Source organism: Cimex lectularius, unplaced genomic scaffold (genome assembly GCF_000648675.2).
Source record: "Cimex lectularius strain Harlan isolate CLEC.00 unplaced genomic scaffold, Clec_2.1 scaffold43, whole genome shotgun sequence".
In the NCBI taxonomy this organism is placed as follows: domain Eukaryota; kingdom Metazoa; phylum Arthropoda; class Insecta; order Hemiptera; family Cimicidae; genus Cimex; species Cimex lectularius.
Genome location: NW_019392661.1, coordinates 890564 through 956594, shown reverse-complemented (window position 1 = coordinate 956594; position 66031 = coordinate 890564). Strand labels below are relative to the sequence as shown.

The 66031-nt window shown below is 34.2% G+C and overlaps 5 protein-coding genes and 1 long non-coding RNA gene across 7 annotated transcripts; 2 read left to right on the top strand and 4 right to left on the bottom strand.

The window, feature by feature from the left end:
* Positions 1 to 7220: 7220 nt before the first annotated feature.
* Positions 7221 to 14979, bottom strand: LOC106662652. Its single transcript, XM_014386876.2, has 7 exons — positions 14805 to 14979; positions 9831 to 9970; positions 9612 to 9759; positions 9351 to 9553; positions 9089 to 9291; positions 7950 to 8361; positions 7221 to 7892 (listed from the first exon to the last, which is right to left on the bottom strand). Exons 1-7 carry the CDS (start codon positions 14848 to 14850, stop codon positions 7293 to 7295), a joined length of 1752 nt encoding a protein of 583 aa, XP_014242362.1. The 5' UTR covers positions 14851 to 14979; the 3' UTR covers positions 7221 to 7292.
* A 3265-nt stretch (positions 14980 to 18244) lies between these two features.
* On the top strand, positions 18245 to 32065 carry LOC106662586 (peroxisome proliferator-activated receptor gamma coactivator 1-alpha). Of its 2 annotated transcripts, XM_014386781.2 has the most exons (16): positions 18247 to 18442; positions 20596 to 20682; positions 20750 to 20841; positions 20924 to 21008; positions 22373 to 22533; positions 22593 to 22732; positions 22788 to 22927; positions 23223 to 23318; positions 23399 to 23605; positions 27457 to 27769; positions 27829 to 27907; positions 27979 to 28074; positions 30321 to 30407; positions 30485 to 30772; positions 30829 to 30974; positions 31045 to 32065. In XM_014386781.2, the coding sequence occupies exons 2-16, from the start codon at positions 20623 to 20625 to the stop codon at positions 31158 to 31160; spliced, it is 2106 nt and encodes a 701-aa protein (XP_014242267.1). In that variant the 5' UTR covers positions 18247 to 18442; positions 20596 to 20622; the 3' UTR covers positions 31161 to 32065. The 2 variants fall into 2 exon arrangements, with proteins under 2 accessions (XP_024080655.1, XP_014242267.1); XM_024224887.1 differs by lacking the exons at positions 23223 to 23318; positions 23399 to 23605 and having other exon boundaries at positions 18245 to 18442.
* A 6114-nt stretch (positions 32066 to 38179) lies between these two features.
* LOC112126233 lies at positions 38180 to 39170 on the bottom strand. Its single transcript, XM_024224885.1, has 2 exons — positions 38355 to 39170; positions 38180 to 38285 (listed from the first exon to the last, which is right to left on the bottom strand). Exons 1-2 carry the CDS (start codon positions 38729 to 38731, stop codon positions 38243 to 38245), a joined length of 420 nt encoding a protein of 139 aa, XP_024080653.1. The 5' UTR covers positions 38732 to 39170; the 3' UTR covers positions 38180 to 38242.
* Positions 39171 to 40768: 1598 nt separating this feature from the next.
* LOC106662495 (protein PF14_0175-like) lies at positions 40769 to 53304 on the bottom strand. The gene is made up of 6 exons (XM_014386634.2): positions 53131 to 53304; positions 47985 to 48181; positions 47749 to 47913; positions 42801 to 47331; positions 42258 to 42522; positions 40769 to 41008 (listed from the first exon to the last, which is right to left on the bottom strand). Coding segments are annotated over exons 1-6 (5244 nt in total). The 5' UTR covers positions 53133 to 53304; the 3' UTR covers positions 40769 to 40924.
* A 5081-nt stretch (positions 53305 to 58385) lies between these two features.
* On the top strand, positions 58386 to 59610 carry LOC106662499. Its single transcript, XR_001339911.2, has 3 exons — positions 58386 to 59085; positions 59147 to 59193; positions 59252 to 59610. It is a non-coding gene; the product is annotated as an uncharacterized LOC106662499 (long non-coding RNA).
* A 135-nt stretch (positions 59611 to 59745) lies between these two features.
* Positions 59746 to 62386, bottom strand: LOC106662498. Its single transcript, XM_024224907.1, has 2 exons — positions 59921 to 62386; positions 59746 to 59851 (listed from the first exon to the last, which is right to left on the bottom strand). The coding sequence occupies exons 1-2, from the start codon at positions 60295 to 60297 to the stop codon at positions 59809 to 59811; spliced, it is 420 nt and encodes a 139-aa protein (XP_024080675.1). The 5' UTR covers positions 60298 to 62386; the 3' UTR covers positions 59746 to 59808.
* Positions 62387 to 66031: the final 3645 nt, after the last annotated feature.

Below are 66031 nucleotides of genomic sequence, written 5' to 3'. Positions count from 1 at the left end.
CCCAGGCCCTGAAGATGATCTCAATAAAGATCGAAACGTTGGCACGATAAAGAAAATGTTTTTCTGAAATCTACGTCACACCAGACCGCATCTCACGATTTTCGAATAATCATCGACTAACGGTCACTAATCACCGCACAAATATCCAAATATTTAACTTTGCCCAACTTTTAAATCCTGCCATAACATTTACAAGAGGAAAAGAAAAACAAATACCCATTATAAGAAAACGAAACCTTTCTGACAGACAAACAGTAAAATTGTCACACCTAATTTGACTTTGTACTTTACACAAGGAAAGGAGAACAAATTCGTCACAAACTATTACAGTTTTAAAGCTAAACTTCGGCTTTTTTTGTATATTATCTTAACAACGAAATATTTACACAATTTTCCAAGAAATAAGATTAATACAATTAATTTAGGCATCTTCGACATGTGCGCATTTTTAAATACTCCTGAGGAAGAAGTAAACGTCCCGAGTTCGAATTCAGCGGCCGTGCATTCGAACCCGACATACAAATGGGCTTTTTTTTCAAACACACCCCGAGGGTTGATATAACCCGTGCTGTGACAGATTAATACAAGATTTTGTAAGATTAATACAAAAAAGACGAATAAGAAGAAAAATAAGAAAAATTACAAGCAGAGTTCAAACTTGGAATATACGCACATTTCTTGAACCGATTTATTTTTGAATCGAAAATGTATTAACATTTTGGTGAAGTAATACTTGTTGAAAAAGCCGTTTCGAACGGGAATCGTATTGACCTCATGTCAATCAAATGTAGGTATGATCTGTTATCTTACAAAATTCAATATTTATTTATTATCTTAAATTCTTTGGGTTAATCAAGTATTCAGAGGTATTGTCCTCCGACTGAACTTGGCGGTACAGGACGTGAGCTTCCTGAGCACGACAGGATGCGGCCTTTGCACGTTCTCGCGCTAGGTGAAGCTGGCAAGGATAAGGACATGCCATATTGAGATGCCTCGAGGTCGATGTCAAGCAATATGAACGGGTCTATATGTGTCTATAAAAACTTCGAAGGTGGCATGCTGATTTGGCTAGATGTCGAGTCTTAGCTTCCTACATTGATGTCAGCTCTAATAAAATGCATGATTGATTTTTTAACGAGGGTTCGTCACAGCAGGGGTTATATCAACCCTCGGGGTGTGTTTGAAAAAAAAAGCCCATTTGTATGTCGGGTTCGAATGCACGGCCGCTGAATTCGAACTCGGGACGTTTACTTCTTCCTCAGGAGTATTTAAAAATGGGCACATGTCGAAGATGCCTAGATACGACAACCTGAGATCGAGGTATTACTGATACAACCACCATATACGCCGATATCATCTACTATAAAATTAAAATCTTTTAATTAATTAAGGTTAGTTGAGATAAAAAGTCAGTGTCACGAGCGGGATTCGAACCCAAGATCTTCGGCTAGATACGCCGCTGCTCTACCACTTGAGCCATGGAGGTCACGTCAGCGGCGGACTTTGGTCAATCGGACCACGAACTCTAATGGATTTAATAAGCAAAATGAAGTACACTTCACTAAAGCTCTCCGCGGCTATTTCATTTGTTGCCGAAAATCAAATAGATTACACGACATTTGAAAAATGGCAAAAAGGAGGGAAAACTTAAAAGGTGGGGTTGAGATAGAAAGTTAGTGTCCGAGTGGATCGAGGTCACGATAGCTCAAGTGGCAGAGCGGCGGCGTATCAAGCCGAAGATCGTGGGTTCGAATCCCGCTCGTGACACTGACTTTTTTACCTCAATTAAAAACCTTAATTAATGGAAAGATATTAACTGGTCAAGCGGACCACGAAAACTAGTGAATATAAAATTAAAGATGCAAACGCATATGGCAAAGATGTCTCGAGGTCAAAGTTTACTTAGATGGTTCGACGTAACTTCCTATAAAATGAATATGTCAATAAAGATACACAACCCGAAGATGCCTTACTACGATACTCTGAGGTCGAAGTCATCTCGTACTTTGTGTATCAGTAAAATCCAAGTGTCTTATGTGTTTATAAAGACGGACATGCTAAAGATGCCCCGAAGTTCTCTCTAGTTCTCTCTCGCTACACCCATGTAACTGATTTACTACTGCAAAATGAATCTTTTTAAAAAGTTTGAACAACACACTCCATCATTCATCATTTCTATTACAAAATTAACGTGTCCACAAAGATGAACTATGGCTTTACTCACATGCTTCGAGGTCTAGGTTTATTTCGCTAGTTCCATAACCTCTAGAACATTAATGTGTCTACATATACGCCTTATTTGATGAAATGCCTCTCTAATTAGTATGATGCCTCGAGTCTAGGTTTAGCTCACCACATTGATATTAACTCACATAAAAGGAATGTGTCTATAATAAAGACAAAGGAATATTCCAAAGATTTCGTACTGCCGGTCGGCGATGCCTCTGGATCGAGGTTTAGCTCCCTATATCAATTTTATCTGTAAAATGAATATGTCTATAAAGGCGCACATACCAAAGATGCTTTGTTACGAAGTCCCGAGTTCAAGGTTTAGTTCCTAACTCCGATGTCACCTCCAGTAACATAAATGTATATATAAACACTTTATGCGCACAGGCTAAACGTCTTACTACATCTGGGGGTGTCCCTCACTTCATCGATGTCAACTGCTGTAAAATATTAATGTGCCTTTAAAGACGCACATACCGAAGATGCCTTAGTGTGATTCTTCGCGATCGAAGTATCTCGCTTATCTCATTTCACTATTCTCTGCCCTACCACTAAAATAAATGTGCCTATAAGATCTATAAATTCGCACATCTTGAATGTACCTTACTCGCATCGAGGTGCAGGTACAATTAGATGTTACCTCTTGTTGAATGAATGTCTATATATTTTTATAAAGATGCACTTGGTCATGCAGAAGATGCCTTATAGCTGTGCCGGGAAGATTTAGCTCACATCACCGATGTCATCTTCAGTAAAATCAATGTTCCTATAAAAACGACATTCACATGCCTCAGATGCCTTTGGCGGTTGAGGTTATTTCTCCACACATAAACGCATAGAAATGATGAAGGAGTATGGATATTAATATTTTCAAAAGATAGTTCTTACTCATTGTTTGTGGACGCACAAACGCACAAACTGTGCGTAAGAACTATCTTTTGAAAAGATTCATACATACATATGTCAAAGATGCTTCAAGGTCGAAGTTTAATTAGTTGCACCGATGCCACTTCCAATAAAATGGATGGGTCTTTAAAGACTTCCGCTCACAAGCCAAAAATAGCTTCCACGATGACTCTCGAGGTCCTTCTCGATGATATTAGCTCATTGAACCAGTGATAGTTCCACTGAACTATACGTGTCTGTAAAGACGATACGCACATGCTGCTGATGCCTTACGGCGATGCCTCTCTCCAGACGCATCCAGGGCTGTGTCTGTAAAGCAGATAGGCTTATGCCAAAGTTGCCTCACGGTCGAAGTTAGTCCTATGTCACCCCAAATAAAATGAAAGAGTCTGTAAAGCCAAACACCCACACGACTAAGACATGTCTCGGTGCCGCGAGTCGAATTAGCTCCTTATAAAGACGACACGAGCATGCTGCTGATACCTTACGGCGATGCCTCTCTCTTCTAAAGTCGCATCCAGGGCTGTGTCTGTAAAGCAGATAGGCTTATGCCAAATTTGCCTTAAGATCGAAGATAGTCCGATGTCACCCAAAATAAAATGAAAGAGTGTTAAGCCAAACACCCACACGACCAAGACATGTCTCAATGCCGCGAGTCGAATTAGCTCCTTATAAAGACGACACGAGCATGCCGCTGATGCCCTACTGTGATGCCATTTGAGGTTGAGATTATCACCCTAATCCACTATCATCTCCAGTAAATTGAATGTGTCTACAGAGACACACACGGATATGGCAAAGATGCCTTACTACGTGTCTCAGGTTCGGAGTTTACCTAGCTGAACCGTAGTTATGTCAAATAAAACGAATTATATTTGTCCATAAAGCACACATTTGTGATGAAGATGCTTTACAGATATGTATGAAGGTCGAGGTTCCATGGGAATTCGTCAGTGAAATCCATGACGTTTTTCACCGTGTATCATTGTAACCTATGAAAAATAGTACGTTGTGTACTTATAAGAAAGCTGGAGGCAGACTTTTTGTAAAAATGGGGCGTGAAGATCTTCAGAAAATCAGGATAATTTATAACTAGAAAAGAGAAATACTTAAAATCTGTTATTAGGGCAGTAATAAAACGGAAATAATATACGAGATTACGTACTGTGAGAAAATTAATTAACAATTAAATTCGTTTTTATGGCACCCCAGGTAGTAAAAGGAAAACTGATAGATAAGATCCTCTTGAAATCATGCTTCCCGGCTATAGAAAAACAAGCATATAAGAAAACAAGTTGACTGGAAAGAGGGTATCGTTTATAAAACCAAAACATTAGTCATAACAAAATAGTTTACTTCCAATAAAGATAAGAAAAAGAGGTCGACTGAGAAACCACAGTAAAATAATTGATAGATTGGTTTGATACGAGGAAAGATGATAAATAAAGTAGAAATTTGTGTCAAGTTAAGATTATTTCATTACGTAACTTTTGTAAAGAGGTAAAATTTTTGTACATATGGTTCAGGTAATATTGAGCACTAGGGGGCACCTTGGGTTTAAGCAACGCAGCACTCAATCGTGACATTTCATCCTTCAAGTAACGACCCATTGAACACAGAAACTTTCGTCAATCCTCTTTTTTTTTTTAAATACTAATCAGTGGAATCAGAGTGTAAATCCTCTCTGTCGTTAAAAGTCTAAGCAAATAATTGGCTTGTTGGTCGGCCTCTTGATATCTTTTTGAATAAAAATGGACGTTTTTGCTTTCCAAACTAGTGAAAACTAGATTTTAATTTTTAAAATCGTGAATCAACCCAATCAATTTAAGCCTCGCAGTTTGTAGATTTTTCATTAACGGCGGTTTTTGAATCTCATGAAAAACGAAAACCCTTCACAAAAATACCTTACACGGAGTTATCATGGAGAGAATGTAGCCGTGTAGAATTAATGAATTTTTCCAGTATGACTTCTAATTTTTTATTGGGAAAAACCTTAGGATGCTTCCTGACTTAAATTAGGATTGCAAAAAGACTTGCTATTAAATCTTATTTTACGTCTTACAAACGGGAAAACCAGTCTAAACCTGTTTTCAAGGGGGGCAGAACTCCAAGCCTGCCTCCCTGCAGTGCCCTCTGAGAATCATTGATTCTTGAAGGTCGGAGGGAGCAAAACCCAGCCGAGAGGATCAGAAGCCTAAATGGGCACTGGGACCCTAAGCCTAGGCGAGGTATTCTATCCTTCCCAACACTCACAAGTATGTCCTGTATAATCTCCCATACCACTTATCCCTTTCCTATCTATCCTAACCAAATCCTCCAAGCCAAGGCGGACAACTTAGCCGAGGGCTTCATGCTTAGAAGGAAGGATAGTCTTTTAAAACAAACTTTGAATACCAGGCGACCTCTAGTTTAATTACACCCTTCCCCCCCTCATGCTGGGGTGACTATTTAGATCCCTGTTCAAGGGAATTCTTACAAACTAAAGAAAAAAGAAAAAGCAACAAAGGCTGTAAACACTCAAAATAAACCAGCAAGGAGAAGAGGAGCTGATAAAAAGCCCTCCCCCATCTATCCCAATAGGGGTTTCAAAGTAGATGACCTCACAGGATGAATTTGCTCTTAGGCCTGATGGTACCAAATATATGCCCAGCTAAAGCCCACCTGCAAAGAGGGGTCAAAAAATGAGGACAATTCTTGAGTATGTGAAAAAAGAGGACCATGGAGAATTCCTCTGGCAAAATCCAGAAACCCTATCCGGAGGGCTTCATGGAGGCCTTCGAAGAAAGAAGACTGGGTATTGTACCTCTAGACCAAGTGCTCCTGATGGTTGAGTAGCTAGATGCTATCCAGGAGATAGAGCAGGTTAAATACACCATTAAACCAGCCTTTAATGGGCTAATATATATTTTTTTTAAAAGGTGGTTAGCCTTAAGCAGTGCAGACATAGCTACATAGGATAAAAGGAAGGCGCCAGGTGTCAGGTGGTAGAGGATAAAGACCTCCCACAACTACCTATACAAAATGCTGAAAGAGCAAAAGATCCAAACTGACAATACCACACAAGAAAATATTAAATTACTGCTCTCATTGTACATAAAATAAATGTAATGGAAACTCGGTGGCAACCATCTTTCCAAATATTCCCTATTGTCAAATCTTATCTGACAAACCTATTCTTCCAAGGTACCTCTACCACTTCTATTCATCCTATTTTAGCTCAGATTTTTCAGAAAATCATATTTGCTCACTTGCTCTTAACAATTTATAGACTTGATCTCTGCATTTTTTTCTACTAACATACTGGGCAATCCTTTCTACCAATATTGAATCTATTCTGTCTAGAATCCTGACTTTGCAAATAGACAATCAAAGTAAACTTACAAAAATCCAAGAATGTCCAATTTCACCTTAGCTTTAGAGTATATACCTGATATCTTGGACAAAAGACTTGTTTGAAACAGGACGTCAGATAAAATACGCTGATGGGACAAAAGATTCAAACTATCAATACGAAATAATTATAAGAATAATAAAAGAAAAAATTTAATTTCTACTGGCATTACCCCAATGCCACAAAAGTCACCAACCATACCATCTACTTTGATCTAATTATACCGTATATCGCAAACCTGGATCATTTCTACTACAATGGATTCTAATCAACCTTCTTTTCATCCATTAGTAACTGTAATCATTCTTTGATGCTGTGCAAGCATCTGATAGTGTAATAACCACTCCTGGGGTCTACCAGCAAGGGGAGACCTTTTAGAATAGGAGCAAATAATCAGCAAGAAATACAAGAATTTACCCTTACCTTCCTTGGGCCTCCTCCCCTCACAGGACCCAAAATTAGAAGTAAAACTAGATTAGAGGCCGAGGTCTGCCGGTATGGGGTCTCCCTAAGGTATGGTGGGGAGGTGGAGAGAAAAAGAAAAAAAAAACCACTCCTGGGGTCTGTCATTGACATTACAACATATTGACCAATTACTATATAGTTGATATGCAATTCTGACAAGAAAGATACAACAAGCAGGTCTCAATGTAAATCATACAGACATAATTGTGATCAAAATGTATACAATTGGTAAAAAAGGTTAACTTAATTGTTTTCAATTTGTTTTTTATTACAGTAGCAGAACCCATTGCTCTTCCCCACTTCATGGTTTAATAATAACGTTTTTCAGTTCGGGATGAGCGACAAGGATGTCAATGAGGGAATTGACCCTTCGGTCAGACATGCCCACCGTTTCCCATTCTTGTTCTAGTTCAGAGCCCATCAAATGCAGGTTCCTCTCCTCTTTCGCATTAATCGCATCTCCTGCAGACGTCATAAATCCAGCCATGGGCACTGGCTTTCTCTTTTCTACCTCTTCCTGCCTGATGTGTTCGTCCAAGTAGCGGACCAGTTCGCTGTCTTGGGAACCGGCTTCAGACGGTGGCTTCGGTATTTCAGGCAAACCGCCTTCGTTGTTGTTAAGCCTGCATGTTATCCAGTTAACAAGGTATTTCGTCCAATTCAATGTCTCCATCCTTTTCTCTTGGTCTTGGAGAATCCTGTGGAGGTTTTCTTCTATGTCTTCTGGCGACTCTTGCTTTTCAGGCTTTGGCCCTCCCCATCCCACATCTTTACAGTGAGAGCTCTGTGCCAGGCGTGTGTACTGCTGTTGCTTGACCTCCTGCGCCTCCTGGAAAACTTCACCCCAGTTCTTCTGTAGATTGATTTGTGGCGAGCCAAAGTGTTCTTGTTTGTGCCTTATCTGAAAATCATATGATTATTTAAAAAAACTAAACTCTAGCAGAAATAAAAATCCAACCTTTTTCAGACACTCTTTTCTGTTTTTACAGATTTCAGAGAGACTGAGAAGATAATTTGCCTGCCCTGGGACTTCTTTGAGCACGTAGTTTATAAACTTCTGGAACTGGCCGATAACATCTTTCAAAACACACTCCCAGGCCTTCCTTTCCAAAAGGGCGACATTTTCCAAATCCAAACTTTCGATGTAATGTCTCAATGTGTCAACTTCGTTGGTGAGCTCTTTGAGACGGCCTTGGAAATATTGGAGAAGTTCATACAGAACATTGTAAAAATTGTCTCTTTCCCTCTGAATCACCTTCATTGTAAACATATTGTGGTGTATGTGGGCATTCTTCAACGCCATTCTTGAGCTCTTACTCGCATTTTTCTTAGCACAATGGAAAAGCGCTGACCACTTTTTCATAAAAAATCTAAAACAATATATCTTAATTAATTAAAAGTTGTGACAACAGAGAAGAACAGGTCTAAATAACAGTCCACTTTTCAAAAGGAATGCTTTAACTTGTAAAAATTTTCAATGAGGACTTTGTCGTGATGAACATGTAATTTGGTCATTACCTATCATTTTGGTCTGTCAGACCTGCTTTGACTTCTTGCCACCTTCAGTGCTGGTTTGTTAATGGTCAAGGTTTGTTTTGTGTATTGTAATCCTGGAGTTTCTGATAGGCAGACCAAACTGATCAATAATGATCAAATTTCACTGTATGCTTTAGATAAACTTTTAATTACAATTAATTAAGGTGTTTAGTTGAGATGAAAAAAAGCCAATGGCACGAGTGGGGGGGTTGAGATGGGGAGTTGATGTCCGAGTGGATCAAGGTCACGATAGCTCAGGTGGTAGAGCAGCGGCGTATCTAGCCGAAGGTCGTGGGCTCGAATCCCTCTCGTGCCATTGGCTTTTTTTCATCTCAACTAAAACCTTAATTAATTGTAATGTATTAATTGGTCAAGCGGATCACGAAATTAGTGAATAAACTTTTAATTTAAAAGTCATACAATTTCTACAATATTTTATATAATTATTAATGATTATTTAGCTTAATTAATTGATTAATTAGTTTTTTATCTTGAGCTTTGAATAAAAAGTATAATTAATTAAAATAATTAATTATTAATTTCCATTCATCAGAAAAGTACCTAGTTTGTACACAGAATTCTTCATAGTGCTGATTTGCATCCCACATGTTCATAAATTTGAGTCTTTGGTCAAAATTAATATTAAGTTCTCTGACAATATTTTGAACTTCACATTCCATAGATCTTTTTAGTGTGTTTAGTGCGTGTTCTTTTTCAGCTTCTAACTCCTGCCTTATAATTTTTTCCCTCTCTGCTAAACGCTCCTAATACATTTTAAAAAATTGAGTTAATAACTTATGCTTATAAAAAACTTTTAACTTACTTCAAACTGCTTTTTGAGCTGTAGAAACACTTCTTTCATACGTAACGAGTACAATTGGAAAAACTCACATTTCGTCTTTTCCCTCATTTCCCTCAATTTCTCTTCCATTAGTTTTGATAGAGATCTTTCCTGGTCCACAAGTGCTTTTTCAATAGTCTCTTTGACCATCTTCTCTTGCTTAGCTTCGTACTTTTCACCCATTTCTTGGAACAATTTACAGTTATTATTTTGACCAATCGGTATGATTTCAATGTATCCTACTTGCAATGCCCGCATGTGTGAAGCTTTGTACGAGATGGAGCGACGGTACTTCAGTCATCTTTCTATTTCTATTGTCGACATCTTGTTCGTGCAGTGGTGAAGTCCACAGACTGCCCTGTGGCCCTTTTAACGATTTGCCCAAACCAATCTTTAAATTTACAAACATTTTAGTATTATAATTGCCAGTTTTAAAATAAATAAATGCTTTATTCGACAAACACAGTCTTTGACGTCAGGGGTCAACGTTGAGAAAAATACGTCTGCCATTACAGACCCAAGGCTGTCTTTAATTTCTGACGCTGTCGGATACATTTTGGTCTTGACAAACCGACCCCGTATAATTGCATTGCTTGGATTGACTGAAATACAATATTTATTTACGGATCGAAATCCACTATAAAAAAAGATATTTTACAATAACAAAAAATATAAATAATATATGTAAAAATACAAATAATATATATAAAAAGAATAAGGACGTATAGTAATAATGGTAATAATATAAATGGTAAATATAAATTATAAATATAAAACTACAATTAAAGAGTAAAAACTGCACAACAAAAATGAAAGACATAATTACTAACCAAATAAGGCAGAGAAAACAAAATAAAGCTGAAAGACAATTGAAACTACAATAATTAGGTATATATTTAATGAATATAATGCTCTTTGTAAATATATAATAAGACTAGAGTGCGAGAATTAGTTGAACCAGTAAATGAAATAAATTCTAATAATTTTGTACAGTATGAAATATAAAAGCATTCAACTAAGGTTGTAGGATAAGGTTTTTCACAGATTGCACAGAACTACTGAAGAAGTCAATGCAGATGTTACTCTTGATCATCATTCTGTGCAGAGGAGAAGAGAGCATGTAGTTAGAGCTTTGGAATTCAATATAAAATAATTTATAGGTTTTAAGAGAGTGCGAATGGACATGTAGCTGTAGTTGAGAGAGGAGAGAAGGACTATCAATGAGATTGTTTAATAATTTAAATACAAAACTATATTAAAGTAGTATTAAGCACTTCTTAGTGCCAGTTCGAAAAGTTTAAATTCAGAGCGGATTCCAGGGTAGGCAGAATTCGAAGGAAGATTGAGTTTGTAGGAAAGTTTTTTAAAAATTTGTTTTGTACAGATTGAAGAATTTTTTGATAATTTAGATAGAATGGGTTCCAATCAGGTGTAGCATATTCTAGTATAGGTTGTACAAAAGCTTTATAAAGATGGACAAAACATAGAGGATTTTTAAATTCATAGGTGTTCCGGATGATGAAACCTAGCATCTTCATAGATCTATTTTTTATTGAAGAAATATGTTCTTTAAAAGACAATTAATTAAGGTTTTTAGTTGAGATGAAAAAGTCAATGGCACGAGCGGGATTCGAACCCACGACCTTCGGCTAGATATGCCGCTGCTCTACCACCTGAGCTATCGTGACCTCGATCCACTCGGACATCAACTCCCCTTCTCAACCCCATCTTATGAGTTTTCCCTCCTTTTGCCATTTTTCATAAGGTGGGGTTGAGATGGGGAGTTGATGTCCAAGTGGATCGAGGTCACGATAGCTCAGGTGGTAGAGCAGCGGCGTATCTAGCCGAAGGTCGTGGGTTCAAATCCCTCTCGTGCCATTAGCTTTTTTTCATCTTAACTAAAAACCTTAATTAATTGTCTTGTATTAATTGGTCAAGCGGATCACGAAAATAGTGAATTTATGTTCTTTAAACTTGAGCTTTTGATCAAAAAGTACACCAAGATCCTTTACGACCTCAACTCACGTTAAAAGAGCATCATGGAGAGTATAGAGATAAATAAAAGGTTGTTTCTTATGAGAGAATGTAATTGTGTAGCATTTGGAAACATTAAGAGCAAGTTTGTTATTAGAGCACCAGGTTGGCACATTATTGATAGAATTTTGTAATTGTAAGCAATCAGAAGGAGAAGTGATTATGGAATAGATTTTCAGCAAATAATAAAAATTGAGCAGAAGGGAGAGCAAGATGGATATCATTAATAAATAAGAGAAACAAAATTGGTTCAAGATGAGACCCTTACGGGACTCCCGAGGAAGCCGCATAGGGACATGATTTAAATTATTTTATTTTGACTATTTGTTTTCTGTCTGAGAGAAAGCTGGATAACCAATTCAAGATAGTTCCGGTGAAACCATAATCCATTAGTTTCCTTAACAGTATTGTGTGATTTACTTTATCAAAAGCTTTAGAAAAATCAGTATACACTAAGTCTACTTGGTGTCCAGAGTTTATTGCATCTAAGATGTAATTTTGAAATGTGAGCAGGTTAGTAACAGTTGATCTATTAGAGCAGAAACCATAAAGATAATATAAAGAACAATCAGATTCTTTCCTATTTACAAGTTGGCATTTGGTAGAGGAACTATTACAAAAGTTAACAAAAAAATTAGCTCATGATTTTTCCTTCTTGAAGGTGGGATACTAGGTCATCTCAAAAAAACCGCAACCAGTTTTTATCCACAAAGTTTCGTATTTATTTTAATCCTTCCTCAGGTGAGTTAACGCAATGGTTAAAACAGTGGTTGTCAGTCATTAATATTTTATAACAGTTTATTTTAAAAAAGAGCCAGTGTGGTACATATTTAAGTCTTTCAGACTCCGAACAAACGTTTTAATATTTTGAACCTGACTAGAATCCTAGTTTGAAAGACTATGTACTATGTACCACACTGGATCTTTTTAAAATAAACTGTTATAAAATATAAATGACTGACGACCACTGTTTGAACCATTCCATTAACTCACCTGAGGAAGGATTAAAATGAATCCGAAGCATTGTGGATAAAAACTGGTTGTGGTTTTTTCGAGATGACCTATTATCCCACCTCCAAGAAGGAAAAATCATAAGTTAAAATGTTGAGGTTAAAATACAAAAAAAAATTAGCATGCCATGCCTGACTGGTGCTATTAAAACTGCCACCTTTCTATGTGAAAGGATGATTGTAATTGAGGATTTGGACAGTGGAAAGAAAGCATCTAACAAATGCTAGCCATACTAAAATCTTCGACAAAATTAAAATAACTTGGTGCCTTAATAACGTAATGCCTAAAACTCTCTGGCATATCAGAGAAATTTGAAGAACCATCCAATGAAAACACAACTAAATGGAAAAAAAAGAAGCTAATCCTGGAGCTTTTCTATGGTATACATATGGCTCAAAAATGAGAAATGGCATGGGTATAGGCAAAAAGAGGCCTAACTACATGCACCACAACCATCAACCCTCAGCCACTCTACAGCACTCATTCAAGCCGTTAGCTATAAAAACATGAGCACATGAAATAAATCATCTCAAGGCTGCATCAAGAATAATACTTTCAGTTAGCCAGGCAGTTCTAAAGCCTCTCCAAGCTACAAGATCAATTCCAACCTTGTCTAGAACTGCTTAAATGTTCTAAAAAAAACTGTAATCTACTAACAGTCCTACGTTAAAAAGGGTCTCAATTCATGAGGGAATTTCAGAAAACATAGCAATACTTGCTAAAATTTAGCATCAGAACTATCTGCCTAATTATATAATAAACTATCGCCACTTAAAAAAATAATTGGAATCTCGGGTAACTAAAGTACGCAATAGATACTGAGAGCATAAAACCAGGCAAAAAAGACTAGTCACAAAAACTACCCAATGAAAGAAAGAGGAATTCCTACTCAACAGAAGGAATTAAAATCTCTAACTGGTTCATGTATGGGATGTACTCCAGTGAAGTACCACTTTTTAAAAATGGAACTTTCAATAGAAGATCAATGTCAATTACGTCTAGAAGAGATAGAGACAATAAAACATTTCCTATAAAATTGCCTTGCAATAGCTAGAAAAAGGCTATGGTATGTAGGAAAATCATTCTTGAGCTAGACCTTGGTAACATAGCCCTGAGAAGAATTGTTTTACTACGTAAAATAAACAAAACTTTCCAGGAAATCTATTAGCAGAGATCGGACACATTAGAAAAAAATAGAATCCTTACTTCAAATGGAAAAAATAAATTTTCATTTCCATCTCAAATTAAAGACATTTAAGATGTACTTGATTGTTAATAGTTTTTGACAGCTTTGGCAAATTCGAGGCGATTTGATGAGGAATCTATGAGTAAGCCTAAAATGCCCTATTCTTGGGTGTGCCAAGACCTTTCCTCTTTACAGGATGTCCGCACAGTGAAGGGCCATTGTTTAACCTCTATCCTAATTTACCTCAGTTTATTGTGATTAACTTCACTTCATTTTTTAAGCCAATTTTCCCATATCTAATTGTGGATGTATGAAATGCAAATCTTCGTCAGAAACTGTCAATGCTCAAGGTTGTTAACACAAATGCCACAATGTCCCAGTATGCAGATGAATAAGACCAAGACTTTCTGTACTCATAGTTCCCCTAGGGATGTAATGATTTCCTAAAAATCCGGCATTTTCGGAAAAATTGGTTACGGCCAACAATACAGCCTGGGGGCAGCAGTAGCTGAGTGGTTAAGGCGTCAGACTCTTGGCTAGTAGATCCCGTGGTCGTGGGTTCGATCCCCACCATCGCCTCTGGACTTTTTCTGACACCTAAGGGTGGCCGCAATTGAAAGAAATTGACACGGCACTTATCAATGGAAGGGGCGGGATCGGATCTCAGCGACCCTGAATTTGGTCCCAACCCCCTTCAAAAATGAAGTTTTTTTGATGGACGAACACCGGCACAACGGGGGCTCAAGTTCACATTTGTAGTTGCGAGCCCCCCCCCCAAAAAAAAACATGGAGCCAGGGATAAAGTACAATAAGCTCTACAGCTCAGCTGCAGTGCTCAGGAGGGAACAGCTCCTGTCCCTGGTACCCATTGTAAAAAAAAAAATAAATAAAAAAATAAATAAATAAATTTAAAAAAAATAAATAAAAAATTATTGCTTTTATTGCTTATTGCTGAAAGAGCAAATATTCTAGTTTTAAAACTTGTAAAATGCAACTCAATCTCACATGTTATTACTACAACACATCTGATTTTAAGCTGTTCATACAAAAGTGCCATAGTTTCTTTTTAAAAGGGGCCTTTCGTTTAAGCCCTTCTCTTCTGTTTTACAATAATAAATTATATACATATATTTCATAAATGCTCATTATGTTCTTTATTTGTATTTTAATATTTTTTTTTTTTTTAGTTCTAAACAAACACTTACTTGTCCAGTATTTTGATGGAAACGGGTGAAAGTGGATGCTACTCATCTTGGTCCGTTATAATTTTGGGCTTTTTCTTTATAGAAAAAATAAACAAATAAAATAAAACAAACTAATAACTAAAGTTTTAGAGATGTTAAAAATGAGGTAATCTAGCTGTTTCTAACATATGAAAGCTCTTTACATTAAATGTTCATACATGCTAACAACATTAAATGGCAAAAATGGAAAAATATTATAAATAAATTAAAGTGTACTTAATTAAATTTGATATTGTAATAATTCTTTCACTGTAAAAACAAAAAGTATAAAATACAACAACGCATGTTTCTTACTAAATAAGTTAGTCTGAATGCTAACATATAAGCCATATTTTTTAAGAACTACAGATGTATCTCAAGGAACTGTGGTGGCTAAGTGGTTGGGATGTCCGATTTGTATTTGCTATGTTTCTAGGTCCGAATCCCGGCAGAGCTCATGGCTTTTTAATTGATAATGGTGTAAAAAATGTATTTTAAAGTTGTTTGACTGTTAAAGTTGTTCGTTTATAACACCCAACGGTAGTTAAGCCCTTATATAACAGGAATTATTTTCGTTTTACTATTACTACAGATTTATCTCAGCATATAACAAAAACAAGCATTTTTATTACTGTAGAATGATAATTCTAAGTAAACAATTTTTAAATTTAAAATTTAAATACTTTAACTAATTTCAAAAACCTTTTTCTTTAATTAGTGATTTACAATTGTACAAATTAGTAATTCAATTGGTAAAACAGTTTGATACGACACAGTTTCTTACTATTCTTGGTAGAACATTATTTTCATACATAAAACAGTATTTTCATTTGCATAACTTAAGTTTTTTTCATTGTGTCTATTGTAAATTTAGGCGAAGCTTTCTTGAACTTGATTTCTTGCGAAGTATTTTCCTTGCCTCTAACCTGAGTTATTTCCACCTTTGCAGACAATTCTGTCCCGAGAACCCAAGGATTGCAATTACAGGTAATTTTTCTCTTATCCTATTTCACCCATTGGTCTCACATGCCATACTAAATGCTGCAGTTGAACTGTTTTGCAGTTTGCATGAAAACAATCTCTGATTCTATCCACTAGGTAAATAATGCAAGGCAACAATGCTTTAATCTAGCAAAACATCTCTTTTAATTCTAACATTTTCAAATATAAGCTAGACTATGTCGTGTAGTTATGCATTTATTTGGTAAAAGGAGGTACAACAAACTTAATTGGGTTCATTTTGATTTACTACATTTTATCAAGTGTTGTATTTTGATGTATATTTAAACCAAGGAATCTCTTTCTTACATGCTCTTACTCTTGAATCAAGGAATAAAGCTCAGTAGTTGTCTTGTATATTTATACTGTTTCATCATGAATGATTTGCAATTTTACTACATCAAAGGTTCCTTCTGCATGAAAAATGACTAGGTCATCTACGAATTTCATAGCGTAATGGACCAGACAAATTTACAACACAACTGAAAATTTGTACAGCTCAATAATCGCCCTTTACAAATCTGGTAAAAGAGATGAAGTTGCATTTGTTATTGTTGAGTGTCATATACTTTTTTTTTTTTTTTGGATACCAGGGACTGGAGGAGTTCCCTCCTGAGCACTGCAGCTGAGCTGTACAGCTTATTGTACTTTATCCCTGGCTCCATATTTTGGGGGAGGGCTCGCAACACAAATTTGAAGTTGAGTTCTCGTTGTACCGGTGTTCTTCCATCGAAGAAACTCATTTTTTGAAGGGGGTTGGGCCCAAATTCAGGGTCGCTGAGATCTGATCCCGCCCCTTCCATTGATAAGTGCCGTGTCAATTTCTTTCAATTGCAGCCACCGGTCCCCTTAGGCGTCAGAAAAAGTCTAGAAGCGACGGTGGGGATCGAACCCACAACTGCGGGATCTACTAGCCGAGAGTCTGACGCCTTAACCACTCGGCTGCCGTAGCCCCCCCCCCCCGTCATATACTTAGTTGTTGATGCACTACTTTTCCAAGTTAATTAGTATCGACAGTAAATGAATATCATATTCAAAGTGGATTGTATGGAATATTTTGGTGTCGTCTGTAAATAGAAGAAACTGTTTATCATTAAGAGCAGAAACTATATTATCAATGAAGATGTTAAATAGACAGGGTTCAGCTAAACAAGAATTCAATATTTTCTAAAGTAGTACACTCAAAGCTATGGAACTCCTTAAGAAAGAATCTATGTTTGAAGAAAATTTCTTTTAGTTCCAGCACAGTTTATTTTGGTTTCATGGAAAGCTTTTCAACTGCTTTGCAGTCATCCTCGGCCTAAAAATTACAAACGAAAAACTGTATGAAATTAACTTGGACTATACTACTTTAGACAAAATATTAAATAGAAAGGAGCCTCGGCAGACGGTTTATTACCTGTGTAACATGTATTTTATTTTTCGTTCTCATTGTAAACATAATATGTATTTACATTTTATTGAGTTACTGTTAATAAAAAAAAATTCTACAATAAAAAAATAGAAAGGAGTCTAAATGAGATCCCTGGGGATTCCAGAGGATTCAAGAAAAATAAAAGAATAATAGGATTTTAATTTAACATATTGTCTTCTATTGGTAAGATTAAGTTAAAGAAGAAGGACCAACTTAAAAGAGTGTCAAGTAAACCAAGAGCGGCTAATTTGGCTATAAGAAGTTATTTTTCAATTTCCTTAGAAAAGTCAGTGTATACAGCATCAATTTGATATTTATCAGCAAAAGAATTTAAAATAAAGTTCCGGAAAAGGAGGTTTGTGATTATAAAGAATTGAGAAAAAGAAATTTGAGTTAAAAAATTTGAGCAGGAGTAACCCGCAATTCCTAAAACAGTGTCCCGACGACTCCTGCAAGAATTAGTTTAGATAGTGAGACTTTTGTTTATATTAAATTGAAAATAAATGACAAAAGAAGGAATATTTAAAAAAAGAAAAAGTAGATGTTTTTAAAAAAAATAGTTCTTACACAGTTTGTTGTTTTTAACTACCTGAATTTTAAGCTTAAAGCTCAGGTTGAAGGATTTACAAATACGTCTCTCGATATGAATTGTAAGTCACTCTTCTAACTTGATGAGCTTTAAGCTGGAAATCCAGATTTTTGATCCAACAAAATCTGAGTAAGAACTATCTTTTTCTTTTAAAGATTAAACGACATACTTCTCCGTACTTTTATCATTTCTAATAAAGTGTAGGTCTTCCATGACCTGTGCAATTCATATTTAAGAGGGAAATGCCAGTAATCATTTTTATACAATTGAAAAGAACGAACGTTTGCAAACCCAAGACAATATTTGAGTGGTAAATATATACAAGCATTTTTTTAATATGCTTCTACTTTAAAATAAATAAATAATGAGACGGTTTTAAATGCAAATCTATCCAAGCGGACGTCCGCGAAGGCCTAGGTGAAAAAACTCATGTGACGCGGGTTAAGTTAGCTCTCCGATCAGGCCGCGTACTTGCCACTTTGCCAGAGTCGGTTCGGTCCGTGAACGGCGAGGTACAAGTACGAGGTACCATCTCATTGACATTCTGTGCCGTTCTGTGAAATGTGCTGTGAACAGTTTCTGTGATACTGCGGACGAGGCTGAATCCTAATCGCTTTGGTGAGTTCCTTGACAAAACCCTGGGCCGCACGCCTTTTTTTATCCTTTCTTTTCTTCCATCAGTCTTTTATTAAAACAACTCTATAAATAACACTTTTCTTCTTTGACCGCCCACCTCGGCTGACAAAGAAAAGGTGTAATTTTATCTCAGTCGAGGTCGGCATAACGAAATCTTTCCATAACCTTAGACGAATTGAAGGGTGAATCTATTTTTTCTGCTTTTATGTTTTTTTCCCAGCCGTGACAACAGGTGAATTTCGTTTTAAAAGGCTTAAACTACCTCTTGGTTGTTGACGAAGGTACAAATATCCTTAACTACCGATTTTGTCGGTGCACGATGGAGTCAACTTTAGCCGTGCTAAAGTTTAGATTTAAAGTTTAAAATTTAAGAAAACGACATGTTTAAATGTAATAAAATAAAGAAGAATTGACAAAATCGTCGTATTGAATTATGCAAAGATCGTGCCAAACGCTTCCAACCCACACCCACGTGGTGCCAGGTTTGGAGGGACGAGTAAGTTAACCCCGGCGTTGAAGTCAATCGACCTAGCCATTTTTTATAATTAGGATTCTCACCTCAGGCTTTAAAAATTTCCCAGAAAACAAAAAACGCTTGGTTCCATATGGACAACCGTTTCTTTCCTTGGAACTTTCCCTGCTCTATAGAGTTTCCTATGTCGTGCAGGTGGTTGCCCTCAAGGCTTTTTTACTCTTCTTCATTGGAAAACTTAAGCCTGTTTATCTTTGGTATGTTTATACTGTGGTGTTAAAGAACTATTGAATCCATTGTCCTGACTCGCTGTACACCGTTCTAGAAGGCAAGAAGGTTCAGGTGTCGTATTGGCCCCAAAACCAAAATATACTAGCCTTTTTAAACATGCAGGAGTGAAGGGAAGCGGATTCCCTAGCAAAGAAATAGCTGTGACACTGCTGACAGATCCTGAGTCCTTTTGTGGCATAGACATTCACACTATAAATGTGCATCTTAGTTATTAAAACACACCTGTGTTTTTCAAGCTGAAATCTGACGTGGACTCAATTCATTTTGAATACAAAAACAAGTGGGTATAAAAATAAGGACATAGCCATCATATCGGATAACCAAGCAGCCAACAGAGCATTAAACTCAAACATCGCTCAAGGATGGTGCTGAATTGCATAACTAAACTAGATTCACAAAACAAGGTTAGGCTCTACTGGATCCCAGGATGTGCAGGAATAGATCCTGAGAACAAGGTGAAACCTATGCATTTGACTGCTTTGGTCCACCTGATTAGTGATCCATCAGTTATTTTGGGTTTTATTACTGCAGTGCCTAGCCACTGGGCCATTTTCGGTTTTAGTCCTCAAGATTTGCCTAGTTCTTCTTGTGATTATTAGCGATATTTTATCTTTCGTTATGATATGCTGCAGGTGAGGGTTCCAGGTTAATAGAAACTATGTATCATTTAGTTTGCATATGAGGTCTTGATCCACTCCTTATGGACATCTTCTACCTTTCAGCTTTTAGCATTGCTTCTATAAATCTGGAGCAGATTTCATCAGTTCATCGCGTTTCAGTGATGTAACCATTGTCCAAAAGGAGTGTATCAAATGCTCCTTCATTGCCCAATAAGATTCCTAATGTTATTTCTTGATTGTTTGCTATTTTTGAGGTTGCTTTATAGAGTATTTTTCTTAATTTGCAGAAAAACGAATTGTTAAACAGAAAACAATTACCTACATATAGTGTAGGTTGAGTGCACGAAGTGTTTATTGTAAGCAACTTGAACAATTTTTAATAAATTTAAATTTATTTCGTAACCATTGTGTTACTGATGTTTTTATTTGTAATGTTTGTTCCCTGAATGAAAGGACTGGCAAGAGTTGGGTTGAAGGTGATAAAGTTCTGATAAATGTTTATTTATTGACACAATAATAAACTGTTTACATCTTGAAATTGACAGTTTTGCAATTTTTATTAATAATAAAGGAAACTATAGTTGGTATCGAGTTATTTTCTGAAGATAGCTGAATGTACATAATTGATTTACCAAGATTTGTTTTTTTGTCCATTAATTTTATTTCATAAACATTCGTTCATCTGAAAATAAGTCTAACTACATTTAATTATTTGATTTACTGTTGTACTAAAGTGTTAATTTGTTCGATAGTTTCATTTAATCTGAGAGGAACTGGAAATGGAAGCAGGTTTCGTAAATCAACACGACGAGTATTTTTCCTCAGATATTTATGATCAGGTTAGAGTTTAAAGTCGATTAAAAAAGTCTTTAAAATGATTTAATTTGTTTTACATTTTGTCAAAAGAGCAATGGGTTCGAAAGTGAGAATTCCATTTTTAACGGTTTAATGGGAGATTTTGCACTCGAGCCCACGAAAGAAAATTGGAACTATGGCGAGTAAGTGTTTTACTAATTTTAGAAAACATCTAATAGTATTTTTTATATGTATATTTTATTAATATCTATACTCGTTTTTCAGAAGTACAAGATGCACCAAAGACAACAAAGAAGACTTCCAAAAGACATTTCAAGATTGGGAAAACCACATTACTAACTTGCAGCAGGTTTGTTTAATTAATTTGTGTTTTATTTTTATTTATTTATTTTTTTTTTTCACTTGTAATTTGCTTACACCAAAGATTCTAGTTTATCACTGTTATTAGACATCATTTATTGATAACAATATCCTTATCAAAGTATTGGTCTCTAAAATAAAAGTTAAAAAAACTGCTGTTGGTCTTGAATTATGTAATTATGTAATTTTAACATATCTTCAATAAAAATGAAGCTTTAAAAGATAGATAAATAAAATTTATTTTTGTACAGACATTATTTTTGTGGTGGTTATTTTTCAATGCTTTATTTTACTTTTTAAGAAATTACCTTAATTATTGGCTCATAAAATTTATCCGTAGTGTTTTTCAATAATTGAATTTTGTACCTCTTTTGTTTTGAAGCACTTTTTATTTAGTCGTTATTGTTTACATGCTCTGAAATGTGATTAGTTACATTTTATTTGTTTGTATTATCGAGTTCTTGTATTTTTGTGAGATGTTCCACTCGTTTAAAATAGAGGGAAAATAGTGCATTTTCACCATTTAATGGTTTTTTTGCAAAGGGAAAACAGTAGCTCAGACTGAAAATTTGTCATCTGTATGGTGATGTTTTAGGAGAAAGGACCTGTACATAATTTTTGCTCGGTTCAGAAGCAGATATTTTGATTTAGCAGGTGCAAAGTCCCCTGGCCTTCCTTCAACTATTGACGATTATCAAATTCAAGTTTTTGTCACAAATAAAACCCACACTCAATTGGCACGATACATCGCAAAATATCTCGTACAAATGTTGAGAATGTTGGTTCGTCTTATATTGTCTGAGAAGAATTTGTGAAAGCACACTTCCATCCGTGATTCCCCGCCAAATCACATTGGAAATGACCCTTTTTAAAAAAGATTGGTAACGGGATTAAAATTGCATCCTTTATGGCAATATTCTGGGAGGAAACGGGAAATCACATTAGGTAGTATTGGAAGGGAGTTCTTTATCATGAACTTCTTCTGCCCAACAAAACTGTTAATTCTAGTATATAACGCATAGATTAGAGAAATTATATTCAGCATTTTACCAAAAACTACTGGCAATAGCTAATCACAAGAGGATTGTTTTCCATCAACAGGATAATATTTGCCCTCCATGTGTCTTTACAGAGATGCCTGAAATCATTTCTCAAAAACCAGAGACGTTCTGGTAGGATAGAATTACAAAAGAAAGATAATGACAAGCAGTGGGAAAAAATGGTTCATGTATTCATTAAATTTGTTTACACATGTTTGAAATCTTTATTCAATTTATGATCGAAAACACTATTTTTTATGTTTTACAAACCTGATAAACTGCTTTGTATAATCTATATAAGTAAAAATTTCAGTGTAAAGAAGAAGATACAACGCTGAAAGTAATAGACTCGGGTATCGAACTGCTTTATGAATCAGTCAGTGAAAATTTACCAGACATATTTGGCCCTGGCCTGAAATCGATAAGTGCAAACCATGAAAATCAGGCTTCGAAACCGTTTAACTTAGGAAATGTGTAAGTAATGTGAGCTGGCGAGAGTTGTTCTTAATTAATCCGTTGCTTGTCGGTTTCAGATTTTCACAAGAAGCCAGCCTTCAATCCGATCGATTCGGTGCTTTTCAACCGTCTGACCTGGGACCTGACAATTATGAAATAGTCGAAATAACAATAGAAGAAGACAACTTAATTAACCCAACTCCTCATTTAGACCAATGTGTGTTTCTTTTGTAAAATAAATTGCCTTTTTTAATTTATTAATTTTTTTTTAGACACAAAAGTTGACCAAGTGCAAAATGTTGAAACTAAGCAGTTTGATTTGGCGACACAACCAGTCACTTTGGAGACAAAAGAAAAGGAGAATAATAAATCAACTGATTTATTACCAAAAGAAGTAATTGACAGGATAAAGGTATAATTTTTATTATTTTTTAAAAAAAATTTTTATTATAAATTATCCCTTTCTAAACTGTGGCAATAAAAATATTTTTAAAAGTAGCCCCTAGGGACTTTTGTGGGTTTACAGTCAACAAACCAATCCTTACAAGATCCTTTTTAATTTGAATGATTTATTTAAATTTATGTTAATAATTCATCATCATCAAAAATGATTTTTTCTTATTTTATTGAAGGTTACCTTATTGAAACATTTATCAGTCGGTTAATCCAAACATTTCATTAACATCATGTCAATTTTAAAATTATAGGCTGCATCCAAAAGAAGGAAATGTATTTCTTTAATTCCTGCTATCCAAATGGATCCCGAGAGTAAAAGGCAACGACGAGTCAAAACCACGGCTCCGGTTAGGATCCTTATCAATTTCCAAAATCATATTTTGTTTTGTTTTACGATTTTTACAACAAACGTTTCATACTGTATCAGGACGAAACAAAAAGCGAAGTGTCCATCCATTTAGATCATGATTACTGCGGCGGTTATAAGAAATCGACGTGTCAGAAAATAAACCAAAAAGACATTCAGTCAGTTGAAAATTGGGAGAAGAACTCGAAAAAAGACAGCGGCCTAGAATCTGGCGACGTGAGCGATGCCAGCGAAACCACTCAAGAAAAGCGAATTGTCTTTAAGCAGGTTGGCATCGTTTGTTTAATGAAAGGCCAAAAACACTTTATATTTGTCTTGAAAAAAAAAACAAAAAAAAACAGCTTTTCCTTTGTTCAGTGTCTTGCTCTTACAAAAGAATATTTGTATGTTCGCATGTGACTTCGAGTGTTGCTTAATTGCTTCAATAACAAATAAAAAAGCACTCTAGAGACAATTTTATATAGGCACCGAATAATGTTTTGTTGGGTTTAACGAAAACTGCTTTGTAACTAACATTATTAGATAATTTATTTAGAAATCGTGAGATGCGGTGTGGTGTGATGTAGGTTTCGGAAAAACATTTTCTTTATAGTGCCAACGTTTCAATCTTTATTGAGATCATCTTCAGGGCCTGGGATTTACAAACATTGTTTACATTTAACAAATACATTTTGGATGTGGAAAAGTGAATGTATACAATGCAAAATATATTTTATATATTCAATCAAAGTATTTCTACTCACTCAAAGTGTTTGTCTTCTGTGTAATTGTGCCATTCTTGCGTTCGTGTCAAGAGTTGCAGAGAGACAGATCAAATTCAAACTACATTAGATATATTTAATAGCTTTCACCCACAATTTACACATGAAATCGAAAACAACAAAAAAATACCATTTTTAGATACACTCGTAGTAAAACAACCAGATGGCACATTAATCACAGATTGGTATCAAAAACCAAGAAACAGATCGCTACCTCAACTTTACATCTCACCATCCCCTTCATACAATAATAAACATGGCCAAAGTGTTACTTCACAGAATGATTACCTTAAGCCATGAATCCTTCCAGCACAAAAACATAGATACAAACAGATCGTCCATAACAATATCATAATTAACAGAATAATCAACAATTACAACTCAACACTAACACCATATTACTAATAATACTACATTAAGTCTATCGAATACAAACAAACCAGCATACATTTCCATACCATTTATCCAAGGTCTATCACATAAATTAAACACATTTCTCTTGTCCGATAACTTCAAAATAGCTTTCAAAAATTATAAAACAATTCAAACACTTTTTTCCAAAATTAAGGATCCCACACCAATAACAAATAAATCTGGCGTAATCTACAAGATCAACTGTTTAAACTGTCCGGCAACTTACATCGGTCTTACATCTCAATATCTGGACAAGAGAGTAAAGCAACATATCTATGATTGCAAAAAACCCAAGCAAAATCCTACAGCACTCGCTACCCACCATCTTGAACACCAACATAATTTCGACTTCAAAAATCTAAAAGTATTACACACAGAACAAAAACATAAACGTAATTTCTTAGAAATGGTTTATATCAACAGAGATAAACACAGCATCAATTACAGAACAGATACATGTAAACTCAGTCGCAGCTACGCCAATATCATTAATCAAATTCAATACAGTTAACATACCTATATCATCACATTACATTCCACACATCAAATATTTTTCATAGTCTAATTGTCCAACAATTTACCTTTCCTTTTCCTATTTATCCCTTTCTATACAATCCTGAAAGGATAATCTGGCCGAAACATTTTTTCCCTTCGTCGGCTCTTTTCACCTCAAAGAAGCCGACGCCTTATACAAAAATGTCTTTTCTATACTGACATCCTTCCCCACCCCTTCAAAATCCAACATATATAAACACAAATAGCAAAATCTTATTGGCACTCTCGACACGACACGCAAAAATGGCACAATTACACAGAAGACAAACACTTTGAGTGAGTAGAAATACTTTGATTGAATATATAAAAAATATATTTTGCATTGTATACATTCACTTTTCCACATCCAAAATGTAATTGTTATATGTAAACAATGTTTGTAAATCCCAGGCCCCGAAGATGATTTCAATAAAGATCGAAACGTTGGCACGATAAAGAAAATGTTTTTCTGAAACCTATATCACACCAGACCGCATCTCGCGATTTCTAAATAAATATCGATTAACGGTCACTAATCACCACACATTATTAGATAATGAACAATTACTTCTGGTATTTTCTATGTGCAGGTGTGTGCACATTTTTCTTCCATTATTCACAACTTCTCATTTGATTAGATTTATAAAACTAAATATTTATTAATAGAACTTCACTGTTATACGGTGAACTTGTATATTGATATATATTGTGATATATTTACAAATTTTATCATCAAGTTCTATTTGTTTCTCTTCGTGGAAACATTATTTTAAAATTGTAGATGTAGATGTGATTTTTCAGGGTATAGTATACTGCGCTCTTTAAGAGCTATTGTATGCCCTTTTCTCTGCCTAAAGCACATCAGTGAGTCCTATTTCATCAAGAAACTTGATTAATAGGCCCGGTTTCAGTGGTTGAAGCTCTTCTATGGTCACTTTCTACATCCCTAAACGTTTCCTCCTGCGGGCTAATCTAGCTCCGCAGTTTGTAAGTAAATGTGTTGGTGTCTCTTCTGCCTCCTTGCAGAATCTGCATGTGCCATCTTGGATTGTTCCAGTTTTCTTTAAGTGTCCATTTAATCTGGAGTGTCCTGTTAGGATTTGCAGTCTGTTCCTGCTTCCTTTGAAACATTCTGTGATTTCTTTCCTACCGAATTTGGTTAGAAGATTCTTGGATTGTCTATGTCCAATGAGTGAATTCCATTGTTCGTTCATTTTCTTTTTGTCCTTCTGTCTGAGATATTCGTTAATAGTGTGGATTCCTATGCCACAGAAGGGTTCGGGTCCTATCAGCGGTCTGGCAGCCCCTTTCCCTGCAAGGGTGTCTGCTTTCTCATTGTCTTATTTTAAAATTGTAAATAATAAACATTTCTATTAAATAATTTATGAAATTTATGCTTATTTAAAAAAAAGGCATCGGGAATTTATATACTCAAAGACAGATTTGTTTTTTATTTCAAACTATATGGAATTTTATCGTTATATTAATTACAACATAGATATTTAAATATAAACCAAATAAACAGGATCAACAATTTGTGAGTTTTAATTTTAAAATTTTTAATTTTAATGGTTTGAGACAGAATTCACCAAATACCGGAAAATAATTTTAGTGATATATTTAAAGTTAATTAACAATTTATTAGCTAGTTTTGCTCTGGCCTAAGCTTTTCCTAGGCATCGAGTAAATAAGTAACCGGATTATGTTTTGTGAAACTGAATCTCATTCTTCAAGAAAAGCGGTTTGAAGCTGTTCATTGCTCGTAGGAAGCAACGAACGACGTCTAATCAGTCTTTTTATGTCCCCATAAGTGTTGTTATTCCTGTCAGGAAAACTTTCTGATCGATTCATTCGGGGTAATCCCTACATCATCTTCCAAGTGGCTACTCGAGCTACGTGTAGTCGAGCATTATCATGCATTAACACAAAGTTGTCTCCCCTATAAATGGAGCGAATGGGACCTCAGCTTCCAGAACAATTTCCTCAATGAACAATCAAAGATACATTCTGTATGATAATCAGTGTAGTATGGTCGTGGACATAGATTCCGTGCCATAACTGACTGCCTTTGTAAAGGCTGTGACTCACGCATGTTTTTTATTTGTATTTTCTAATTTGTTTTATCTAACAAGAATATTTTGGTTAATTTAATTAAAATTAATAGAATAAGAATCATGTACATTGCATTTTACAAATGAGAAATATGTTGTACAAGATTAAGGAAAAAGGTATCTTCTTATATATCAATGCACAGCTGTTCTTTCCTTTCATTTCTTTGAAACTAACATTTAAAAAAATTCCCTGCCATCTCTTCCTCTCATAATTTCTAGTTTGTTTAATAACCTAAAAAAAATACTTAATAAACTTTTTCGTAAATAACTCATCCCAACTTTTCACCGTTAATTGAAGGTTAAACCAGGGGAAAGCTTATTGCGTATCAATCATTTTGAAATTAAACAAGAGGACGACTTCACAAATAAAAATGAAGACTGCCAAGTGCCTAAAGTGGAAATAAAAAATGAAAAACAGGAAAGCTCGTTCGACTTGAATGATCACGAATCAGTCGTCGTAAAAGAGGAAAACATTGATATTCAAGAATCGATAATCGTGAAACAGGAGCCAAAGAAGAAAAAATTGAACCTTGAAGAATACAGGAGTCGTAGAAAAAATATTACAACGCCCAACACCCACCATATACCTGAAATTAAAATAGAAAATAGTGGTAATTCTGTCAATGGCTTAAAAGTATCACCTATTTTATTTATTCTTATTTAATTATAGATTGCAACTCTATGAGGGTTATGGTCAATGTTGAAGTACAGACTCATACCGACAGAGAAGAAAATATTACCAAAGACAGGTAATTTTACAATCAGTTTTACTTTTTGACTTTTGTTTATTGTACTGTATTTAAAAATTGTATTTATGTAGGAGCCGCCAGAGGCAAAGGTACAGAAGAAGTTCGACATCGTCCAGCTCATCAAGTGTGGCGTCCAAGTCCAGAAGGCACAGGCGGAAAAGCAGAAGGTAATTAATTACTTTCCTTTACTTAATAACTTTAATACTTACTATGTGAGGAGTCGTGGGATCATCAATTTTAATTTGAAAAAATTCTAAGGTCAAAAATTCTTCCACGTTGTGTCTTTAGCATTCTCGCTAATTGGGTCTTAGAAGAGAAAAATTGACAAAAACTATTTATCATGTTATAATTTACTTGCAGAGGCCAAGTTTTTGCCATTCTGTGTAGTTCGTAGGGTTAGATAGCCTTTGTAAAGTTTCCTCAAGATCAATGGATTGATTTCAAAGTTATGATTGTTATTGTTATGATTTTTGGAAAAAATAACATGATTTGGAAGGCAAACAATTTGAATGGGATAAACCGACTCCTTGGATTCACAGGAAACTTTACAGGGGCATGATATCTTATAGCATTTTTCAGTCAAATGAAACTTTTTCTACCAAATGGAACTTTTTTCAATCAAATGAAACCTTTTTTCAAGCAAATGAAACCTAAAACCTAGTGATAATAATTGTGTAGAGGAATAAATAAATGACATTATAGTACTAACAATAATTTTTATGAATTATAACACAAATAACTATTATAATAGCAAATACTGTAAGCAATTAATTATAAATTAGTGATTAAAGATAAAAGATAAAAATGCGCAGTGGCAATATCGTAATCAATGAAGTTATTATTAATATTTGTTATAATATTTTGTTAATTTGTTATAATATAATATTTATAATTAATATAAAACCCCATTTGTAACCCTTTGATTACATAAAATTTATTATTATTAATTTATTAGTTATTATTAATAACTCACCGATGCTGAACACACCTTTTCAAAAATAAAAGCAAGTGCGAGAAGGATGTTTCTGAAAGCAATTCTACCAACATCAACAATGATCTTCCAGAGATCATCAACTGCAGTGTCAACACAATTACAAGTACTGACTGTTAAAACTACCGGTAACTGCCACAGGAAGACCTCTGCATTAACACACACACACACATACATATATATACATATAACATTATGTATTTATAATCTTCCTTTATATCTTTATATATATTTGTTCAATTATTGAATCGTAAATTATTGTAATATTAATTTCTTAAATTCACTAATTTCGTGGTCCGCTTGACCAATTAAATCATTAGATCGAGGTCACGATAGCTCAGATGGTAGAGCAGCGGCGTATCTAGCCGAAGGTCGTGGGTTCAAATCCCTCTCGTGCCATTAGCTTTTTTTCATCTCAACTAAAAACCTTAATTAATTGTAATATTAATATTCAATCATCATAAAAATTAGTACTGTAATGTCATTGCCTCTTCATAATTATTTCATTAAATTTTAGGTTTCATTTACTTGAAAAAAAGTTTCATTTGATTGAAAAAAGGTTTCATTTGATTGAAAAAAAAAGTTTCATTTGATTGAGGAAAGGTTTCATTTGATTGAAAAAAAGTTTCATTTGATTAAAAAAAAGGTTTCGTTTGGTTGAAAAAAAGTTAAGTTTCATTTGATTGAAAAAAGGTTTCATTTGATTGAAAAAAAGTTTCCATTTGATTGAGGAAAGGTTTCATTTGATTGAAAAAAAGTTTCATTTGATTAAAAAAAAGGTTTCGTTTGGTTGAAAAAAAGTTTCATTTGATTGAAAAAAAAAAGTTTCATTTGATTGAAAAAAGGTTTCATTTGATTGAAAAAAAAGTTTCATTTGATTGAGGAAAGGTTTCATTTGATTGAAAAAAAGTTTCATTTGATTAAAAAAAGGTTTCGTTTGATTGAAAAAGAAGTTTCATTTGATTGAAAAAAGGTTTCATTTGATTGAAAAAAAGTTTCCTTTGATTGAAAAAAGATTTCATTTGATTGAAAAAAAGTTTCATTTGATTGTTAAAAGTTTCATTTGACTGAAAAATGCTATATAATTCTAATCTCATTTCTGTTTCTTCCTTATTACTTTCTTGTCCTTAGAGAAGTAAATTGTCTTGATATTTAAATTTTGAAATAAATTCACAATAAAAACAGAAAACCACATTTTTTCTTGGCTCTTGGGCCCTACTGGCAAGAATGTGCATGTATCAACATTTTTCGGTGTAGTACCACTAACCAAAGTTTAATTAAAATGGATGATACCACGTCCTTAGCCTTCCCCGTTGTTAGTGATTTATCAACTAAAAATAATGCTCATTTTTAACAACATTTTTTTTAAGCTTTATGAAATTTGATTTGTTTCATCAACCATTTTTTTATTGTTTTTTTCAGGAGACGGTACAGCCGAGGGAGCAGACAACGATCTTCATGGTCATCATCAAGATCACGGTCAAGATCAAAATCATCCTCAACTTCAATGTAAGCATTAGTTTTGTTGGATAATTTAAATAATTTATTTTATTTTTTCTTTTAACACAAAAATATCAACGTTTCAGATCTTCACTTTCGAATAGATCTCATTCGAGAAGTTCAAAAAGATACAGGAGGTCGAGATCGAGAAGTGACTATCGTAGAAGCTCGCACAACCGATCCCGTTATTCATCCGAGAGGTCGTACAGGAAACACGATGACTGGAGCCCTGTCGAGAAACAGAAGCAGATCGAGGAACGGCGTGTCGTATACGTCGGTCAAATCGCAGAAGGCACTACTAAAGCGCAACTACGTGAGAGGTTCCAAAAGTTTGGACCTATAGTTGATATAAGCCTTCACTTTAGAGAAAGAGGGTAAGATCAGTTCAGTCAGTTTAGTTACTCCCCTTGTTATATATCCATTTCTCTAGGGATAACTACGGCTTTGTTACCTTCATGTTCAAAATCGATGCTTATGACGCAGTGGAACACGGCAATGATGATCCTTTTGAACAAAGATATGACATATGTTTCGGAGGCCGGAGGGCTTTTTGCAAACAACGTTACGCTGATTTAGGTAATTGTTATTGCAGATTGTTTTGATATATAGCAAAAACGGTATTTTAATACATAATCTGTATTTGTAGATAGTATACCTCAGACCTATAACAATCCGTACCAGAACTCGCGGTCGTGCGATTCGTTCGACACACTCTTGAGAGAGGCACAGGAGACACTTCGCAAGAAGCAGAAGATCGTTTGACACAAACTGCTCCAGCCATGTATCAAGTATTATCTGAGTGTAATATGTAGTTGATTTAGATTGTCTCTCTAATATCTTACGACTTAGGAATTTAAATAAGTCTTGTAATTTGTAACTCGAGACTTCAAGGATGATTTTGTTTTAAATTTTGAGCCGCCCTCCCCAAACCTAGAAACAGATTAAGGAAAACGTTCGGTGTGTTCATTGTATTTTAATTAAATATCCTTGCCCCCCTTTTTTAGTATATTGTATATTTTAGAAAATACTCATTCGGAATTATTTTTCTAGCCACTGCCATATTTTTTTTTTAGTCTGTGTGATATTTAAATAATTGCATTTAATTAAGTAAAGAAAATGACCTTTATTACAATGTACTTCAGTTGATAAAAAAAATGCAAAATATTGGGAAACAGTTTTAGTGCTCTTAGTTATTTTTCTTGTTAAAACTCAGTTTTTATTTAAAACCCAATAATTCAATTTGTCTAAATCGATGTTAGCATTTGGTGATTTTATGTATATAAAGGAAAAGGCTGTGCTCGAATTATTTAGTGGCCAACTTACCAATTATTATTGTAATTCGAATAGACTATTTAATATTATACCGATAAAGAAAAAAATATTTTTTACATGTTTCAAAGTTCACTAATTAAACATAATTTTTTAAAGTGATCTTTCGTGCTCCTCCTTCCCTATTTTTTTGGCAGGATGAACTTTAGTTTTAGTCTTAGTAAAATTGTTTTGTTTTAGTTCATTTCTGTTAATTTATTTTTGTTTCACAGCCGGTTACGTTTGATTAATATAGGGAAATTTATAAGGTAGTTTCTTAATTGTATAGTTTCTACCAAACTATTCACAATCTGAACTAAGCCATAATAAATTGTAAGCGTAAAAGATTTTTAAATGAATATTGTAACAAAGTTTGTCATGTGTAAAAAAAAAAACTACATGGATATTTTGTCTCAATAAATTTGTTTTGAAAAATAATCTCGAGTGTTTTCCTATATTTCCAAGTGCACGTGTTACTTTCTTTTGCCTAACATTTCGAGCCAGAGGAGATGCCAAAAAATTGAAGATGAAGTTGGCTCAGCATCTAGACCTACCAGCAGGAAAGCAGGCAACAACAACAGACAAACGACATTAATAAACAATCATTGATAATTGTTTGTTAATGTTTTTAAAAATCGGGTTTTTAAAAATGTGTGTAACTAAGGCCCCTGTTCCCACTATGCCAGAAAGGCCAGTGGCTGTACATTTTATATGAAGTTCACATTTAGCCGGATCCGGCAAAAACACTAAGCCCGGCATTTCCGTTGGATGTTTTGTCACTGCAGAGCGCTGGCAAAATGCCCGGACCGGTGTATGTGAACGGGATCGTGCCGATATCGATGTCGGGTCATTTTGCATTCAGTAGATCAGCGCATGCACTAGCGTATCATGGAATCAAACGCAGAAACTTTAATTTCACTTTGTTTCGTCACTTGTCAGTTCACCCATTAATGTTTTATGTTCCTAGCAAAAATCTTTCCCATAAAATAGGATGTACCCAATGTTTTTTTTTTTTTTTTTTTTTTTTTTTTTTTTTTTTTGTTTTTTTTTATTTTAGTCATCTAAAATACCACCACAACAATTTCATTGTCCATTGTGGACTCAGGTCTGACAAAACGCCGGTCAAGCACCTGGAACCTGGAACCTCCTGGAGACGTGGATAAAGACCAATGAAGGAGTGATGTGCTTTCTATGATTCCAAGCTTAACTACCTGGAGAAATATGCACTCTCCAGTAAATTATAAATTTATTTGGCAGAAACGCCATTGAACAGGCTCAATAAAAAATTCCCAGAAATAAAGCAGAGAAATTTTATAATCCACTGAAATGTATTTCAGGATGTTAACCCTACAATCAGCTTACTTTACTACAAAGCAACAATTAGATCTATAATTGACTTTAAATCAATTTATTACGGACAAGCTTCTAGATCAAAATTAAAGAAATTGGACATCATACAGCACAAATCTCTCAAAACTTGTATGGGGTCTCTTAAAGAGCACCCCCAATGATGTAATCAAAGCTGAATGTAACGATCAGCCACTTTCTCATAGAAGAGAAAAACTGGCAGGACGGTTTGTGTTGCACCAAATGGAGAAAAAAAAACATCACACAGCGCAAAAAAAACAGCTCAGCGCATCTGTGATTTGTCCATAATGAATCTAACAAAAAAATATTGGCCAAAAAAAAACACCGATTACCACGAATTTTACCTCTGTCAAAATTTCAAGAAAAAATCTAATAAAGAGATACCCTTCCAATTTTCTGACAGATAAACATCTTCAAATTGATGGTTATACAATTTCAATGGTTTATTAATTTTTTTACCTCTCATTGAACATCCTAGTCTGTTTGTTCTTGTTTTGGAATCCTGAGTTGGTCAAATGTATACGATCTGGATGGATTTTTTTTTTATCCCCTGTCAATTGCACTGATGTATAGCCTCTGTAGAAAATGCTTCAAGAGTTTAAATAAAATGCCGCACTTTAATTACTATGATCGCTCCGATGATATTTCCATTTTGTTTAATGGCTTAACTACCCCATACCTCAGCTGCTTAACAAACTGGGATTCTTAAAACATTCTGAAAAATTTTCCATTTTTAGGATTTCATTTTTTTTTCTATAGCGTATTTTGCATCGCACATTTTTCCTACTGCTTTTGATTTTTCTATAAAATAATGCCTATAATTTAAGCTCGGAGTCAGAGATTTTTTAATTGATATATTTAGTGGCACTGAACTGAACATATACATCATAGCAAACATTTGATATGTCATTGTGACGACGCAGCAACTTTGATACATTCATGTCTTTTATAGTCTTATTCAGTTTGCATATATTAATACTATCATATGCGATTTTGTAGTCAATAAAATGATGTGGCCTACACTTTTCTACTATATATTCTTAAGCTTGATTATTTGATCAGTGGTAATTTACCGTTTCTAACTTCAAGGCACTATGTAGTAAAGGAATTTGTATAAAAAATAATAGTACGCGCAATATTCATAATTACACAGTTCGACTAGTAGAAAAGCAAAAAAAGTTGACCCATGTGATATTGTTCAACAATTTATTATAAAAAATCTCCATGGAAACATTCTGAGAGTTAATTGTAATTCTTTTGTGTGAATACATTGAGACGATTTTCTCTGTTCTTTTGTGTTACCGACTTAATAAGGAGATTGCTTGAGTTTGCTAATTTGAAGATTCAAGATCGACAGATTGGAAGACAATATTGATTTAAATTGTTTTTCAATTTTCAATACCCTGCAGTGACTGTAAGTGTACTACTGAAACCGTTGAGATTTTTTGACAGTGAGACATAAAAATATTAATTTTATCCATTAATACACGTTATTAACAGTATATTAAAACTACAACATCACTTGATTTGATATAGGAAATTAAATACAACTGCGTGTTACGCAGTGCGTAAAGTATATACATTGTACTTATTCATCACATCCCTAAGACCAATTTGCTTTCTTAAATAAAACACATTAAAGAAATGAATTTTTTCGCGGCTGCAAGTGCTGTTGGATTTGCCTATTGCTTGTTCAATTCTTTTTTGACAATAAGAGAAGATAGGCGACAAAAAGAAAAAGAAAGGCGAGCAGCTGAAGAGAGAAAGAAAAGAGAATATGCCGAACTAAGAAAGCGTAGATTCGGCGTGAAACTTGATTTATCTGAAATAATTAAAAAATGCNAAATCGATAAAAAGCGAAATTACTCTGAAATGGTTGAGAATCGGACCATGGACAATATGAACTTTTTTGTTCATTTTAGGGTGAAGAATCTACTGGAGAAGTTTGTAGCACGAGTAGCAATTCACCCTGTATATATATATATATATATATATTTTGCACAATTTTAATTTGAACAAGCACACTGGGATGGCACTGCTTGATGTTGAAAAAGCATTCGACTGCGGCACAATGGGCTTGTCTTTAAGTTAATCAGTTATAACTTTCCCAAATACATAGTTTATTTAATAAGGAGTTATCTGGTAGATAGGAAATTTTGTGTCTCGCTTAACGACGTAAGCACTGACTTTTGGCCAATTGCTGCTGGTGTATCCCAAGGCTCTGTCCTTGGGCCCACATTGTTCAATTTATTGATTAATGGTATAACCGAGTTAAGCCAAAGTGTGCCCTATATGCTAATGACACCGCTTTTATGATCTCGTCTTTCAGGGTAGATACAATAGCTAGGCATCTCTCACTAGCCCTTGAGAAAACATTTAATTACTTCTACAGGTAGCGGATCAGACCCAATGAGTCAAAAACAGAGGTGATTCTGTTCACTTGCAGAAGGCCTAATGATTGTTTTGTGACAATAAATGGAAGGTGTATTCCATGGAAAAAAGAAGTAAAGTATCTCGGTTTGATGCTGGACTCAAAGCTCACATTCACCAAGCACATCAACACGGTATGCGATAGAGGAGTGGCTCTGATCTGCAATCTATTTCCGTTGTTAAATAGACACTCTGATTGAGTATATTTAATAAAAAGTTAATTTATTATTTGTATATTCGACCCATGTTGTCGTATGCGGCTCCTGTCTGGTCTAATACATGTATCACCAACTACAGGAAGTTGCAGGTTGTGCAGAACAAATGCTTGAGACTGATTGGTTCCTTTTAAAGGTGAATGCCAATAGACTACTAAAGCTTGTGAACTTAGAGAATACACTAATATTAGAAATATTGTTAACTATGAAGCTGCCTCCTTGCAGACACTTTACAAAAAATATAAGTACAAAAGAGTGAAGCACATTTTGCTGTAAATTAACTATATAACATAAAGGTTTTTTTTTAATTTTTTCCCCCCTCTGTGTTAATATTGAGATATGTTTAAATTAGTTTTTTTTAAACTTCAGATCAGGTATATAGGCAGGAAGCCTGAAGCCAGTTTTTTAATTTCTTTGTAAATACTGCATATATTTTGTAAATAAAAATAAATTTCAATTTCATCTTGAGGAACTTTTCCCTAATGACCACAACTGTTTACACCGACGGATCCCTCATGTCTGGAAATGTTGGATGCTCCTGGTTCTGCCCTAGCATTAATAAAGGGGAATCAATTCCTCTGCCGGCAGAGATATCAATCTATTCAGCAGAATTATTAACAATTAAGGCAGCGCTAACTTTCTTTTCACTCAACCTTACTAAAACGAATCACATTATAATTTGCACAGACAGCCTCAGTGCAATCCAGTGCTTGCAAAACACATCTACTAACAACAAAAATTATATTGTAGCTGACATAAAAAAGACTGCTAACAATTTTTCCACTTAAAAAAAGTCTCTTTCATGTGGATTAAAGGACATATGGGCGTATACGGCAACGAAAAAGCCGACAAACTTGCAAAAAATGACACACAGTTACCCACCCCTAGAATCATAAAGATCCCTTATACGTACCTTTTTCAAATATTGGAAACAAGAAGTCAAATAGAATGGCAAAACGAATGTTCTGCCTCGGATAAGGGAATGGCCTATAAAACATTATTTCCACTTGTGAAAATAAAACCGTGGTTTAACAAGCTAGACATGGCAAAAAAAAGACATAACCACCATAAATTGGCAGAATTATCGCCTTCATCAGGACTTCGAAAAAAATCGTTATATTACATGAACAGGTACATGTGTGGATAACGGATATATTCTGCCAAAAGCTCGACAAGAAAATAAATGTTGTTTCTGTCTTCCTGGCCTCATCCCCTAATCTACCTTTTGCAAAGAAAAAAGTATATTTAAACTGAGAAGGCTGATCAATCATCAAAGAAAATATTAACCACCATACATCGGTTAAGAACAAACCATGGCATCTGTGCAGCGTATCTTCACAAGATTGACATAAAACAACACCCTAATTGCAACACATGCAGAGTAAAGGAGGACCCAACACACATAACATTTCACTGCAGCCAACATTCATCGGCCAGAAATAAATTCTACCAGGATTTGGAGATAGAAGGAGTAGAATACCCAATTACGAAAAGTAGAGCTCTACTCAAGAATCCCAGTGTGTATAACTTGATAATAAAATTTTTAAATGATGTGTCTGTGAAAATATAATTTGAACTGTTTAAAAAGTATTCTTTGTAACATGGATGTGTAATTGTTAGAAATTAATACAATAATACCAAAAACAAAAAAAATACATTTTTTGGCTTTGTGCAACTGCACATCAGCCATGCTGTCAATCCAGGATGGATAAGAAGCAGGGCTAACCGAAGAGGAGAAGCCACTGCATTCCAGACAGCGACACATGACTATGGAATGTGTAATAAAACATACTTTCTTTGTTCCTTTCTTTAACTTAATAATAATGTTCCCATCGGTAGAGTGTAGATTCCAAGATTATTTCCAAGATGATCAATCATCGGGGGTGTCGGTGGCTGCAACATTTTAAGGGTTGACAAATCGCTCATCACTATAAGGTTCAAATCCAGCAGCTCTGTCTTTGAACCTGACATACAATTTTTTTTTTTTCTAAATATTGGCACTCCAAGAGTTCATATAACTTATAGTTGAAATACCCTCATTAAAAAAATTATCACTATTATTATTTAAAAAATTAGTAAATTTATAAATTCTTATTAAATTATTGTTATTATTGCTTAATATGCTGTTAATATTGTTTGCTATTATTATGATTATTAGAGACAAAGGGAAAAAGATTCACTCGTGTAAATGTTGGGTGAGTGACTAGGAAGTTTAGCTCATATGCCACACTAGCAATTCTAAGTTCAGCATAACTTATGCTATTTTAATTGAGAATTGACCACTCCTCCACACCACCTAACTGATAGTTGTTGATGTTAAACCCTCCTATACGACAGGACTTACATTATATCTTTAATATATATCTTAATAATATAAGTAATAAATATAATTAATATTAAATAAATTATATTATTTAATACAGAAGTATATATATACTTTTTAATCTTATATTAGAAAAAAAGTCTTAATAATTAGAAAGTCTTTATTTTATACGAAATGTTGGTCTTGAATGAGGTAGAAATTCACTGTTTAGCTGGGGGGAAAAGTAGAAATTTATCCGCATCTCTGAAATCACAATGAAATTGTTAAATTATAGTTAAAAGTGTAGACTGCAATAATTTGATATTGACTCACTTATCGAGAGTAGGGCATCCATTCACAATGTCGAACATGAGTTGTGATCCACCGAATCTCAAAGCAGCCTCGCCGGTGGCTAATGTTACATCGTTGAATTGTTGAAAACCGCATGCTTTTACTATTTCCTTAAGCGTTTCCTCATCCATATTTTCGAGTATCTCAAGGTTGGGTCCGCTGCATTTTTTAATTATTTCAGATAAATCAAGTTTCACGCCGAATCTACGCTTTCTTAGTTCGGCATATTCTCTTTTCTTTCTCTCTTCAGCTGCTCGCCTTTCTTTTTCTTTTTGTCGCCTATCTTCTCTTATTGTCAAAAAAGAATTGAACAAGCAATAGGCAAATCCAACAGCACTTGCAGCCGCGAAAAAATTCATTTCTTTAATGTGTTTTATTTAAGAAAGCAAATTGGTCTTAGGGATGTGATGAATAAGTACAATGTATATACTTTACGCACTGCGTAACACGCAGTTGTATTTAATTTCCTATATCAAATCAAGTGATGTTGTAGTTTTAATATACTGTTAATAACGTGTATTAATGGATAAAATTAATATTTTTATGTCTCACTGTCAAAAAATCTCAACGGTTTCAGTAGTACACTTACAGTCACTGCAGGGTATTGAAAATTGAAAAACAATTTAAATCAATATTGTCTTCCAATCTGTCGATCTTGAATCTTCAAATTAGCAAACTCAAGCAATCTCCTTATTAAGTCGGTAACACAAAAGAACAGAGAAAATCGTCTCAATGTATTCACACAAAAGAATTACAATTAACTCTCAGAATGTTTCCATGGAGATTTTTTATAATAAATTGTTGAACAATATCACATGGGTCAACTTTTTTTGCTTTTCTACTAGTCGAACTGTGTAATTATGAATATTGTGCGTACTATTATTTTTTATACAAATTCCTTTACTACATAGTGCCTTGAAGTTAGAAACGGTAAATTACCACTGATCAAATAATCAAGCTTAAGAATATATAGTAGAAAAGTGTAGGCCACATCATTTTATTGACTACAAAATCGCATATGATAGTATTAATATATGCAAACTGAATAAGACTATAAAAGACATGAATGAATCAAAGTTGCTGCGTCGTCACAATGACATATCAAATGTTTGCTGAGATGTATATGTTCAGTTCAGTGCCACTATATATATCAATTAAAAAATCTCTGACTCCGAGCTTAAATTATAGGCATTATTTTATAGAAAAATCAAAAGCAGTAGGAAAAATGTGCGATACAAAATACTCTATAGAAAAAGAAATGAACTTATCCCAAAAATGGAAACATTTTCAGAATGTTTTAAGAATCCCAGTTTGTTAAGCCACTGAGGTATGGGGTAATTAAGCCATTAAACAAAATGGAAATATCATCAGAGCGATCAAAGTAATTAAAGTACAGCATTTTATTTAAACTTTTGAAGCATTTTTTACAGAGCGGCTAGACATCAGCCATTTAGGGCAAAATAAATTCCTAAATAAATTAATAACCAAATTAATAAATTCTTCCCCTAAATGGCTGTTGGTTTGGGACACCGGAAAGGGTGTTACTGACACAAAAAACGATTATGTACCTGATGAAGGACGTGAGACGTCCGAAACGTTATCAATAAATGTTTTGAATGAAGCATTAGGACTTTTCTTCTGGGGCCGCTCACCTCAACATAAGTTTAAAATTAGCAATTGATTATCCAACGGCCGACTAAAACAAGGACATGAAATTAATAAACCATTGAAATTGTATAACCATCAGTTTGAAGATGTATATCTGTCATCCAAGTTGGATGTAATGCCCTACTCTCTGACAGGAATTACTTTACTCTAATAATCTAAGTATAATAAGTAAACAACATTATAATAAACTTCACTAATTTCGTGGTCTGCTTGACCAATTAATATATTACAATTAATTAAGATTTTTAGTTGAGATAAAAAAGTCAATGGCACGAGCGGGATTCGAGCCCACGATCTTCGGCTAGATACGCCGTGCTCTACCACTTGAGCTATCGTGACCTCGATCCACTCGAACACTAACTTCCCATCTCAACCCCACCTTCTGAAAAAGAAGGAAAAAATGGCAAAAAAAAGGGAAAATTCAAATCTAGTCGAAGATCGTGGGTTCGAATCCCGCTCGTGCCATTGACTTTTTTATCTCAACTAAAAACCTTAATTAATTGTATTATAATAAACCACTAATTTCGTAAATTAATGATAAAAATACTTACAGTCCACGTAAATGAAAACCAGAAAGGAAAAAATTACACATTATTGCATTTGATTGATTTCTTTAATAAAAATATTAGTAATTTTTTAATACAAAAATAGAAATCTTTTTTTCGATTTGAGAAATTCTATTTTGCACTTTTCTTACAAAAAAAAAAAATAAATAAATAAAATAAAATAATATATTAACTTTAAAACCTGATAGTCTCATTTTTGTTTTTATATTTTTATGTACACTTTTTACATTAAGACCTATGAGGAATTGAATTACAATTCAGTGTAAATAATTCAGTTTAAATTTCATTTCAACATTGTAACCCAATTAATCAAATTATTTAAATTGGAGGGTGGCTCCTGTAATTTTGGTTTACAAATGAATTCATATGTCCATGATTCCCTTGGCTAGATGGAGCAGATCTCTGAAACAAACAAATATAGATTTTTTTTTTTAAATTAAGATATATGTGGGCCATCTCAATAATAACGCAACTGTATTATCCTTTTATTTTATTGAAAAAAAAAAAAAAAAAAAAAAAAAACTGCCTTAATCACAAGAATTTTCCTTTTTTGCACTTAAATTTTCATCTATTCAAGCTAATTGTTTTATATGGCTCTCTTCGCTCTGTTGTTTCTGACCCTATAGACTAGTCGACATTGGTCATCTGTTAAGTCCCATTTTTTAGTGGGAAATCTGTTGAAAAGATTTCTGGTTGTTTTTTAATAAGTTCTTTATTAACGAGATTCTGAGCAGCATCTGCTCCTCACAACATGGAACTTTAGCTACTATTTGGCTAATCCCAGTTGGCTTGAATAGTCTGTGGAGCTGGTTATCTGATAGTTTGTAAATGATCTTATACGTTTCTATATTTAGTAATTTGGTTCGGAAGATGGTTATGATGGATCTCAGGATAAAGTGATTCTCATTGGGTTCTTTATTCTTGTACCATTTCTCTCTTTTTTTATAGGTTCCTAGGAGTCAGAGTAGGAGTACTGCAGTCCACACTTATTGTACCCACTAATTACATTTTGGGGGCTCGGTGTTGTTCCACTGAAGAAACTGATTTTTGAAGGGGGTCTGGCATGAATTTAGGAACCTGCTCAGGAGTTTCCATCGATGAGTCCCTTTTAATTGTTTATTGTAGTGGCCACTGCTCCCCATGATGTCAGAAAATCCAGAGGCAATTGTGGGAATCGAACCCACAACCTCAAGAACTACTAGCCAAGATTCTTACGAGTCAGATGCCTTAACCACTCACTACTATGACCACAACTGTATTCCAGAACAGAGATCTGTGATAGTTCATTAAAGGACCACAGCAGAACTATTAATCCTAGGACAAAAAATCTGAGCAGGATACGGGAGCCCTTAACAAAGTTTTGGCATCTGGTAAATAGTCTTAAGCTTAGAGCTCAAAATAATGATGAAGATTACATAATAGACCAATATTGGTCACACAGCACAAAGGTCGTAAGAGGCTGATTCACTTTAACCTTAAACGGTCCCTCTCCCCATGGCACCTGCCTTGGTATATATCTAAAAAAGAACGGTGAAGGGCAGATGCCAGCAAAAGGATAATGCAGTATATCTCTGAAGTAACCATATAAAAAATATCTTAAAAATACACCTACACCAAGAACCAAGATAAGAGAAGAATGTATTTTTCTCACCTGGTCATTCATTTCAGGGAAAATAGTGCTCAGGTTGAAATTGGTAAGAGATGTCGTCGTATTTGTCGTTAAACTGAAGTTAGACGGTGCACTAGCTGGAATGTTGAAATTGGACTGGGCTGAAATGGTGGACGATGTCGTCGGGCAGTTGGACGAGTGATAATAACCCTGGAGGAAATTCGTTTGCAGACTGTCTTCTTTATACCTCAGATCTGACCTCATTTTATCAGAAGGCTGTATAGCTCTTGTGCTAACATTGTTGATCCTATGAAAACAATTTTTTTTTTAACTCTCATTGGTTTATTTCTTATGTTCATTTCATTAAAATTTAATCTCCCACAATTTTTTTTTTTTTTTTTTGTAGCTTTAAATATTGATTCAACAGGAATTTTGCAAACAAGTACTAAAAAAAGTTGATCAATTTTTCAAAATCTCAAAACAAGTCTAACCAAAGATTTCCAAAATAAAAAATAATTATTTAAAATGTGCATTAAAAATATTAAATATCTATGTGTAAACAGAAAAATAAACAATTTAACATACCCAAAGTTATCACTCTGGTACTCGTCAGGGATGAAACTTGAAAAATGATTCTGCGGGAAGTTCAAGCAGTTCTGGTACTGATTACTTTGCCCACTGGCATCGTGCATGAATTCTGTGTTTTGGAAATAATTGTTCTGCTGATAGTTAAAGGTCTCATTTATATCTTGCGTGGCTATGAGAGATTCGGCGCTGTAGTTGCCCTTGTAACGTTTGTCCCAGCTAAAATTCGGTACGAAATTATCATTGAACATACAAGGGTCTTGTGCATCTTTTCTCTTGGGATAGTTGACGTTTCTCCTTTTCTCTTGCTTTTTGTATTGCCTTTCAGGCGGTTTGAGCTTTTTCGACTTGGGATCGACCAACTGGCTCACGGATAAGAAGTTCGCCTGGGTTTTCGATTGTAGTCTTTTCTCTTCATTTTTCTCGGGGGTTTTCTTTTCGCACCTTTTGAAAACATCAGACGGTGTTGTTGTACCGAGAGCTAAGTCTCCGACAAGAGTCGGTAAAGTGGATGTAGGGATCATTAAATTATTGTCAAGGGGCAATAAAGATTTGCTCGGTGACCAAGAATAAGAATTCTTCTTGCTAGTGTATAAATCTGGGATATTGTCTATTTCCATATTGTATTGGCTGCTCGATGATAGGAAAGATGATTCATTCTCCCTAGAGTATACTTCAGTCTCAGGTGTGGTCATCCAATGAACGGAAATTTTACTTTTCTTTTTCTTATCATTTTTATAGTATTCATAATTGTAATTCTTTTGCAATTTATCTTGCTTTTTTCTTTCGGTTTGTTTTGCTTTATTGTTTTGAGATTCTGTCCAGGGTTGTTCGTACTGTTGGTTGTATTCGGCAGGAGGATTTGCCGGATAGTTGTACGGGATTTGATAATTATTGGCGATAGGTTTAATTTTCTTCTCTGCTTCTTTCCTCTTGCATTTCATTTGGACATCACCTAAATAATCCGTATTCATGTCATACTCTTTCCCTTTGCCAAATTCTAAGGGTTGGAACATTTCTGTACTTGGCGTGTCGATATTGCCAATTTGGAGAATGGTCGTAGGCGTGGAAGTCTGATTTTCATGGTTTTCTGGTTCATTCAGGCTGTCCACGTTTTTAGACGTTGAAACTAAAGGAAATGCCAAGAGGAAAGCAGCAGTAGGCGATATCGATTCTGAATGCTGTCCACCCGTTGGAACCTGAAGAGAACTGAAAAGGTCATTTGAAAAGTCTGAACTTAAACGGACATCGTCAATAGGTATAAATGGGTTCCTTTCTATTTCTTTGGAAATACGGAGTAAATCATGCGAGCAGACGGCTCCGTCTGTTTTAAAGCTGTTTCCTTCTGTGTTTGTCGAATAAAGTTTGTCGTTTTTATCCCTGCACTGTGCGTTTTTTTCCTTTGTAATTACACAAACGGGAGCGGTCTTTCCTTGCCCATTCTGATTGAATTCTAACATGTTCGAATCTGGCTCATTTAAAATGTTTAGCTGATTTTGACAAGCTTTCTCCTGGACCATCGGAATGTTTGGCTGGTGCGTACCACTGTTCATTGAGAAGTCACAATTCAAAGTCTGAGAACTCGGTTGTGCGCTTGAAGCACTAGAAGGTATGCGTTTGTGGGAGAACATACGATTAGTCTGTGTGGCGTTGTTAATATTATCCTGATTTGAATTTGTCGGCCTATGCGTTATGTTGTTCATGCTGAAATTATCACAGTTCAACTGAACAGAAGAAGTCGAAGAAGATATATTTTGAACGTTTGAATGCACTTGTTTATGCGAAAAAGCATTTTGATTCGTTTGAGTTTGCGTTGAGTTTGTTTCCTGATTTGACCTGTGTGTTATATTGCTCATGCTGAAGTTATCACAGTTTAATTGAGAAGACGAAGACACAATATTCTGGACGCTTGAAAGTACCTGTTTGTGCGAAAACAGATTTTGGCTTGTTGGAATTTGAGCTGAGTTTGCCTCTCGACTCGCAGGATTTGACCTGTGCGTTATATTGCTCATCCTGAAGTTATCACAGCTCAATTGTGGAGCCGAAGAATTTGAAATGCTCGAAGGTACGAGTTTATGAGAAAATTGGTTGGACTGAGTTTGTGTAGAAATTGAAATATTTTGACTTGTATTTGCATGTTGTGCTTCACTGCCCAAGCCGAAATTATCACAACCCAAATGAGAAACCATCGTAGGTACTTGATTTGAATTAGATATGCTCGAAGATATCAGTTTATGAGGAAAATGATTACTCTGGGTTTGTGTCGAATTCGAAGAGCTTTGGCTCATATTAATGTTCGATCTATGCGTTATATTGCTCATGCTGAAATTATCACAGTTTATATTTGACACTGAAGTCTGGGCGTTGGAATTTGAAATGCTAGAAGGTAGAAGTTTATGAGAGAAACCACCAGCCTGTGTAGAATTTGAATTATCTTGGCCCGTAGAATGAATACTCGATCTATTCGCAATACTGTTCATACTGAAATTATCACAGTTCAATTGAGAAATAGAAGCGTGCACATTGGAGTTTAGAGACACACTCGGGATAAATTTGGTCTGTAACTGTGGATCTTGGTTAGCCTGATTCATTGGCCTATGAGTCATGTTCATGCTAAAATTATCACAGTTCAGCTGTGAAACTGTTGAAGTCACAATACTAGAAGGAACAAATTTATTAGTAAACTGACCGTTTTTAGCAGAATTTTCCCGACTAGACGGAGGCAGTAATGTCTGTGAATACAATACTTTTTGATTCTGTGTGAATATTTGATTTGGTATGTTTTGATTTGGACAATTGCTGAATTGCGCCACTGAACCGTGTACGAATATGTTGTTCTGAGGCTTCAACAATGAATTATTCGTATTATGCACAAAAGCGTCATTATGTGTACCCTGGTTTGAAAGGAAGTTCTGGCCCGAGGATAAATCAGGGGAAAATATGTCAGCTCGTGCGGTCGAAATGGGAATATTTGTCGATACCGATGATGTCAAAACATTCGAGAACATTTGGTTTGAGTTGTTTATATGGCCCATTTGATTGTAATAATTCTGGTTGCTTGAAAACATCTGAGGCCTGGAAATGTTCGAATTCGAAGGGAAAAGATTCATTTGCACAGAACTTATGTCATCGTTCAATACATTGTTGTGGTAAAACGGTTTATCTCGCTTCCTGAGGCTTCCGTTATCTATTTTACTCTGTTGTACATCTTTGTCCAAATATCTTTTGTCAAAATCATCATGGTTTGGTATTATCGATGTAGCCTGTGTCTCTGTCATAATCGATTGCGTAGGTGTGCAGCTGCTGTAGAAAGATGTAGTACAAGAGCTAGAAGGAAGATTAGTTGAAGACGTTGCCTGATGGTCGATTTGAACTTGAGAATCTTTATTTGTGTTAACATTGCTATCAATATTATTATTAGGATTCAAACATGTAGACATTTCTTTATCTGTCTTTGACTCAACGCTTTTACTAATGCTTACATTGGAATTAATATCATCGACATTATCATTATTTATTTGATAATTCACTTCAGTAAAACTAATAGGTTCCTCGACTGTAATTAGTTTTTCCCTATTCCCTTTTCTTATAACCTTCGATTTCTCTTGGGAAGAGGCGGATGATTGAAGATCTTTTGATTGATCACTGCATTTCATAGAATCAGCCTGCTTCTCCATCGCAACTTCTACTTTGTCCATTTCTCTATTGAATAAAGCGTCAATTGTGTATTTAACCATGCTCTGACTCTTTTCTTCTTTATCTCGTTCTACCTCAGCATTCTGTTGTACAGTGACACTTTCACAGTTAGTCTCCTGATTTTGGACAAGTGCGGATATTTCTTTTTCACCGTTTGACAATTCTGACACTTTTTCTATATCATCAGTATTATTATCCTTTTCTGGAACTGTCTGATTCTCCATTTCATTTGAAGTCACTGTGGTAACTGAGGTAGTAGATGTAGTAGTTGTGGTAGTTACTGTCAAAGTTACTGAAGAAACTGAAATGTCTTTGCTTTTATTATTGTCATTGGGTTTTGTTTTTTTCCTCGGCCTTGGTGATCTAGGTCTGCTCTCCATTCGAAACGTCTTAATTGCCGGGATTGGCGCTTTATTGGTAAAGGTCGTTTTTGTCACATCTCTCTTTTTAGGAGCAATGAAACTTTCGCCTTTTTTGACCCTTTGCATCACCAGAACCGCTGGCGGTTGTGGTTTGACCACAATTTGTGGAACTATGGGAGGCATGTTAACAACTCTGCCATCGGCTAATATCAAAGTTCCTGGGCCTAATCGGCTAAGAATTTTTTTATCGATTCCAATCGGCTGTAGCCCAGCGGCCACAACGGGCTTCATAATTGGAGAGGCTGTCATGACAATTCCAGCGTTTGCAACTAAGGGAAAAGTCGTGGTTGCTGCTTTTGTTGGCATCACAATTGGTGATGCTGAAACGACGTTACAAATTGTGTTTTTTGTGCACAATTTCTTAGGTGAAATGTTGTTTTTATCTTGTGTGGTTGCTACTCCATTCTGAACACCTAAAAAAGAAAATTTATAAATAAATATATTCTTAAGACTCTGATTAATTTCACTAGTTTCGTGGTCCGCTTGACCAATCTTTCAATTAATTAAGGGTTTTATTTGAGATANTTTAATTATGAGATTTCTTTCATAGGGTGATGAAAGTTTGGTCTTTTCTGGTCATTTTGGTCTGCTTATCCCCACTGCTTTCGTCTGTCAGATGTCAGGTTCCATAAAATCATCAGTGGCTGATTAATAAGTTTTTTTGTACTAATTCACCACTGATGATTCATGTAGCACATAGTCCCCACATACCCAGCATTAAAAATGGTGAAAAGCCGATATGCATCCGACAAACCAAACAAGCAGACTGAATGATCGAAAACAACCAACTACAAATATTTTTTTATTCTAGTTATAAAGAAAATAATTACTAGTATTGTTTGTATTTGAGTTAGCAGCTTGCTTCTTTGAAACGCTTTTTTTTCGTTTTTTGTTAGTGGGAATTGGTACACCTGCCACTCTCAAAGCACTGACCAATTCTTTTGTCTTGAGCAGAAGGAAAGCAACTCTTTTCTTCAATCGTTCTGCCTCGTTCTCTGCAAAAGTGAAAATTGTAAAAAAAAAAAAAAATCCGAAACAGCAGAAATTCTAATTTATAATCCCATACTTAAACTCGTTTTGCTCCCACATTTGATGATATCCTCGTTCTGATCTTGCAGATGCCTTATATACTCAGCGGCTCTGGTCAGTATTTCCATTTTGCTCAAGGTAACGGAGGGATCATGGTCAGGAAGAAGTTTGCACAGTTCGTTGAATCCCATGTTAAGCTTCTCCCTTCTCTCTTTCTCCCATCCTCGCGACTTCCTACAAAAAATTGTTTACGATTTAAAAAATAATGTGAGAATGTGCATAATTTTAAGACTAGCTGTAAAAACAGTTGTGATTTTGATTTACAATCCCATTATTGACTGTTCTTTAAAATAATTGTTACAAAAATTATATATTTTACAAATCTATCTATTCAAAATCCAGTTATTTTTACTCCCCCCCCCCCCCAATTTCAATAATTAATTATAAATGTTACATCAAAATAATATAAATATAGTCATAAATATTATTACCTATTATCTACTTTTACTAAAACTTAATTGTTATAATACTAAATAGATATAAATAAGTCCTCACATAAACTGAAAAAAACAAAAACAATGAGTCTATACTCATGCTGAGATTATTGCTAGTCTGACTCCATCATTATTATTATTATTTATTTTTTTTTTTCCGGCCAGCTCGCTGCCTGGGCTATTGCCGGCACCTCACATTTCTTTCACCTTTTAAAAATTTATTTATTTTTATTTATTTATTGTGTTTTTTTAAGTTAGCTTTTGTGGAGGAAGTCTGGCGATTTTTCTGGTTGTGTTCTGGGACGTTATTTCTACATTTTTAGCCCTCCCAAACGTGGTGAAAAGGCTCTGAAACTATCTTATTCACTAGCATTCAATCCTAGCCTAGCCTATATGTGGGTTTCAGAGTATTCGATATTCCTCTGAAGACCTGCCCTCGTTCACGCTAATAAATACATCCATTATGTACAATTAAAATTACAATTAATCTAAAATATTAACCTAGGTTGATGGGTTTATGGGGTACTTGATATTCCACCATAGACCCACCCATGCATACCCTACTATCGCACTAATAAATACAATCACTCAAACATTAACCAATCATTCTGTATTTACAAAAAAAATGCGGAGCCACTGGCGCATTTAATATTACAACAGTGCCTCTGCCCATTCACTCTAAAAGATATTACAGCCTAATACTAACCTAAATTGGTGGGTCTGTGGAGTACTCGATATTCCTGCACAACCCACCCATACACACTCACTTTCACTCTAATAAATACATTCATTCTATCCAAAACACACAAAGAGATATCTATCCTAGTTTGGTGGGTCTCAGTGTTGGGCAAAAATTATTCATGTCTAACGATTAATGATTGATCACTCAGACAGAATACGAGGCATGACTAATTTAGTCACAATATAGTTAGTCATGACTAAATTTTGATAAATCATGTTCAAATGGGTGCTCAAAAAATAAAAAACATACAACTTCACTTTTAAAACATTTTCTAACAGAAATTTATTTCATCAAAACGAAAATCGTTCAACACCTTATTTAACAAAAATCAATCTTCCAATTATAAGTAAAACTCCGTCGATATGAAAAGCCAAAAAATAATGATAATAAAATAAAATAAAAAAATCCTAGAACAAGCTAAGCTTTGAAAAGTAAATATGTTTACATAACCGATCAATGGGAAAAATATTTCTTTGAATTAAAATTTATTCCACTTAAATGGAGAGATTTCTACATTATTTGGAAAATACACCATCTAGGGGTTTTGATTGTAATAAAATAGAAATGTAGAATAATTATGTAACTTTGGTTTTCGTTTATGATAATACTTTTTGAAGGTGCCTTGAGCACGACTCTCATCTCAAAATTTTTATCCGGTTTCTGTTGGATTTTGGTAAGTTGGTCATTGTAGCCAGAGTTGGGCAAAATCTAACTAATTCAATCATGATTAAGAATTTTGATTAAAGTTTAATCATAATTGAATTAGTCATGAGTAAATTAATCATTGTATAATTTAGTCATACCTCATGACTGGATTAATCATGACTAAATCATATAATGATTAATTTACTCATGACTAATTCAATCATGATTAAACTTCAATCAAAATTCTTAATCACGATTGAATTAGTTAGATTTTGCCCAACTCTGGTGGGTCCGTGGTGTACTCGATATTCTGACCACTATCCACCCATACACTCACACATTCTTGCCAATAAATACACTCACTTCAGGAAGGGAAAACGAAACCACGTGTGGAGAAGCATTAAAGGCGACCATATGCATTTATTTGCTTCAGATACTCGATTACTTTCTTGCTGTTGTCATTGCTGTGTCGTAAAACCTCTTTCAAACTCGAGGAAAGGTCACACTTTGTTCTGTGCGTCGCCAATAGTTCGCATTCGGTTAGTAAATGCTTAACAGTTATTTGTGCGTCGCACAATGGGCATCTCCGTGGACTTTTTCTTGCCAAGAGATGACCATGTGTCAGTCTAGTGTGGCCTATTCGAAGTTGGGTCAACATTATTCTTTCTAAATTCACTAATTTCGTGGTCTGCTTGACCAATTAATATATTACAATTCATTAAAGTTTTTTAGTTGAGATAAAAAAGTCAATGGCACGAGCGGTTTTTGAACCCACGATCTTTGGCTAGATACGCCGCTGCTCTACCACTTGAGCTATCGTGACCTCGATCCACTGGGACGCATTCAAAAGGTGGGGTTGAGATAAGAAGTTAGTGTCCGAGTGGATCGAAGTCATGATAGCTCAAGTGGTAGAGCAGCGGCGTATCTAGCCGAAGATCGTGGGCTCGAATCCCGCTCGTGCCATTGACTTTTTATGTCAACTAAACAACCTTACTTACTTGTAATTATTCTCTCTGTTTTGCTCATACTATCCATGGCCCACAGTTTGACAGACTGTTTTAGTTCTTTTAATTTGTCGGTCATTCTGTCCCAGCGGTTCTGCCAATCTTTCCAACACAGATTCTTCATATATTTTTTGACGTCCGCTGGGCTCACGGGAGTTTCCGGGTCGTGGCATTGTCGCTGCTCATTTGGCAGCTTGATCGGCATTTTCATTACCTTCCATGCCTACATGGCCAGGTATCCAGGCAATAACTACCTCTTTTCTTTGTTCGTGTATTTCCCTCATTTTCTCTTGTATTGCCTGGATTAGTGGGTAGATATTACAGATGGCTAAGACCGCTCCGAGTGAGTCAGTGCATATGACATATTGGTTACACCCAATGTGTTCAGTTTCACTCAGTGCGGATCATTATTATTATTATTATCATTATTGGCTATACAAGTCTACAAGAAATGTTTAAATTGTGGAACAAAAATTTGAAATTCTAATTAAAGAACACAAATAAATTTTATAATTAAAATGGGATTTTTGCATACATTTGGCCTTCCAAATTAAGAATTTTAACAGGATAAATTAAAGCTTTGGATGGCAATAGTTATTAGTTTTTGATTAACCGCCAAAAAGTTCACAAATTTAAAATATATAAAAGAAAATATAAATAAACCTGTGACACATCAAATGTACAAGCCCAATCTCCCTAACTCCGAGTACTATCCCTTAAGTAAAATACTTTTCTGAACCTTCTGCTTCCTTTAAATGCTATTAACATGAATTGGGGCTAAACCCACTGAAGAACCATACAGTTTTACAGGTCAAATTTTATCAACCACATACTTTATGTATTTTTTTGTTTCACCTTTACGATCAAAATTATGTGATAAAATAGCTCAATAGCCAAATAGATTAAACCAAAGCACATTTTTTGAAAATACAAGATAGAAAATAAACATTTCATTGGCTTAATGGCAGCTAAAGACAAAACATTTAAAGAAAAAAATATCATTTTCCCCCATAGGAGGAAAAAAATGGTGTGTATATACTGTAATACTATGTATACTATGATAATAAAAACAACTATAAAATACCCGCAAATTTGTAGGTTAAATGGGTTTGTATGATATTCTTCCCCACAATATAAAAATGTTGCAAACACAGTTTGTGAAATCTATTTTTTAAAAACTTTAAATAAGAAATCAAATATCAAAACATATTAATTTAAAAGTATTATAGTTGAATTGTAGTGTGTACAAAATTGAAACTGTAATAACATTTCTAATATCTATCTAAAATGGTCCCAGTAATGGCTTGTAGAACCCTGCTGTTCGCTACACTTGGTCGGTATTAATTTTGGTACCTTTGCAGACGGTTGATACATTCCAAAGTATTGTATGTATCATCCTCCGAATAAGTGTAGCACTACAGTCTTTTAATAAGTCTGTTGGGAGACCAATCCCCCTCAAATATCCATTCAGTTAGGATGTTTGTGTACAGTGAGAAAATTACATTTTTTCATCGTGTCTTATTTCCTAAGACGCCGTCGATAATGTGAATCCTTAAACTACAAAAGAGCTCAGAACGTATCAGCAGTGTAACAGCCCTTTTCCATACAAGGGTCTGCTTCTACATTTTGCCCCTACTCCTGTGTGTGATCCAGTAGAGTGTAGCCTTGCTATGCGCACCTAATCTGTTTAGTTTAGTTTTGCAATTCAGTACCACTTTTGAGCAAATGTTTGAGTTTAATGATATGGCGGCTGCTTGGCTATCAATAGAGATAGAAAGAGAAACTACTTTATTCTGGGACTAGATCCCTAAGAATAACAAAATCGTCATAAAATTTTTTACAAATCTGGCACTTAAATTAATGAAGGTTTGACGTTAACATCAAGCAAAACGTGAAATAATACAAAGTATAAAAAATATAAATAATAGAAGCAATAAAAAGTATTTAGGGAAAAGTAGTAACAATAAAGAATTTTCTGTCTTTTGCAAACATAATCACGTACTGTAAGATTAAAAGGAGGCAGCAAGTTTTCTACTGTAGCAAAAGCACCTAATAATATTGTGAACTATGTTGTCTCTGATTGACAAAAGAAGAGAATTCTAGAGATTGGTGACTCGAGGAAGGACCTCTCAAATGTATTCAGATGTATTTGAAATGAGATTTTATGATGAGGAAAATATAGGTCATTGGGAGACGAGTGGGTGTTAAAAGTGCGGATAGAGGATTTGAACTGAAGTAGCTTGAAAAACATAGCTGTGTCCTAGTTTTTGTACCCTATGTTCAAATTGACTTGCTTACATCTCTCAATCGTGAGGATTTCTGCTTGAAAAATACTGGTGTATGCCCATGGTGATTATTTGGTTTTGAAACTAAATACTCCTGTCCCATACCTCCTTGCATCCTAGATCCTAGTCAACCAGTAAATAATCCCTTTTTTATTTGAAGGTTTTTCCTTTTTCCCACTTTTTTTTTTTTTTTTTTTTTTTTTTTTTTTTTTTTTTTTTTTTTTTTTTTTTTTTTTTTTTTTTTTTTTTTTTTTTTTTTTTTTTTTTTTTTTTTTTTTTTTTTTTTTTTTTTTTTTTTTTTTTTTTTTTTTTTTTTTTTTTTTTTTTTTTTTTTTTTTTTTTTTTTTTTTTTTTTTTTTTTTTTTTTTTTTTTTTTTTTTTTTTTTTTTTTTTTTTTTTTTTTTTTTTTTTTTTTTTTTTTTTTTTTTTTTTTTTTTTTTTTTTTTTTTTTTTTTTTTTTTTTTTTTTTTTTTTTTTTTTTTTTTTTTTTTTTTTTTTTTTTTTTTTTTTTTTTTTTTTTTTTTTTTTTTTTTTTTTTTTTTTTTTTTTTTTTTTTTTTTTTTTTTTTTTTTTTTTTTTTTTTTTTTTTTTTTTTTTTTTTTTTTTTTTTTTTTTTTTTTTTTTTTTTTTTTTTTTTTTTTTTTTTTTTTTTTTTTTTTTTTTTTTTTTTTTTTTTTTTTTTTTTTTTTTTTTTTTTTTTTTTTTTTTTTTTTTTTTTTTTTTTTTTTTTTTTTTTTTTTTTTTTTTTTTTTTTTTTTTTTTTTTTTTTTTTTTTTTTTTTTTTTTTTTTTTTTTTTTTTTTTTTTTTTTTTTTTTTTTTTTTTTTTTTTTTTTTTTTTTTTTTTTTTTTTTTTTTTTTTTTTTTTTTTTTTTTTTTTTTTTTTTTTTTTTTTTTTTTTTTTTTTTTTTTTTTTTTTTTTTTTTTTTTTTTTTTTTTTTTTTTTTTTTTTTTTTTTTTTTTTTTTTTTTTTTTTTTTTTTTTTTTTTTTTTTTTTTTTTTTTTTTTTTTTTTTTTTTTTTTTTTTTTTTTTTTTTTTTTTTTTTTTTTTTTTTTTTTTTTTTTTTTTTTTTTTTTTTTTTTTTTTTTTTTTTTTTTTTTTTTTTTTTTTTTTTTTTTTTTTTTTTTTTTTTTTTTTTTTTTTNATACTTTATGCACTGCGTAACACGCAGTTGTATTTAATTTCCTATATCAAATCAAGTGATGTTGTAGTTTTAATATACTGTTAATAACGTGTATTAATGGATAAAATTAATATTTTTATGTCTCACTGTCAAAAAATCTCAACGGTTTCAGTAGTACACTTACAGTCACTGCAGGGTATTGAAAATTGAAAAACAATTTAAATCAATATTGTCTTCCAATCTGTCGATCTTGAATCTTCAAATTAGCAAACTCAAGCAATCTCCTTATTAAGTCGGTAACACAAAAGAACAGAGAAAATCGTCTCAATGTATTCACACAAAAGAATTACAATTAACTCTCAGAATGTTTCCATGGAGATTTTTTATAATAAATTGTTGAACAATATCATATGGGTCAACTTTTTTTGCTTTTCTACTAGTCGAACTGTGTAATTATGAATATTGTGCGTACTATTATTTTTTGTGCAAATTCCTTTAGTACATGTAGTGCCTTGAAGTTAGAAACAGTAAATTACCACTGATCAAATAATCAAGCTTAAGAATATATAGTAAAAAAGTGTAGGCCACATCATTTTATTGACTATAAAATCGCATATGATAGTATTAATATATGCAAACTGAATAAGACTATAAAAGACATGAATGTATCAAAGTTGCTGCATCGTCACAATGACATATCAAATGTTTGTGTGATGTATATGTTCACTTCAGTGCCATTAAATATATTAATTAAAAAATCTCTGACTCCGAGCTTAAATTATAGGCATTATTTTGTAGAAAAATCAAAAGCAGTAGGAAAAATGTGCGATACAAAATACTCTATAGAAAAAGAAATAAACATCCCAAAAATGTAAAATTTTTTAGAACGTTTTAAGAATCCCTGTTTGTTAAGCAGCTATGGGGGAGTGCTGTTGGATTTGCCTATTGTTTGTTCAATTCTTTTTTGACAATAAGAGAAGATAGGCGACAAAAAGAAAAAGCCATTAGACAAAATGGAAAAGATTGGTTTGCTATATTGATATTTAGCAATACATCAAATTAATTGATGATGATGAGGTGATGAACGTGCAGTTTGGTCTTTTTTAGTCATTTTGATCTGCCTATCCTCATTGCTTTCATCTGTCAGATGTGTTCGGGCTCCATATCATCACCAGTGGCTGATTAGCATGATTTTTGTTAACACTGATCATTAATCAATCATTCATCACTGATGATCATTTATAACAATTCATGTAGCTTCATAATCCACACATACCACCTTTGGTAAAAGGTAAATTGAGTTGTCCTTTTCTCTAAAAAGGTGAACTATCTTGGCGTCAAATTTGACCAAAGGCTTTCTTGGAATCAACAACTATATAAAATCACACAGGGAGCGAAAATTTCCATTTTTAAATGTAAACACCTTGGGAAAAGTTGAGATCCTTAATAAATTATTCCATTTTTTTCATCCAACATTAAACGCACTACGCTAATAATGTTCCAAAAGCAGAAGCAATCTTAAAAAAATAAATAAATAAGATAAAATTATAGATCTAAGAATTCCTTTAAAAACATACCTTCTCAGCATTAACTGCATATTTGATATTAAACTTAATTTTTATAAACTAAATGTAAATAAGATAAAAATAATAAAAAGAGAAAGAAGAACAATGATATCACCAAATTTTAAATACAGAATAATTATTGTCATTGACTCTTTTGCTTGGAAAACCATTTTATAAAGCATAGAAATACTGTACTTCTTCAAAATTACAAATTATTGATTAATTATAATCAATTTGGCTTTTAATTATACATTATCATTTCAACATTTCTTTAAATGAGTAAATATTACTTCTTGGCCAAACAAAAGGCCCTAGAAGGAGTAGGCCTTTTTGGTAAAATGTAAATGGAGTTGTAGTCCTTTTTTGGCATCATATTTGACCAAAGACTTTCTCGGAATCAACAACTATATAAAACCACACAGGGAGTGAAAATTTCCATTTTTAGATATAAACACCTTTGTAGGAAAAGTTGGGGTTCAAAGAAAATATTTTGGAAGAAAGGTAGCCCCAAGTTTCAGTTATAGGTACACAGATGGATGGAAGATGAAATAGGGAGTAGGTGTTCAAAGTCCCTGTGAAAGCTTCTATTTTCAGTATTAGAAGTATTGTCCACTTTTTTCACTCATGAACACTCTGGATCAATGTATGGTCTTAAAGAATAAAGCAATAAAGTCAAACAGGCAGTAAAAACTGAATTTGCTTTATTCTTCAAGAACATACCCTGATCCAGGGTTCATGAAAGCCCCTTATACTAATCCCGACAATTTTACAAGCTTAGGTCTTGCAATACAATTCTGTGCACAGGAGTTAATAAAGAAAAATATAAAAGGTGCACAGATTTACATACTCTCAGTCAGCCAGGCAGCCAGCCATAAAAGCACAAAGTATTGCCAGCTTTCAACTCCAACTTTACCCAAAATAAGGGTGTCAAGTCCCTTAGAAAGGTTCTGTTTTCATTAATAGAAGTATTGGTCACTTTTTTCGCTCATGAACACTATGGATCTTTGTATGGTGTTGAATAATAAACCAAATTCAATTGTTACTGCCTTTAGCTGAAAATTGAAGTCAAATATCTAGAAGTTACACTAGATAAAAGCTAACATTCAGAGAACATATTCGTGCTGATACACAAAAAGCCGCGTGTGCAGAAGGATACTTAAAAACTGGGAATGTAAGCCAAAAATTCTCCTCTGGATGCACTCCATGATTGTGGGCCTGATCCTCATATGCAGTGCGTGTGCCTCTGATAAAGTCAAAATATAAAGCACTAAAACAATAAATACAGGCTCACACTGGAGTGATGAGGACATGAAGAAAAATTAGGACTAATCCCCCTCCACCATGTAATAATAAGGACAGCAAAGACAACTATTATTAAAATCAACAAAAAAAGAATCTCCTAATGGATTAAAACTTAAATGGAAAGACAAGAGCATCCAATACTCGTGGCCCCTAGAGTCAAAATAAATTTTAAACAAGGATGCAAGATGGCACAGGAGTATTTAGTTCCAAAATCAAATAGTCACCATGGGCATACACCAGAATTTCTCAAGCTGAAATCCTCACAATTGAGAGATGCACACAAGTTCATTTAAATGAGGTGAAAAACTATGACATAGCTATCAAGTCGGATAGGTAGCATCCAGTACACGCACGCAGGAGTAGAGTAAAAATGAAGAAGCAGATGCCCTTACAAGGAAAAGGGCTGCTACACTGCTGCAGGTTCGGAGCTCTTTTGTAGTTTATCCACATTATCTACAAGCATCTTAGGAAAGAAGACACGATGAAACAATGGAATTTTCTCACTGGACATAAATGGAGATAAGAACATCCAACAATACTCATCACCCCTAGAGACAAAATATATTTTAAACAAAACTTACAAACTTATGCACCAAAAAAGAGTGGGAAAAAGGAAAAACCCTCAAATAGAAAAGGGACTATTTACTGGTTGACTAGGATCTAGGATGCAAGGAGGTACGGGACAGGAGTATTTAGCTCCAAAACCAAATAGTTACCATGGGCATACACCAGTATTTTTCAAGCAGAAATCTTCACGATTGAGAGATGCAAGCAAGTCAATTTGAACATAGGGTACAAAAACAAGGAAACAGCTATGTTTTCAAGCTACTTCAGTTCAAATCCTCTATCCTCACTCTTAACACCCACTCGTCTCCCAATGACCTATATTTTCCTCATCATAAAATCTCATTTCAAATACATCTGAATACATTTGAGAGGTCCTTCCTCGAGTCACCAATCTCTAGAATTCTCTTCTTTTGTCAATCAGAGACAACATAGTTCACAATATTATTAGGTGCTTTTGCTACAGTAGGAAACTTGCTACCTCCTTTTAATCTGACAGTACGTGATTATGTTTGCAAAAAACAGAACATTCTTTATTGTTACTACTTTTCCCTAAATCCTTATTATTGCTTCTATTATTTATATTTTTTTATACTTTGTATTATTTCACTTTTTTGCTTGATGTTAACGTCAAACCTTCATTAATTCAAGTGCCAGATTTGTAAAAAAATTTGTGACGATTTTGTTATTCTTAGGGATCTAGTCCCAGAATAAAGTAGTTTCTCTTTCTCTCTACATTGATAGCCAAGCAGCCGCCATATCATTAAACTTAAACATTTGTTCAAAAATGGTACTGAATTGCAAAACTAAACTAAACAGATTAGGTGCGCATAGCAAGGCTACACTCTACTGGATCACACACAGGAGTAGGGGCAAAATGTAGAAGCAGACCCTTGTAAGGAAAAAGGCTGTTACACTGCTGATACGTTCTGAGCTCTTGTGTAGTTTAAGGATTCACATTATCGATGAGCATCTTAAGAAAGAAGACATGATGAAACAATGGAATTTTCTCACTGGACATAAACATGATTACCTTAGATTCCTAGCAGGGGGTACTACAGACTGAACTTGACATTTGAAGTAGATTAGTCTCCCAACACACTAAAAGACTGTAGTGTTACACTTAATCGGAGGATGAAATGCTTTGAAATGTACCAACTGACTGTAAAGCTACCAAGATTCAGATCGACCAAGTATAGCGAACAGCAGGGCTCTACCAGCCAAAACTGGGACCATTTTAGATAGATATTGGCAGTTATTACATTTTTAATTTTATACACATTTGCTTCATTTTTCAAGACCATACCCTATCCAGGGTTCGTGAAAGCACCTTATACTAATCCCAACAATTTTTCAAGCCTAAGTCCATGCAATACAACTCTGTGCACAAGATTTAATAAAGAAAAATATGAAAGGTAAAATAAAAACCATTAAAAAAATGGAAATTATTTTTCACTGTTATTGTTTTTATTTTAGCCAGGACCACACCTTCCACACAATATTATATGGCATAACATAGCCAGGTAGTCTGCTTCTTATCCATTTGTACCTAATGCCTAATATATCTAGTTATTATGATAGAATGGTAGTTGGACTGCAGAGACATGTACAGTGTCAGAGTGGCAGAAACAAGCCTGGGCCAGAAAGAAGGAAGAAACAGCAGAACATCGGAACTTGTCTTTTGTTGGTGCGAAGGATTATGCAGGCTACTCCTAGGAGAGGAAAAGCCAAGGCCAACTGGATTCCATGACAAAGCTGTGTGATCTAATAAAAGTGTCAAGCTTAACTAAGAGCTCTAAATTAATAACAAAGAATGCACTATAGATATAAGGTCGTAAAAAGGCCATCACTTTTTAACTTTAATATTAGTCAATCAAACTAATTGCTATTATTAAGAAAAACGAAAGTATGAACATTTATGTTAGGTTTTTATCTAATTAATAGGATGTTAAGCCAACCTGTAATATAGGAATTAAATACTTTGTTTTTACTTCGCTTAATTATTGCCGTTTAAACTTTATTTAATGCAGAAGTATATATATATATATATACTTTTTAATCTTATATTAGAAAAAAAGTCTTAATAATTAGAAAGTCTTTATTTTATACGAAATGTTGGTCTTGAATGAGGTAGAAATTCACTGTTTAGCTGGGGGGAAAAGTAGAAATTTATCCGCATCTCTGAAATCACAATGAAATTGTTAAATTATAGTTAAAAGTGTAGACTGCAATAATTTGATATTGACTCACTTATCGAGAGTAGGGCATCCATTCACAATGTCGAACATGAGTTGTGATCCACCGAATCTCAAAGCAGCCTCGCCGGTGGCTAATGTTACATCGTTGAATTGTTGAAAACCGCATGCTTTTACTATTTCCTTAAGCGTTTCCTCATCCATATTTTCGAGTATCTCAAGGTTGGGTCCGCTGCATTTTTGAATTATTTCAGATAAATCAAGTTTCACGCCGAATCTACGCTTTCTTAGTTCGGCATATTCTCTTTTCTTTCTCTCTTCAGCTGCTCGCCTTTCTTTTTCTTTTTGTCGCCTATCTTCTCTTATTGTCAAAAAAGAATTGAACAAGCAATAGGCAAATCCAACAGCACTTGCAGCCGCGAAAAAATTCATTTCTTTAATGTGTTTTATTTAAGAAAGCAAATTGGTCTTAGGGATGTGATGAATAAGTACAATGTATATACTTTATGCACTGCGTAACACGCAGTTGTATTTAATTTCCTATATCAAATCAAGTGATGTTGTAGTTTTAATATACTGTTAATAACCTGTATTAATGGATAAAATTAATATTTTTATGTCTCACTGTCAAAAAATCTCAACGGTTTCAGTAGTACACTTACAGTCACTGCAGGGTATTGAAAATTGAAAAACAATTTAAATCAATATTGTCTTCCAATCTGTCGATCTTGAATCTTCAAATTAGCAAACTCAAGCAATCACCTTATTAAGTCGGTAACACAAAAGAACAGAGAAAATCGTCTCAATGTATTCACACACAAAGAATTACAATTAACTCTCAGAATGTTTCCATGGAGATTTTTTATAATAAATTGTTGAACAATATCATGTGTCAACTTTTAAGTTACAAATGGTAAATTTACTACTGATCAAATAGTCAATCGAATGTAACAAAGAAGTCACAATGACATGGCAAATGTTTGCTGTGATGTGGATGTCCAGTCCAGTACAACTGAAAGTTTTAATTAAAAAAACTCTATGACCCTTAATGAGCTTAAATTATAGGCATTGGAACTAATCAAAAGCAGTAGGAAAAATGTGTGGAACAAAGTACTTTATAGAAAAAGAAACTTATCCTAAAAATGAAAAACTTTTCCGGATGTTTTAAGAATCCCTGTTTGTTAAGTAGCTCAGGTAGGGTAGTTAAGTCATTAGAGGAAATGGAAAATATTGGTTTGCTAAATTTAATATATAGGAATACATCAAATTAAGTGAATATGAAAAAATATTTAACCAAATTTCCGGAATCACTAAGGAATAAGAATTCTGGGGCAGTGTGACTGAAGTTTGGAGTGGGTGACTGTATTTATTAGCGTGAATGGAGGGGCTCTTCTCCTACCTCGATGAATATCGAATATTCTGGGGCAGAATGAACCCTTACCAGACTAACTTGTTTTTAATGGCTATAAAATAAGTCCATTATGTTTTTTAATCAAAATTTCAGGTACTAGTAAACAAATTCAATCAATAATGTTTGAGCCATTTTCTTTTTGTAATTCTATCCTTCCAGAACTTCTCAGGTTTTTTAGCAGTGAACTCGTCAGTATCCTCAAGTGAAGTAAAGTTTTACAGACCCCGAATAAATAAAAATCTGAATGGGCAATGTCACGCGAATACGTTGTGTGGGGTAAAACATCCCAGCCAGCTCCGACGATTTCTTGTGCGTGTTATCCTGGTGTATAACAAAATCACCATGCGATTAGCCATTGCTGATAGTTTTTAGTTGATTGCTGTCTTTGGTTAGAAAAAGGCCATAAATAGCACCCATTTCCAACATCACCAAATGCACATTAACTTCTTGAGACTTGATCCTGTTTTTAGAGTCGTTAACAGAGAGTCCTTCCATTTTCCTCAGGAATTTCCTCGTTGAACATTGTCGTAAAGAACTTCGTTTTCATCCCAAGTTAACAATCTTTTTAAAAATGGGCTGTTTACATTGCATTTTATGAGGGAATTGCAGATGCAATCCAATAAATTCTTCTCCAACACATATCAACTCATATATCGCTTTAATAACACTTTAAGTTGCCTCAAACAATCGGGTTGAGATATGTTAAATGTTTCTGCGATGTCTCGTGTTACTTGTGACAAAATCATTAATTTGGTCAGCATCAACAGTTGAAGGTCAAATAGAATTCTTTGCATTTTCTAAATGAAAATTTCTCTTTCTGAACCAAGCAAACCACTTACAGCTTTCTCCTGTCTCAGCTGTTGTTTTTCCTTTGCAGTAATAAAAAAAACCTATTAATCGTTGAAAATGCACACTTTTCCTCGATTTTACAACCCAATAATTGTATTATATGTACAGAGTATTTAGTGTTTATACGGGGTGTCCCAGTTCCTTCTGACAAAACTCAGGGAATCGATTCTACTCTTCGTTTGGAGCAAAAAATGCCAGGAGAAAATTTTCAGAAAGTTCACTATTTTGAAGATACTCGTCAACTTAGGTATTTTCAACTTTTCGCTACCTTACCACATAAAAACGCTTACAATTTCCAAAATGTTGAGACTACAACAAATACAATTACACCATTTGAAAGAACGCTAAATTTTCTGTAAGATAGTTCTATTTGCAATAATCTGAATGACATAAAATGTTTGCCAATATCAGTTGGAACATGTCAAAATTACCAAATTTAAAATTTTGGTCATGATTGCACGTTCTACTGAGGTTACAAAAAAATACCTACAACTTGTCAAATTTCACAAAAACTTCTTCATCTAATATGCTTTCGTTGATATATTCAGGTTTTTAAATAACGTTCTAGTAGAGTTGAAAAATAACAATTGAATGCTCGAAAACAGGTAAATTTGAAGAGCGGGGTGGATAGAAATAAATCAATTAGAACTCCCTTTGTAAAATAAAATTTATTATTTATTCATTTTAAATTTTGACATGTTCCAACTGATATTGGCTAACATTTTGTCATTAAGATTATTGCAAATAGAAGTATCTTACAGCAAATTTAGCGTTCTTTCAAATGGTGTAATTGGATTTGTTGTAGTCTCAATATTTTGGAGGTTGTAAGTGTTTTTATGTGTTTTGGTAGTGAAAAGTTGAAAAAACCTAAATTGACGAATATCTTCAAAATAGAGAACTTTCCGAAAATTTTCTCCTGTGCATTTTTTGCTCCAAACGAAGAGTAGAATCGATTCCCTGAGTTTCGTCAGAAGGGACTGGGTATGGTATGGTGGAAAGGATACTGGGAAGCGGGGCTTGTATTCCCCAGGCTTATTGTACCTTCCCAGTTCCCTAGTTTAGTCAATAGACTCAATCCTTCTTCTCAGAAGTATCAGGTAATAGACTGTTATTGCTGCAATTTGGTTCCCTGAGTCTTTTTCGTACGTTAGAGCTGTTGCTCCGCATTCGAAGATGATATGAGTGGCTGTTTTCTCCTCCTCATTACATAATCTGCGAATGGGGTCATCGCTGTATATATCCATGTTGTGTAGATGTTTTCTCAGATACCAGTGACCAGTTAGTAGTCCTACCACTCCTCTGAGTTTGGCCCTTTCCAATTGCAGCAATGCTTTTGCCAATTTTGGTGAGGGTTGTTTCATCATAAGTTTACTATGTCTAGCACCGCTAGAGTTTATCCACTTCTCTCTTTGTTTTGTTTGGATCCATTCTGTGATGGAGGATTCTATATTTGTTTTTGTTATCCCATGGATAGGTTCGGGGCCTATGTATGGTTTTGCAGATCCTTCTCTGGCCAGTTTGTCTGCTTCTTCGTTTCCCAGAATTCCCCTGTGCACCCAAGATATCATCAGGTTGTTGTGTTTTCCCAGGTTTTGGAGATTTTGGATGCATTCACTGACTAGTTTTGATGTAATTCTTTTACATGCCAATGCTTTAATAGCTGCTTAGCTGTCTGATCTTATGAGGATTTTTTTGTCAGTGTAACCTCTTTTAAGATTTTCCAGGGCACAAGCGTTAATGGCATGTATTTCTGCTTGAAAGACCGAAATGTACTTCCCTAATGAGTTTGATTGCTCATGTTTTGGGCTTGTACAGAAAACGCCTGATCCAGTTCCTTCGTTTGTTTTGAGCCATCCGTATACCATTGTATCTGGTGCTCTTCTGTGTCCTTCCTCTCCTTTATAGTCTGTTGAGACTTTATAGGAAGTTGTGAAAGGGACTGGGACACCCTGTATGTATATTTTTATCCTTGACTGACGAGACCCTGAGCTAACTTTGATAGACTTCTATTAGGTATTGTTGCTCAATGTAAATCAAATTTTTTTTTTTAATTTGTAAATATTTTCTATCAAGGATTTCAAGTATGCTCATTGTCCATCCTATTTTGAAAAAAAATTCAAGCACAAGGGTATCTCAAGGTGGGTTCTGGAACCACAACTATGAGCACCAGTTTGTGCTAAAATTTGAGCCGGAAAAAAAAGGCTTGAGAAAAAACTCGAAAAGCACTAAATATATACCAAGCTAAGAGAAATATAAATCTCAAAAAGAAAGGCAAACGACCTCTTCTCTCTCAGCAGCAGGTAAGATTCAGGAAAATTACAGACGTCTATACCGGTCGCCGCCCACCTAAATATCGCCTAAAGAAGATGGGTAAGTATAGGTAGAAACATACCGAGTCAGGCGAAAACTGAAACACTGGCACATAACCTTTGTGTGAAGCATTAGCCTAGTTAAGTCACAATTCTCACAAGAGAGATGCACAGAAGCGGGGAAAGTGCTTAAAAAACTAAATGCGTAAGAAAAGGTACACTTCAGGGCTTCTTCCTATATAGGTCATAGTGGAAAAAAGGTTTCTGTTGTTTTAGATCAACACGACAGACTTCTGTTAGCCATTGTCGCTTGATTTAAATCGAAATATTTCTTTTATTAGTAAATTCACTAATTTCGTGGTCCGCTTGACCAATTAATATATTACAATTAATTAAAGTTTTTAGTTGAGATTAAAAAGTCAATGGCTCGGCGGGATTCACGATCTTCGGCTTGATACGCCACTGCTCTACCACTTGAGGTCACGATAGCTCAAGTGGTAGAGCAGCGGCATATCAAGCCGAAGATCATAGGTTCGAATCCCTCTCGTGCCATTGACTTTTTTATCTCAACTATAAACCTTAACTAATTGTAATTTATTAGTAAATATTTTTCAAGGTTTTCAAGCCCTTTTTTTTTTGTTGTATAACATGAAGCTATTTTGAACTGTGCGGTTGAAGATCCTTCGTAGTTTTGGTAGTCCCTTTCGCAACTAACAGATTAAAGGGACTTAACTAAAAAGAAATTGCACAACTAAATTACAACTTTTAATGTCTGGCAAGTGACATATAGACAAATAAACTTCTATTGTTTGACATCGAAACAATTTTATGTATTTAAATTGAGATTTAATAGATGAGTACGTCGAGGATAGGGCTACTTCTGGGTAGAGATATCACAAACACTCCAGATACGGGCGGGCAACCTGTACTGACGTGTACAAAAATGACTATGTTTAGATTAAGAACTGACTTACCATTTCTTTGGGGTTTTTTTCCTGTGATTTTCCGAAAAGGCCCATGACTGTTTGGGTTGAAACGATCCTCTTTTTACTCTTATGGTTTCAATGGAAAGGGGCCCATGCACCTTCACACCTTTTCGAGGGTCTTCACGTTTCTAGAAGTCAGAGTACGTGTGGCATGTCACGCAAGTTCGGTAAGCCTCTAACTTGGTTCTTCTAACTTCTGGGGTGCGAAAGATGTACCAAGTTAGAGGTAGTTAATGTTGTTTTGTTGTACTAAAAGAGTGTAGAGAATAGAGATGGACTATAGTCGATAGCACTATCAATACATCGATAATTTATAAATTATTTAACAAGTATATTGGTCCAAGCTACTATCGATAGAAATAGTACGTTAAAGGGGGATAATTTTTGAAAAATTTATATTAAAAAAAATGAAAATGCGTTTACTATTAAAACAAAAATAAAAACTGAATGAATGTTCATTTATAAAAAACAAAAACACCCAATGAAGAAGAGAATGAAAAGATGCAAAAATAATAATAATTTTATTTAATTCAATTTAAAAAAAGTTTAAATATAGAAATGTACAATAAAAAAATTACGATATAGAAGCTTTTTTAATTACATTTATTCGA

Coding starts and splice junctions, on each gene's coding strand:
- LOC106662495 (XM_014386634.2), bottom strand. Junction 47,914..47,984: donor TGGGAGCAAAACGAGTTTAA/GTATGGGATTAT, acceptor TCACTTTTGCAG/AGAACGAGGCAGAACGATTG. Junction 47,332..47,748: donor CTCAAATACAAACAATACTA/GTAATTATTTTC, acceptor TTTCTTTTTTAG/GTGTTCAGAATGGAGTAGCA.
- LOC112126233 (XM_024224885.1), bottom strand. CDS start 38,731: ATGAATTTTTTCGCGGCTGCAAGTGCTGTTGGATTTGCCTATTGCTTG. Junction 38,286..38,354: donor GGATGCCCTACTCTCGATAA/GTGAGTCAATAT, acceptor TTGTGATTTCAG/AGATGCGGATAAATTTCTAC.
- LOC106662586 (XM_014386781.2), top strand. CDS start 20,623: ATGGAAGCAGGTTTCGTAAATCAACACGACGAGTATTTTTCCTCAGAT. Junction 27,770..27,828: donor AATTAAAATAGAAAATAGTG/GTAATTCTGTCA, acceptor ATTTAATTATAG/ATTGCAACTCTATGAGGGTT. Junction 30,975..31,044: donor ACAACGTTACGCTGATTTAG/GTAATTGTTATT, acceptor CTGTATTTGTAG/ATAGTATACCTCAGACCTAT.
- LOC106662652 (XM_014386876.2), bottom strand. CDS start 14,850: ATGAGTAGCATCCACTTTCACCCGTTTCCATCAAAATACTGGACAA. Junction 9,971..14,804: donor TCCATCAAAATACTGGACAA/GTAAGTGTTTGT, acceptor ATTGTATTTCAG/TCAATCCAAGCAATGCAATT. Junction 9,292..9,350: donor AGCTCAAAAAGCAGTTTGAA/GTAAGTTAAAAG, acceptor AAAATGTATTAG/GAGCGTTTAGCAGAGAGGGA.
- LOC106662498 (XM_024224907.1), bottom strand. CDS start 60,297: ATGAATTTTTTCGCGGCTGCAAGTGCTGTTGGATTTGCCTATTGCTTG. Junction 59,852..59,920: donor GGATGCCCTACTCTCGATAA/GTGAGTCAATAT, acceptor TTGTGATTTCAG/AGATGCGGATAAATTTCTAC.